The sequence below is a fragment of the Anopheles bellator genome, chromosome 2 (assembly GCF_943735745.2).
Source record: "Anopheles bellator chromosome 2, idAnoBellAS_SP24_06.2, whole genome shotgun sequence".
NCBI lineage: Eukaryota > Metazoa > Arthropoda > Insecta > Diptera > Culicidae > Anopheles > Anopheles bellator.
This window is the reverse complement of record NC_071286.1, coordinates 78,311,952-78,382,708: the sequence shown is the minus strand read 5'-3', so window position 1 is coordinate 78,382,708 and position 70,757 is coordinate 78,311,952. Positions and strand designations below refer to the sequence as shown.

Here is a 70,757-nt window from a genome sequence, read left to right as displayed (position 1 = left end):
TTTACGGTCGTGTCAGGCGAAGAAAAATAGCGACCGGCAAAAAAAATGACAACCCACCGTACAAATCCAGCGCCGGCGACGACTCCTGCATCGTTCGGGATGCGGTGTGTCGTGCTTTTCGCGATCTCCGAGTCAAAGTTCTGATGAAAGACAGTCTGCAACACATGCACTAACAAGGTGGTAACATGCATCGAAAGTTTGCACAACGCTGGTATCTGTTGCCCAAAGTTAATACAAACTTGCGAGAACGAGTTTGTAAACATTAAAATGAACGGCATCGCCTCGGGTCGAAAGTTCGCCAACTCAAGTTGGCTACTTTCCGTTGCTAAGGTGTTCTATCGCCGCCCCGGAGATCCGACTGCTGGAACCGCCCCATTGGTTGCTGAGAAGGTAGTAAAACTTCCACCGACCAATGCTCTGTCAAGCGTAATGCTTCGTACCGATCGAATCATTACCGGGCTCGAAGTTTGTCCATTTTTTGTAGATGTGGTGGTCTTCAATCGTTGTTTGGTTGTGGTTATTACGCTCCCCGTTCCGTGTTTCGTCCGGCACCGGCCACAAATATGCTATAGAAAAACCATTAAAAAAATGCTGAATGTTGGGGTACCGTTATGTGCAAGGAGTCCGTAAACCGCACCAGACCATGAAGGGAACTAATCTTCCGTTTGTGTTCAATTTATGTGTGATATTTCATATCAATTTATTGGGTAGAACGCATACCACGTTTATGCCCATTTTGATTAGGTTAACTAAATCAGCAAAGCATTGTGAATGGTGGATTTTCTCTTTTCCGCAAATCGAATTGCTGGATCGGATCGATGATGCTAAAAGCCCCTCCGAAATTGATTGCCCCATCAGTCCCGACGCTACATTTTTCGCAATTTTACACTCCAATTGGAAGCCCATCAAGAGACGGGAACGTTCCGAAACCCACAGAGTCCCGTCCCGTAGGGCTGGCTGCCGGATCTTTAATCAGCTAAACAAACACAACCGTAATCGCACCAAGGCGCGTCCCGAGGTGCCGCGCCGGGCGATATCCGATTAGCCAATCACAGGACTTACAGACGAGTGTCGCTCCCTCGCGTTATCCCGGGGGGGCCAAACCGCGAGTATGTTGTAAAACAAACCGAGTCCTTCCACAAAGTCCCTAGACAAACACTGGCCCCGACCACGGTCGACGGTGGATGTTGAAAATTTGGGGATACGATAGGGCAATTTTCCACTCGACAACACGCCGACGACGACAGCCGCACGGAGAAAGGACTCGAAGAAACACCTGTGCCAGAAGATCCTGATCCCGTAGGTTTTTCTTCACCGACTACGGTCTTTTGTTGAGCCGGGTGTCTTACAGACCATCCGGAGGAGTTCGTTTTCGACACCAAGGATACAGGACGAGACGGGCGCGCTCCGTCGATATGCAGCGGCCCGGAAATGTGGTCGGCGAAAAGAAGTCGTCCGGTTTTCTCTTGAATGCAGTTTCCGTCGGGTTTCCGCAGCACAGCGTTCGGAACGAGCTTATGAGCAGCACATTTTCACATTTCTCGTACGATCGATCAAATCATTCACAGTTGAGCGACGCCTTCGGGCGATAGCCGTCTGCCGAGCCCGCCGCCGTGTTTGCTCCGTTGTCCTACTTTTGTGCCCGAGGAGCTCGCAACGGTTTCGTCCGTGTTTTGCTTTTTATTTAAACCACCATCGCTCGAGCGAGCATCCTGGCGTTGTTGGTGCCTCAATTGTTTCGCGGAAAGTGATACGCGCCACCCTTTGCAACTGGACCGCCTTTAAGGGATCATGCGGATGGCATGTTTTTCTTTCCTATTTTATTTTTCCATCTCGTACGACGACCCGGCCACTGGGTGAGGAATGTCTTACGCTCCAGTAAATTACGATTGATTCGGATCAAATGTACCGTTTGGTGTGTGTGAGATACGCGTTGGCAAGTAGTGTAGGTCGCTTGGTCGGTTGGTCCGAGGATGGCGTTTCCTTGATCCTTGACACCGGGTGATGGCACGGCAACAGAACGGTTGCCGAACGGATGTCACGCACGATTGAAACATTGCCGTTAAGGTTATGCTGCGCACGAAGGACGGCAAGAGAGTGATTGCTTCGGACGATGGACGAAACGCGGTGGACCGATCAGTATGCAAAGTGCTTTCGCCGGGAAATTCGCCACCCGAAAGAAGTCGGACTTTGGATGCCGTTGCGATGAATGTGATTCTTGATTGCGCTTTGTGTGGTGCGCCGAGAACATCAATTTGATACGTTTCATACATTGTTACCCGGTCAGCGGCAGTGCTTCATCACGGAGCAGAGTGTCCTCTGTGGAATCATAAAATTCTTATTTGTGAAATTAGTCACAAAGTACTAATAATTTAAGAATCTGTGGAATTGCGCAACGATTCCCATTCTTAAGCTTCTATAGTTTGTTGTTCTTCATTTCCGATTCCAAAACAAACCCCAAATTGAGCTTTCCAATATGATGTTTGTACTTCTGGAATGCCAACATCCCCGAAATCCGACGATTGTTCTGTAAACTCCGTGACGACTGTTGGTTCACGTCCCAAACGTTGTTTATTCGTGTCCGGTAGTTTTCACCTTCATCCCCAGTGGAACGGAACGGATCCAATCCGGGGCCAAATGTGGGTCCTTTTGCGGATTCAAAGTGCCGTTTGCAAATCAAATCATAATTCCGAAACCCACCTTGATGTCCTTTCGGTGAACGTGCCGTGCCGGTGTGGTAGGACCCAGAGGACACGTTCATCGGCACGAGTTCGTGACTTCACTCGGGGCACACATTACTTCTGATTACTGCCGCCTGCTGCTGATGCTGCTGGACAATGTTTCGGTCGCCGTGTGGGTCGCTGTTTTTCCACTTCACGAGGCGGACATGATTTTCCAAATAATCCGTGCATATTTAACACTTTACGGTCCGGAACCTTTCGGGGTCGGACCTTCTGCACGCTTCCTTCTGACACCGTTGACGATAATTTGCGTGTGGGGATCACTCCCGAAAAACCCAGCCCCAGTTCGATGGCAATGTCTGGTGTCGGTCGAAACCCAATCGATAAATTCATTTACAATACGACCAGAGCGTGGACCAGTTGAGTAGGATCTGTTGATTATAGAGCCCCTCGTTGTCTGGCATTTAAATTCATCTGCGGGAGGGGGTTCGTGGAGTCGAAACACCCAATTTTCATCTCCTAGCGGCCGGCCCCAAAAACACCGGAAGAAGGACACCGGAGAGGCGCACGGTAATGGGGAAACAATCCGGAATCGATCGAAGACTCGCTCAATCTTCCTTGTTAACTTGTACGGAGCGAGCCGGAGGAGAAAGCCGAATGGACCTTACATTACCATTTTTATCGGCTTAAAATATTCCATTACTCCGAACGCGAACGGGACGCAACGGATGTCGGATTCGGGTTGGCCGTCCCGTTGTCGTAACTCTCGACTCCCGAGGGCTCCGGCCAACGTTTCCTGCGGGTCCGGGTGGGTGTGATGTTTGTTTTATGCGTTGTAGGCAGTCAATTCCCCACAGCCGTAGCTCGGCATGGCACCGTTCGCGCGCGTCGGCTGTCGGCTAATATCCTAATGCTGCTTGCCAATGGCCTCCATTTTATTTTTGTGGCTTGCGGTCGGAAGGGACGGCGTGTCAGCACAGTTTAACCATTTTCGTTGAACGTTGGATTAGGCTGTGTGTCAAGCATTAGCTTCACCGCAGAGCGGGGAGCAGGTGGGATGCGCCGGCTGGCGGCAGGATTAGTGGGATGGATCCCGACCACGGTTGCCATCGTTGGTTGCGGGTTTGGGTTATTTTCGTCGCACGTGTCCTGCAAGTGTTACCGGCTGGCGTTAATGATTTCAAATTTATGCCAACACCGGAGCAATGAAAATATCGACCTTTCTATTGAACCGTTGCCATTCTAAAGCGAGGAGAGCAATAAGTAGCACCGTCGCTTGAACAAATCGCTCTTGCAAGACGCTTGTGCCGACTGCAGAGCGCCGGAAAACTTCGTTAGAACTAAGCTGGATAAATAAAACCCTCCGCGTAGAACTTGCCCAAAAAGAGCTCTACGTGGCATCCGACATCGTCTTGGGAAAACCATCACGTACCGGCTGAGTACGTTACTTAGCGCCTCTGTTGCTCCCTAGGTCCTCGGCCCCCGTGGATGCACTCGAGTCCGGCTATGGTATTTAGAATTTTCTTAAACTGGCGACAATGGGCACGCTTCACAGCAGCGAGCGCCCTTGAAGGGCACTAGAGTCGCGTGCTTGAACCAGCTCCAGAAATTGGTTCCCGCACTAATGTGCACAAGCGCTGCCCCGAGGTCCTGGAACATGGTCTCACTCTGGCTGACCTTCGCCGTTTCTTTGCTCTACTTTGTTTCGCTCCGTCGGGGACATCCCGAGGCCAAGGTTAGGACGGGAGAGAGTTGTTCGACACAGCGCCCCCCGCTCCCCTCGGAATGTTGGGGCAGATGTAACCGAAGCTTCAAGTTTCCCGGACTTTCTTAAGGCAGCATTCCTTAACCTAATCGAGGTTTGTGTTTAAGTAGATGATGTTTAAATCGAAATTATGCCTCGACGACGACGACGAAAGTCTGCCCCCGAAGAGAGCTAAAGTGCAGGAAAAGAAGGACTTCAGAGGGGACACAGAACCCTTCCCTCAACACGTCTCAATTTAGCGAAACCGGACCGGAGCCACACGAGCAGTCCGGGCGGCGAGCACTCGGGCGGGCGAATAAAAAGCAATAGGATTAAATTGAGCGTTCGTTGAGGGCGGGACACTGTTGCCCTTTCATCGCCCTTTCACCCGTACTTTCTGGCCGGACTCCAGAGGCGCACTCCCTGGCGGGATCAACGAGTTGATGAGTCGCCTTCTTACGGGCACACGGTACGCAAGGATTCATTTTCCTCCACTGGGCAAAGGGTTTTCGCAATCCGGACAAAAGGCCCTTTGAAAGAAAATGGCTGGCAAAATTAAACGAGGGGATCCGACGCCCAAGCCGGGCGCTGGGTGTTTGGGTCTTCCAGGGAGTGCCAGCGTCCCGACGCTTCCCGGTATTGTTTGCGTGTGTTTTGCGTTGGAATTGTAACGTATTTGCGAGAGTGCCCGTAAGTAAATACCAGCGCCGTCTCCAGCGTGTGCTTTGTATGTGTCTTTGGGTAGTATTTCTCCAGCCTGGCACGGGAGATTATGGCAAAAACGCGATTGTTGCCAGCTCCCGGATTTGCTTGCCAAGCACGCAGGGGGTTTGTTTCTAATTAGAATTTTTTTCGAGCGCAAACAAACATTGTGCATTGCCGGCATTCCGGTCCGGCGCGTGCATTGGTGACCTATTGGCTTTTTATGTTTAATTTAGGACCCTTTGAACTTTGGAGTTTAAACTTCTTGAGCGGTCGATGCGGTGTTGGGACAGACACAGTGAGACAGTGTTCGGCGAAAGAGGGCTCAGGAAACGTTCGCCTGGGCCAAGAAGCTGTGGTCGTTCATCAACAGTGGCTCATTAATTCGAAAACTTCTGACAAGCTACTTATTTGCACATCCCATTTAGCCGGCCCGGCTCAATGTGGCGCACCGAAACAGATGTACCGGTGCCAATTCATTAGCGCCAGCGCCCTGCCGAGAAGTCATCGCTAGTTTATGCTTTTGGAAGTTTCCGGTGAGAGCATTCGCGTAAGTTGCTCCCGAAGAATGTTGCCCGATGGGAGTTATTAGTTCACAATTTATCAATGTCCGAAGCGTGTGAAAAGTTGAAGGGAATTTAATTACGTTTCCATTTTTTTTTACCCCGAACGATAGTTATCCACGCCGCTGAGTCGGTGGCCGGTAGCAATATCTTCGATCGGCCCTCGAGGGGCATAGCGAAAGCGAGGGGAAAGTTCTTGAAAGTTGCATGATTTATTGACGCCGAGCCGTCAGCAGAAGTGAGAAAGATCAGCAACGCCAACGGTGGTGACGGAGCGTACGTTACTTCCGATTTCCCGGCCCGTTCCTTCGTTTCCGCCGGGACCAAGGTGCACTGGGCGGAATCTCAGCCCGTGGTGAGGTTGTTTTATCGTTGCATAAACATTGTTCCGGGTACTGATTGTAAAAATCGCTTTCCGGTTCCCTTGCCGGAACACCCGAAACATACGCCCGGGACGGCACACGGGGACTCGGAAATATTGTTCCGGGTTTGCAAACGGACGGTACAGCAAATTATGGAGCAAATAAATATGAAACATTCATGATGTTTCCACCACAACGAGCAACGAGCGGAATGATGGCGCTCTCGGGTAGCAACGGGGGTTTCCGGCGTGTACCGGAGCATCCTCGAACGGTGTGGCATCTTTGTCGTCGTCGTCGGTGCCTGGCTCCGTTTTTGAGGATCCCCTCTTTGTGTGTGCGCTTCCGGATGCTCTTGTTTACCCAACGAGTGATGTGTTTTTTATGCCACTTACGAAACCCGTTAGGTGCGGCAAACGGGAGCGAGTTCTCGTGTAACCGGAATAGCCCCACTCGGCGCCCCACCCTTTTTGCGCGAAACTCTTAGCGACCTGATTGCGATGATCGTCGTGACAGTGAGAGGGATAGAAAAAATGGCAAACATCTATTTTACGACCGCGCGTGTTGGCCTTTGGCGAGGCGAATACATTTTGCAGCGATCGAGGCGAACAGGAAACCGCGTGACCGGGTGGTGCAAAAAACAATCAATTCCGATATCCTTCGCGAAACGAGAGCGTAAAATATAACTCCCACTTTTTTCTCCTGATCCCGGAGGGTAAATGAAAAATGTAGCAAATGGCATGGGCTTACCGGGCCACGGAAGCGGGATCATATCCCTCCTGGCTGGCGTTGCTCATTTTCACGAGATGTACGATGTGTTGCGCCGACCCATTTCCCATTACGACGCCGGTCTGCTGTCTGCTTTCCTGCTTGTTGATTTCATCTTCCGGTCGGTATTTGTTGCACGCTGCCGCTGCGTATTGCGTCAGGATTATGTTCTGCGTGTAAGTAGTCGGGCTGGCTAGCCTTTTTTCCTTCATTTATGAAACAACTGTTCAACATTTCATAGTTTTCCTTGACCTCTCCGGGGCTGGGTGTTGTGTCCCAATGATCCGTGGGCAGCAAAAATGCATCGAGCTGGAATGGAAAAGTGATAAATGGAGTTGCATCGGAATGCTGTTAAGCCGGAGGATAATGGGATTGAGATGTGTATCCCGTTGTCCGAACGGATCGGGAAGCTCGCAAGCTGTTGCTCTATGGTTCAATGTATGGTTCGTTTTATTATCGCAACCGCCCCATCATAGCGAACGTCCTTTGGGTACGTTCATATGGCCGGGCGACACGAGCTATGTTTTCTCTTATTCACGTTCCTGCAGCAATTTGTTAACACTTTTTAACAGCTCTTATTAATATTAATAAAATATTCGTTTTGGGCTTAGCATGTTTGGGCTGTCAGCTAGAACCCGACGTATGTTGCGCATCATTGGGCTCATTATAAATGTACATATTTTTCCGCTCCTTGTCGAACGGGACACACCGCTGTTTGCCAAACTTTCGCCCTCCTTCATATCAAACACCACTCAAAAACCGATAATACGAACCCCATTTGCTGCTCCACCTCTATTCTCTCTCCCTTTCGCTCTTGCTCTGTGTCCATTGTGTGTCATTTATGCTCCACCCAAAATGTCCTTCGCTGGCGCGCTTGTTTGGCTAGCAATAATGTTATGGAAAATATGTCCCTTTCAATAAACTGTTGCTGCCGTCGCTGTCCGGGCGCTAAGGACTGTTGCTAGGAGCATTGGGAGTGCTGGTTATCATGGAACACATAGAAGGAGGTCTCCGTTTTTGCTGACTTTCTAAAAGAGAAGAGAAAAAAAAATGCTAAAAACGATGACAGTACGTGCATAAACGATGTAGAGTAAGATGGCCGCCAGTCTAGACGTGTCATTACCGTTTGATGGTTTAATGTGCACACTATTTCTTTGCCGCACGCGCCGTTTTCTCGTTTTCGATTACTGTCTCACCAAGTGTCAATAAAACTTTTCCAAAGGCTACGTGACGCTATCTTAATGAAGCGTTCGGCGACTGTTGTTTTTATGTTGGTGCCCCCGGTAGAAGTGCCAACAATTATATGCTTCGATCGTAGCACACGGTGCATGACTTCTGTCACTCGGCAACAGTGATTCGGTCGAGCAGGCCCGGGACAAACACACTCAATCAGCATGTGATGGAAGGTCAATCGAGTGAACGGAACACGTCCGCAAAGTATTGCAAAAAGACATCGGCCACTCGGCGAGTGGGTCCCGGGCAGAGTGATAATTAGATTTCACCACAGGAGCCACCCCTGCACGGGAAAGAGGAATCCTGCTTCGACGAGCCACTGGTGGGTGTTTTGCGGGAATCATGGTGCTTCCTTAATGAGCAACAGCCGGCGCTGATCGTGGCCGCCAGGCCCGGCGGGCCACCGTTGACCATGTAAGGGTAAGTAATGAACTGAAAAACATTTTCTGTGCCCACGAGCACGTTCCGTCGGCCATTAGCATCGGGACCCCCCGCTGGTTGTGTGACTAGATAAACATGACCCGTGTTGGCGCTGCCAACGTCTAACGAGCCGGCACTGGGCCGGCCGAGTCCGGTCGGTGAGGTTGAAAATCGAGCCCTGTTTCTTGTGCCCGATGTGATTGAGAAGAACGGAAGTGGGTATAAAATGTAAAACGAGATTTGAATAGTTCACCGTTCGCAGAAAATAGTCGTTTTCAAATAGCGATAAAATTTTATGAAAATGGCGAAAGTGGCCGACAAGAGGCACATAGCGATGCAAATGGCATTCCACGGGTCTGCAAATCTCGACCGGAGATAGTGGCTGCATCTTAATTTAAGCATATTTATGCAGCAAGTAGGAAGAGTGCAAATTTAACATAATTAAGCGAACGTTTTTTCGGTACGGAACACCTTGGGAACTCGATGGGGTTTATGCTAAAGCATCAATATGCTGATGTTCTAAGCGGTTAATTAAGTGAAAATGATATATTCGCCTCAACGATTATTTTAATACTTTTCGAACGATTTACACTCTTAAAAGCTCTTTTATCCAACTTAAACTGAAAATTACGTCATGAAAGTTAAGGAGCAACACCAATGTACCAAATTATTGATTCGTTTTTCATTAACCCTCAACAGGTCGTTTGTTTTTAGATTATGGAATATTCATAGCCACTTGGCAGGCCATTGGGGCGTCCTTTCCATTACCACAACCGAGCATCCTCTGGTTTCGAAAACATTGCCCATTAACGGCTGCGGTGTGTACTGTTTAATATTAAAATCTTGTTCTCTAATCAGTAAAGCCCCGGAACGCTTTTATTTTATTCGCTAAGAACGAGCTTTGGGGTTTTTTAAGGTTCACCCAAACGGGAGCAACCACTTTGCCACGTCTTAAACACTCCCGTCCAGAAATAGCTCCACAGAGCGCTGCTTCAAAGATAGCTTGGTACAGAGCTTCTCACCGGCACAAAAGGCCCTCACAGTCAAAGGTGACCCTTTTTGTGGGTATGGCAAGCTGCGCACGAAGCGGTGCTCTACGAGTCGGCCAGCATCCGTTTACCTCAAAGAGCCAGCGGCGAAAGGCAGCTATTTCGGCAGAGCTCAACGGGCTCCGAATTTGTTGAAGGCAGACCACCAACAGCCTGGGAAGTCTTATCGTCCCGACCGACCGGTCCCTTCGGTTGCACCCGAGACCCATCAGTTTCAGGGTGCCATTCAGGTGAGGCTTCGGTTTTTTCCTGACTGCATGAATCCTTGCGGCGTACTTGAAAAAAATCTGGATGAATGCGTTCTCACTCGATGGAGCAGCCTGGTGGTTCACGGATGGCAATGTTTCATACACAGAATAGCCGGGTCGGTCACCCGTACCCGTATGGTGCCGCTTGTTTCAGGATCGAAGTCCACCGGGACAGCCTCGAAGGTGTGAGACACACACCGAAACGCAACCCATCCGTGTCGTGGGTCTGTTTGTTTTCACGGCTTTCCGGGTTCTTTCCGGGGGTAGACCGATTTAGCCGCCGGGCCATTCAGTGGGCAGAGAGGAGAAAAAAATCATCCCCACGGTTGCTGATGAATGGACAAAGACAAATACAGGCGCAGGATGAAAGGGAACATAATTTAGTACATGCCACCGAGCGGCTCTAAATAACGAAAGCACAGATTATGTTTCCATCCCTTGCTTGGTCCGTAATTTGTCGAGTGCCTTACGCTTGGTTAGCGCTGTTCCTCTGATGTTACCTGATTTTCACACTCGACCGAAATTGAACCACCTTTTTTCATTCGGCATCAGCTGGTGCAGGGCGGTTGTGTCGAACAAATCGTAATGGGCAAAGAAAATTAACAAACAAATGCGTATACTAAAATCTTGAACACCCCTCGTCAAAGCTAATTGACGGGTTGTGACGAACGATTGAAAGAGATCCTTCCCGAAAACCGAAACGAGTGATCTTTACACATGGAGCCGTTGCGTGTTGGAGCCCCCGAAGCGTCGAGCGATGTTGCGTTTCACTTCGGACGCTTAAAAGGATTCAATTGAGATGGGTTCCCGGAGGGGATCTTTCTGAATAGTTTTTCGCCCATGGACCTCGACATCGATGACTACTGTAGGAAGATAAACCACTGGCCCAAAAGCGTGAAGCGAAACTGAATGCGTGATTCGGTATCGGAAAATCCCACCCAAAAGCTACTAGTTACTTTGGTTTGGAATTCCCTTCCCTTTCCGCGAAATGACATTACACTAATGGTTGTGAGTGTTTTCTAAACTATTTGAAGTTTTTCTTTATGATTTATGATTTTCATTCCGAGATAAGCGCTCCTCGTCTGAAATCGCACCGAGATTGGGTGGCCATTAAAGTTGCATTACATGAGAAAATATGGCCCCACCGTGAGTCGAACGGCTCAGCACAGCATCGACCGGCCACGGTATTGTTCGCTGGACGCATCCTCCCGTGGGCGAACGTGGCGATTTATGATCGACCCAAAACCGAGCGGAAAAGTCGATGGCCAGCCAGCGATGGCGGTCCAGCTTTTGTGTACACATTTTTCATTCTCTAATGGATTCGGGCTTACGCGAGCTTCCATTTTCTTTCCGTTGTTGTCGGTGACTCGGTGCGCGTCAGCAACGGTGCAATCGCAGCCATTGTGCACTTGCACTTCACGATCGCTTAAACGCCAGATTAATCTTTGCCCTTTGGGGGTAGAGTGGCAGAAAAACTTGTTCCAGATCCGAGCGAACAGGACAGGAATACTGATGCTCCTTCATGGGGGAGTCGCTCAGTGCTGTCGCTTATATGGATAGCACACCTGTTTCGAGAGATCCATTACCTACATTAGATGGCGAGTGTTTTGGTGTATTTGCAGTATACCATTTAAAATTGGCAAATAGTTGTAAGAACCCTGAGTCAACTTAGTATTGTGCTCCTAATAATTGATTCCACATCGCCTGCAGTCACTCGAATTCACCGCCCCGTTTACTGTTAATTGCTGGGCGATTGACGTGCGTAAACGGGCTGCCGGAGTCTATCAATTACGCAAATCCAAAGTCAATCACATTACGAACTCGATCAATTAGAAACCAGAGCGTTTAGCTTCTCGATTCTTGATCACATTTGTTTGGCTTTGTGTTTTATTGGCTTTGGCGCCGACTAAATCGTCTAAACATCGGCTCCGGCTTCACGCAGCTCATCGCTAGCCGCTTCCCTTTCGGAGCGATCCATCAACCCGCTCTTTCCCGTTCGGAATGTTTATTTTGATGAAAATTGACAGAACCATCGAATCGAATCGTCCTGCCATCGATCAGCAGCGATTCCGGGCGATAATGGTTCGACGGTACACACTGGTAGTACAGCTTGCCTAACGACGATGTCCTGCCGAGATTAGTACGGAGGCCGGACCATGTTGAATGGTAGATGTTGACATACATTTTCCTCTCGATTGCACTCGAAATGGGTGCCGTTTCTGAGCGCTCGGACTCTGACTGTATTCGCGTACTGGCTTCGGTTTTTGCTGGCTTATAAATTGGATAGCCACCTAACTGCCCCGGTTTCGCTTGTGGAATCGGAAATATGAAAATGTTATTACTGTGCGGGGCTGACCACCACGAAAATTCGGGATGCAATCGGTCCCAAATCCATTCCGGTGGAAGTAATACTTCCCGTTTCACTGTTCGTTTGCTGTAACTGAGGCTCATGCGCCTGCAATTGAGGCAGACCACGAACTGAGCGCCTGTTTTTGATGGTGAATCAATCCACGGCTGGCGGGTTGTTTCGCTTTCGTTTTTATGCTTCGAACTACCGTACAGACTTTTTCATTTTTTTCCTCTATCACGAACTCTGGACTCATGCTGAAACCTCGCTGAGAGTTGCAAAAAACCCGTCAGTAAACATTAAACAATAACAGCATCAGCCACCTCTTTATCGTGGTATCCGCTCACCGGTAACACCCGTGCTGTTTGAAAAGCGTGCCATAATCAATTTTCTAGTTTACTCTCGGCACCCACTAACAAGAGCAACGTCAGCGGGGCGAGGTGTTTGGCCACCGTCCTGTCAGCGGAAGCGGCCGCTGACTGTGTGATGTTGGTGGGAAAATTTAATTAAAAAGTCGCCAAACTTTTTGCATCACATTCTCGCGCAGAGCATCAACCGCTATCGGGCCACGGCCACCGCCATCGTCGATGGTGGCTGCGATACCCATCGTGGCCGTGATTGATCGGTGTTGCTGTTTGATCCCGTTTTAGCCATAATTAAAATCTGTTGAAAAGGTTGGCGAGCCCTTTTCAGTGTGTAAACGATTAGCCCTTCGCTGCGTTCGGGTCAAACATGGGGTCACCGTTTTGATTTGGGTTGCCCGGTTTGGGCAACTTCTTAGTTTCTGTAATTGTTTTGGCAAAGAAATCGGGACAAGAAAGTAATTAGCGTAGCAGGTGATTGAAACAAAGGCTTTGCAAAGGCACCATAGCGGATGGCTTTCGGTAATGACTTTTACTGCCGAAAAAAACCGGGATACAGATGTGGCACCGGCTCAGATTAATGATCGTACATCTTACTCAAACCGACTGATGACACAATTTGGCTGAAAGCACCCGAAGCACAGTAATTGCGCGAAAATTCCACCTGCGATGTTATGAGTGATGATTACTTTTCGTAATTTCCACGAAATTGCTCCTTTAAGATGCAGCAGATGCGCGGCGAAAAGATGGGAATCACTCACCCTGGCCATATATCTTGTACCGCGTGCGCCTTGAAACTATTTCCACAACAACCCTGCGGCCGATTCTACGCTCGAATCTTGGGTTCGCCGGGCACCGTTCCACGTTATCACATCCACGCAAATCGCGTGGCGTTGAAGTTAAACAGATAAATTCCTGAGCGGCGGCGTAAATATTCACCTACGGCCAGTGTCAATAATGGGGGCCCCCTGGCCGCCGTCTACAAGACACTTAAATCATACGAATATGCGCGTTAATGGCGTCTGGCGGCTAAAAATATACCCCCATCCCGGAGTGGAGTACCGTGCCGGATTCATCCACGTGCTGAGCCCCCTTTCCCCAGCGGCCAACTATCGCCCAAGACCCACTTTCTGGGTCGCTGTTTGCGCACGCTGTGCACCCGCACAGCGCGATAATGTAATAGTTTCCGGCCGCCCATAAATTTCTCGCGTATTAACGCGCGCGGTCCGATGCGTCTGTTCTCGGTGCCCGGGTCCAACCTTGAGCCTTGAGGTCCGTGAAAGCGAGGCAAATTACATACACGCTCCCCCCTCCCCGGAGAGCTTCCAGCGGTGTAGATTATAATTTGTAGGACTAATGTTGAGAGGAGTCACAGTCGCAGTTCAGCCACGGACACACCCACTTCCGTGGGGTGGCTTACTGTCCCGGGTGGCCGCCTCGTACGGGTGGTGTTCTCCGCTGACGCAAAACCGCTATCTGCCAGCATCCGCGACCGGTCCCAGGGGGCCAAGGGTCGTACGAAATTGGCAACCGCCACATCTTGTCCACTCTCTTGGCGGGCGGATCTCGCTCGTCTAGCTTGGTTGGCCATTATCTCTGGCCCACGTGCCCTCGGTGGCCCGGTCCACTTGTTGCTGAACGCTTCGGATTAATAACGGATAATTGAGCAACGAGAGCAGCGCGGTTCTCCGATCGTATCACGTTGCAGTGCATTTGCATCAATTATCGTCGGTCCGGCGGTTGATCGTCTATCGTCATCCGGGAGGGCCCGGGACAGCATATTGCTGGCGTCTTCGGGGATGGCAGCCAGTGGACGTTCGGCCTTTTGCCGGGCGCAAGGTCTTCCCTAGTTGGCCCCGTTATCAATCATCATGCGAAAGGGAGGGGGGGGCCCTTATCCGGTCCCGGTCGATTGTAAGCTCCTACGGCCCACTGTCACGTCGCGCACCGGAACCGCTCCGTATCGTAAATTAACTAATTGGTTCGAGCGCCTCGGAGATGAAGACGACCGCGGAGCGTGTTGCAAAAAATCCTTGTGGCGTGCCTAAGCCTCGGTCGGTCGGCCACCGGAAACTCGACCCATAATCCTCGCCGACCACCGGAGCAAGATTAATGATCCGGCGGTAAATCCTCTCATCGTTCGCACGCCGGCCGAAACTCACCGCGATGGAAGATGATGACGGCTGACTCTGCTGACACCACCGAAAATTATCTCTCCCTATCTCTCTCTCTCTCTCTTTGTCTCTCTTTTCCTCTCTCTCTCTCTCTGATCTTTCCAATCGTTCACACTCGGGGTCGTCACCAGTAATTCATTGCCAACTCCTGCGAAGCCGTGGCTTTGGACCGTCTGCGGTGAGTGTAGCGTAAAATTTGTGTCATCCGTTTGCCGTCTGTCATTCCCGGGCACCCCCGGTCCCCGGTGCTAGGCCGGCCATGCGGACACTTTGTCGAATCCCTAATTTAATGGGAAGCTCATCCATCTTCGCCTTCCGAGCTCTCCACAGCTCTGTGGCTTTCGTTGTGGCAGTTGGTGCACTTGAAGGCCAAGACTCTCGTCGTCCTGATGGGCCGACAGTGTCCAGATGGGTTGAGGCTTTCTTTCTACACGTCTCCCAGAGGCCCTGATCTCGGTGGTCTGGGCGCTAAGTGGATTTGTTGCAAGTTCATCACCGCAGTGCCGGTTTCGTTTCGGTCCTCTGGTCCGATGTGGACACTGGGGTTCTCCATTAGGGCCGGTGCTTTGAAGTAGCCCACTAAATCCCGGTTAACGCTAGGTACAGCAGAACTTGTGTCGGCAACAGTGTTTTACACGGATCGTTTGCCGTACTACGAAGGGCTACGATGAGTGGCATAAATTAGTCGGCGGCTTCAGTGCTGAAGGATCCTGTGATGATCCTGTTCGGGATAAGAAGTTCTAAAACACTGTTCACAAATGGGCAGCCCTAAATCAAGCGTGACGTGGGCTACCCTCGTTTTCAGCTGCTGCTGCTGCCAACATTAACATTATGTTTCGATTACTCCCTCAGGTGTAATAAAACTTCAATTATCGGTACAACGACCCGTAAGTCAATGTTGCAGAATGTGATCCGTTGGCTACACGGTTTAGCGGTGAGAGTAGAAACAGTGCTTCTAGCATAAATTAGAGTAGCACCTCTGCGGCACCATTAGAAGGCAAAGTTTGTAAGAAATAACGACCGTAACTACATCATGTCAGCGACCTCACAGACCTCCCGATGAAAGAAACTTTCACCAGAATAGAGGTACTCGAACGGTTTACGAGCGAAATAAATTTTGCCATCTTCTTCACCTAGCACCAAGGAGCACCGCGGCACGAGACACGGTAAATAACTGTCGGAACTAGTCCTCTTTGCATTAAACTTTGTAATGTTGGCAATTTCTCGACCTCTACGACGGCGAGCGCGGCGTCAGGGATGCAGCCCGATGCAGCACTAGTTCCGAAACTTGTTTTACGAACAAATTGTTCCTGAACTTCTCATCGCCTGGGTACAACCGGAAGACAGTTTGGGCCACTCACGACCCGCGCGTCACGTTGGAAAGTTTGAACATTTGACAAATTAAAATTCATCGCTTCTGCCGAATACGAGTCCAACAGCTAACGCCCAGTCGCCGGCTTCTAAATCAGTCATCTCAGAGGCTCAAGGTTTCTTTCCGCCCCCGGACCGGCTAGAAATTTGTTTTTAATGAAGACCCCTCATCAATCACTCTCCTTACCGATGGCGTACCATCTGTTGGTACTTCAGGTTGAAACACAAATTTCACAGGCCCCCCCCAAAAAGTTCCTTATTGATTGCTGCTACACCTTCATCATTGAGCACACTTACCTCGAGCTCAATATAATGGCGATCAAAAATGGACATCCAGCAAAACACTGGCCCCCTCCATCCGGTTGGGTGGATGTTGTGGAAAATGACCACTCGGGGTTCTCGAGGACCGATCGGTCGCTGTCGGTGTGGGGCAAACTCAATCAATTAGCCTTCAAAAACTTTCTCAATCAACGTCGCTCGATACGGCAGGGCGTTCTCCGCCTCGTTGTCCGTCCCCGGGACATTGTTTACGTCTCGTCGTCGGGAAGATCTCATTACGGTGAAGATTAAAGGGAAATTTCTCTCTCAACCCCTTTTTACCGGAGGAAGGAAACCACGGCCGGACCGGAGTGAGCCTTCTCGACTCGTCCCGAAGGACAGTGGCCGACGTGCCGTGGCTCTGCCGTTGTTTATGAAGTGTATTATATGTTTACCCCACGGAGCAAGCACTTGGACTTGCGCCGTCGTGCCGAAAGGCAACGGCTCGTTGTGGCCACATCAAGGCCGAAAATTCCCACAATTATCACCCAACAACGGCGTTTTGTTTGTAAACATTTAGCGCCCACGTTATGTTTATTTATCCACAAAAACATGGGGTCAGGCCATGCCGATGCGAATCAATGCCGATTCCGGGCCGATGCGAAGCCAACCTACAGGAACGCTCTAACCCGAGGATTTTTTTTATTATATTGTTTCACAATACAAATATCCGGGCTGGATCCGTTCTCTGATGTTACATTATTTCCGTTGCGCTACGGTCAATAAAGTTCCAAATTGATCCCCCGCCACGTGCGCCCACCGCCCGGTATTCTCCGGCTACTAGGTAGAATGGGCATCCACGGTTCCACGGTGGAAGAAAGTTGGCACACGACCAACAATCCGCCAGCCATTCAGCGTTAGGTTTGTTCGAACCGACTTCGTGCGCTTATTTAAATATTCCCCCAAAAATAGATCAATCTGGTACAGACTGGGTGAAATTCGCTGCTCAACGGGTAGCTGAACTCCAACGGGGCACGTGCTGAAAGATTTCGACAGATTTATTCACTTACCGTTCGGCTTCGAGCGCCGGTTCCGCTATAAGTTGATATCTTGGCCCGAAGTTGCTGGGAGTCCTGGTCAGTGCCAACGAATTATTAATGATATTCTGCCGAACCGGCACCGGGGTTCTGTTGTATTCTGTGTTGCCCAGTCCAATCCCGACCGGAGGCTGTCAAACGTCACGACGTCAAAATGCGATCGTTATTAGAATGTTGCCGGTGACGTTTCGCAAACAGCAAGTCTTTTCGGAATCCATCGCCTAAGTTGTTTTTCCTTCCAAGAAGCAAAGTAGGCCCAGGATGCTGCTGCCCGGTCGGTCGGCAAACCTTCACTACTGCCAATTGGAGTGCGTGTTGCAATAACTCAGTTAACCCTTGACGGGGCCCAGGAAGTAGTGGGCAGGGACCCCAGAAGTGGGCAAGTCGACAAGGGCCATCTTTGTCGCATTTGTTGACGGTCACAAGTGATCAAGCGAGTTAAGTGAGTGCTGCCACCCAGGCGCTGCTGTTGAACGTAAACGAAGTCCGCTGTGATTCAATTGAGTCGTTACGCTCCGTCAACACTCATCCAAGGAGGTCTTTTTCTGGACAAGTGATGGCCTTGAATTATTCTTCCTGACCGGGCGCACCGACTTTCGGAAGGCGAAAAGAAGGTTAAATAATTCGCCATTTTCTCTCTTCCACACAGGTCCACATACTTAATGCCAGCCGGACTTGGAGCACTGCGGCGATGTAAAGGTAAACGGAAAGGGGTCCGATTCAACGACAAAGCCAAATAGCATCATTACACGAAGCTTTCGAGGAAAACTAGCAACAAATGGGTCCGCTCTATCCGCTAATTCTCACACAACTCACACGAGAAACAACTTTCTCGCGCGAAGAAGGAAATAAAGCGCACGGCCGAACGTAAGACGATGTCCGCAGACCGCAGGCACACGCAATCGCCGGGTCTTCGCAGGTGCACATGCAAAACGCAGCCGTTCCGCTGCAGCATAAATCAGATTATCGCCCACCGCTGGACCGGCCACTCGCCGGCCGGCTCTCACCGCGTCGGGGCACGCCAACCGACGCTAACTGCCACTGCGCACCGCCGCCGGGACGTGTGCGGATGATGAATGGAACCGCACACGAACCGACCGACGCGAGGACGCCGATCTGCGCGAGGACAAGTTTGGAATTAACTTGTTGATACGCGCGCCCCGCCGGCCCCGCCGTGGGAGCGGATATTACAAATTGATCCAATCATACCAGTTACCTTTGGGCCAATTAATAAATTGCGACTCGATCCGATCCGGCTCGTGGGCCACACGCGCCATTTTGCGGAGAGTGGTGCAGAGTCGCGATCTGCGATCCTGTAAAATTCTCGCCAGCGTGATTAATGGCACTTTGGGGCACATTACGTGGGGGGCACCCGTGGGTCCGAATGGAAAGTCTTTGCGTGGGTCACCACCATAAACACCTCGTTCATGGAGCGCTTGGCTTCGGCCGGGAATGGTAATTTATGGGATTTGTACTGGACAAGCTCCCGGCCCACGACAAGGCCAAGTTGCCATGTTAAAATCGCATTAAATACCGGTGCGGAGGCTCGGTAACCGAATCGCGTTGAGCAGTGCCGTTGTCGCCAAAGTCCACCACAAGTCGATCTGTGGGCTCGCCGAAAATGCTGTTAACAAATTGAAATGTCACTGCACAAGCTCCACGACGACAATCATCTCGACGACGACGGCCCCCGGAATCTGGTCCCGGTGAAAAGCAATCAGCAATCGGGACCTGTGGTCTGGCGGCCGGATTGCACCATTCCATCATCGGGCGCCTGGCAGGTTTTGGTCCACGAAATGATCCACTTCCTCCGGGCTACCGGACCGGCCACCGGCCACTATCTTATCAACGAACCCCAGAGCCAGAGGCACAGCATTTGGATAAAGCTAAATTGAATCAAAATGATATAAACAAGCTTGTCAGGGGGGCGGAACGTCGAGCATTATTTATAAGCGCAGCTTCTTATCTTCGCTCCCGATGTGTTCGCCAAGGCGGGCCAAGACGTTGGCCGTGGACCCGATCGCCGCTCGCCAGGGTCACAGCGGGTTCTGGGACGATTCTTTTGGGCGATTTGTGCTCACTCATCGGCGGGACGTTTAATTTTCGAACGATAAAAACGCCGGGGACCAAATTATGGGAGAGTTTCAGACAATTCATGTGCCAACCAATCGACCCGGAATCGGGCCACAATAATATTTGATTAAATAACTTCAGCTGAAGATAATTGGCAATCTCTCGAACAAAGGTGTCTGTGGCCGGAAACTAATGCTGAGGGTTTCAGGAGATGGCATTCGGGAAGCGGAAAACAAACATCGGACCCCCAAAGGCTTCACCACGTTGTTTATCTGGAGAACCGAACCCACAGGAGAGCCATCCACCCACGGAAGTGGTGCGGAAAGGACATCGTAGTGCCGGACAAACCGACGACAAATCGACATGCGGCGGGCGTACTGGGACACCGATGTTTGTCATTGTTTTCGTTGAGTGAAATGCATAAAACATTCGGTGCCCGATGCTGGTGCCGGAGAAGCTGGCGTCCTGGTCTACGATACCAGACGTCTGAACGGACGGTCCACAAGAAGACCCGGGGTACGTCAACCGGATGGGAAGCATCCGGGATGCACCGGGACACTGTTTGGCATTCTTCTGCCACCTGCAGCCAGGGTACGAACGGCTATTTGTCCAGCAAAGTCCAGTCGGAGGGCAGCCTGGTGGTTCCTGGACAACGACGCTCACAAGAGCTGAAATCCTGGGGGGACACTAAAAAACGGAGCCACCCGGGGCACTGAGGCAAACATGCACAGCCGGCAGCACTGTTGTGTCTCAGGCATCCTTAACAATCTGTGGCTCCCTCGGGTACTCGCCCGCTGAAGTGTGGCCAGGAAGTTAAGCCAGCCTTTCTTTGAAGTCCGACGTCCACCGGGCCTCTTGGTTCGCACAGTCCACCGATGCCGTGGTGACAGTCAATAAGAAAATGCTTTAAGAAACAACGGCACAGGTTCCGTGATTCCTTGACAGCCCTTGAGAAGGTCCCGCGAGCCCAGGACCAACCGTTGCGCGACTCACGCAATGGCGGGATCGCGTGTTTCGCCGACGAAAGGAGCACGCTTTTGCTAAACGATTGTTTACTCTCGGCCGACGCTCTGCCTTGTAATCCGGTCCCTGTCTGGAAGGGGCCGCTGCAGGACTTGCTTGCTGTTGGAGTGTGGAGCTGGACGGTTGCCGGCGCTGACCTTCGGACCTTGCCCACACCGGGGAGCCTCCCCCGGGGTCTGGAGAGTTTGTTTTTAATTAAAACTATTTCATTTGCTTCTTCCGCTCGATTGCTGCGTGGTCCAATTGGACCTGATGGCCAACATCAACCATCGCCACCGCCGCACCATTAATCTTGGTTGGGAAACTTGACGCTGGCTGCAATTGGGGTGTGGTTTGTGATTTGTTTGGCCATCGGCTGGCCGGCAACCGTTCGAACGTGAGATTGTGATTTTGATTCCAATTATTTCCGGTTGCCTCTGACAAGTGGTACGCGAAAGGAACGGCTTTAAAACATCGTCGGAGACATAATTGGGGTTTGAAGATGCCTCCCGTTTAATGAACGTTTAGTAGCGAACCGTTGAAGCGCGACACAGGGAACACAGGGTTTCGCCTCTTTTCCCAGGCCGATTCCGGTGAAAGGATGTGGCACGGAAAAAATGGTGTCACACCGAGCGGAAGCACCGGGAAGAGTCGGGTCGGGTAGACCGAAACCGAAACCTGCCGTCAGGAAATTGTGTTTGGGTTGTTGGAAATTGAAAACCTCACTTCCGCGCGGTCCTGATGAGCCGTACGGCGTCTTAAGCGGCGGCATGTACCTGTCACGTGGTTTGACACATGCGTGTGCGTTCGGTCGCCCGTCAGGACGGAGGACGGTTACATCAACGCCGGCCCGGGACGATATTAAAAGCATGCGCAAGTGCGCTTCATGTTGGACTCTTTCTCCAAGTCGCGCCTTGTTTTCCGCGGGCAGAGAGCGAAAAGATTAGTTGCACATGGTGGTGGCCGGGAAAATGGAGAGACAGAAAGAAAATGGAAAGTAAAACAGTGCGACGAGTGCGAGTAAATCGATTTCCTTCGGGCTGATGTAAGTAGTAACCGGGACGGACGGAGAACCGACAGACAAGTGAGTCCAATCTGCGCTGGGCCAAGAAAAAATCATTTAGTTTTCCACCTACGACCGTGACCTCCCTGGGGTGGCGGAGGCACTCTCGGTTTATGTTATACTTTCTGCGACGTGATTAGGATGTCAAATCGGTGCGGTACCATCCGGGAGCAGCTTGCCAGCTGATTCCCGGTGAGGTTAATCACGATGCCAGCGATGTTTGCGCATAGAAATGGCTTGATTTTGCAGTCGAGATTGTGTCGGCTTGCTGAAGACATTGTTCCGGGCCACGTGTATCTACCGTTTCGTGATCGCGGCTTCATACTTTTGCCGTTCCACATGAAGGGACTCCCAAAATTAAAGACTCTACATTGTGAATTCTAAAAATCAATCTTAATTCGAATTTCCCAAAAATTGGCTCCCAAATTAACTACTTCTACCATCAATTAAGAGCCATTTAACTAAGCAACGTTTAATGGAAATGGGTTCCACCCGTTGGGTTGATTCCATAAACTCACCCTGCTCCCACCAACAACGAATCGAATGGGAATGGCCAACGGTTAAAAGTGTCGACCGGCGAAACAGTTAAAATAAATTACGTGCAAATGAGGTGCCGTCCACGGGCGGGTCCACGATCAGCTGGCAACAGGTCGTGAATTTAATGTGCCATCGCATTACAAGCAACACGGTGTCCACCCGTTCCGGACAGCTGCTGCTGCTGCTGGTCGGTTGGTCACAGACAAGGTGGCTCGCCCGTGGTGTGACACCTGACGCTTCTGGTCCGTCGCGGTCAACTGCCACAACGGCATTGTTGGCCGGGCCCGCCGGTTGGTAATTTAATTATTCCTACTTCAAACATATCCTGCCCTGGTGGGGCCCTGGCTGCCGGGTATTTCGGAGACTCGCGTTCGGTGCCGCGGTGTGTGACACATTTCTGGAAACCGGAAGCAACGGTATTAACACTAATAACGCTCGATAATGAGCCGTGCTAATGGCGCGTAATGGCAGATCGAGAGTTCGCCCGCGCAGATGGGCCCCGGTTTACCTGGGTTTCTCTAGCCTGACACTTCTACGAAGGTCACTATTTATATTTCGGGAATTGGCAACACTGATGTCATGTGAGTCCATCTGATGGTTCCATCGTAAAGTTTGACATTTTTGACGACATACGTACTCAGAACATTTTGTCATACGGACGCTATTTGTTTATTTTATATTTAGTTGAAAGTTTCGTCTCGGCAAAAAAATGGAACTGAATCGTGAACATTTTCGAGCGATGATTTTTTACGACTTTCGACGTGGATTATTACAACAAGAGTGCGTCAATCAACTTAATTTGACTTTTGGCGATGATGCTCCATCAAAAACCACTGTGTATCGCTGGTATAGTGAATTCAATCGTGGTCGTAGTTCGCTGTCCGACGAGTTTCGTGAAGGTCGTCCAAAATCGACTGTAGTGCCAGAAAACATCGATGCTGTGCACGAAATGATTAAGCAAGATCGTCATGTAACCTATTGTGAGATTGAGGCATCCCTAAGCATTAGTTCCACCAGCATATATGCGATTTTACATGAACACTTAGCTGTGCGAAAATTATGTTCACGTTGGATCCCACATAATTTGACAATCGCTCAAAAAAAGGCTCGTGTCGATTGGTGCAAAGAAATGCTTCAGAAATACAATCGCGGTGCTTCAAAAGACGTTTATAAAATCGTGACAGGTGACGAATCATGGATATATTCGTATGAGCCCGAAAGTAAGCAGCAGTCGACTGTATGGGTGTTCCAAGATGAACCAAATCCAACAAAAGTTGTTCGCACACGAAGCACTTCAAAGAAAATGGTGGCCTGTTTCTTCGGAAAAACTGGTCATATTGCAACAGTGTCTCTAGAGGATCGTAGAACAGTAAATTCTGAGTGGTACACAACCATCTGTTTGCCAGAAATCTTCGGTGAAATAAGGAAAACAAACAAGAGACGTCGGATTGTTCTTCATCATGACAATGCCAGCTCTCACACATCGGCTCAAACAAGAGACTATTTGAGCACTCAAAACATCGAATTGATGGGTCATCCGCCGTACAGCCCTGATTTGGCACCCAATGATTTCTTTTTGTTCCCATCCGTGAAGAATAAACTGCGTGGTCAACGATTTTCATCGCCCGAAGAAGCTCTTGAAGCGCTCAAAAATCATGTTTTGGAGATACCTCATTCGGAATGGAATAAATGCTTTGAAAATTGGTTTAAGCGCATGCAAAAGTGTATCGATCATCGTGGCGAGTACTTTGAAAAACAATAAAAATATATTCGCAGCTTCACTATTTGTTTTTGTTCCTATTCCCGAAATATAAATAGTGACCCTCGTATGCTGGTCAGGCGCTTTTTCGTCCCCCCACAGGGTGGCACTCAGTTTGTTGTCGGTTTGTGACACGTGTGGCACCGGTTTTGTGTTGGTGTGGCAGCCACAAACAATGGCTGTTTCAATGGCTGCCGGCTGCCATGCGTGGCGTATGCTGCTGCAAGCGAATTAATCCACAAATAATGCGTGCTTCACGGTAACACAATTCCCTCATTAAATGTTTAAACCGGAAACGTACTTCAGTTGGGTTTTTGTCGCTCTTTTTGACGGTAATGTATTTTGAATGAGCAAGTGTCAGAAGGAGAACGCATCTCATTAAAAAAAAATGCGTTACTGTAAATAATGTTGTGAAGTTTAAAAACTGATTTGTTTTACCTTCCAGCGTTCATTGTGATCCTCTTGATTAGCTTGTCAATCAGTAAAAGTTTCCCAATCCGCAACCGATTGTAGGGAGATTTTCAGAAATTCATTCTCACTCGATTGAGCAACCACCGAAAATTAAGCCTCACCACGCAAGTGGCAGATTTGCTAATTGCTTTCCCGCCGGAAACGTACTCCGGATCGGAATGCATTGTTAAAATGCATTCCGGTGGCGGGTGATTGAAAATGGAAATACCGATCGGAAAATGAAACTGTCGAGAGCAGTGCGAAGAGCGTTGCCTCTAATTTTCCCGAACCCACGTCAGAAAAACGCATTCCAGTTTGGCCAGAGGGTTGATTGCTCTCCATCAACTGATTGTGGGTTAACCGAGTTAATGAATCGAACGTGGGGCTTAATTGGTATGTTACGGTATAGAGTGTACTGAATGAAATAGAATAGATAGAAAAAAATAGAATAGATGTCTCCATTTTTTGAGATTCTTCAATTATTGCCCTGAAATATTCATGCCCATAAACCTTATCTTGAAAAGTCAACTGCCCAGTCCTTTTTTCTAAGAGTAAAAATAACAATACAAGTACCTTCCTGCCCTTTCTGATGCCCTATTCCGATACTATTAATATTAACTAAGTATGAAAGTTCGCCTATTAATATAGCTGGTTACATCTTGTTTGTCAGATGTGCGCAACTCTTCAAAAACATCGCCATTTACGCAAGATAAGGGCCGTTTCCTCTTCTTAAGGATGGGCAAATAAATTATTTTGTCGCGTTCAACCGAAACCCATTAGCAGACCAATGTTAGTCACTGTGTTTTCAATGCAAAGTATCTGCGACCATCTCGCGGCCATTATCTGACCAACCGTTCCAGCCGCCGCTGATTCATCTACGATGCGGAAATTGTCAGCTCACGGGACGATGTCGCAAATGGCCATCTCATCGTTTCCGGTCCAGCGGTGCCGTCAGTAAACCAATAAAAAATTCATTCATTTAACGTGCCGACCACTTACGGTGCAGCCCAAGCGGCGACCGACGGCGCAATTGATTTATTTGCATTCGATCCGGCATCTGGTGATGCGGCACAGGCAATCGAAATATCGTCACCAGATTGATTTACGGTGCCCATCATGGTATGGCCCAAAGTCGAAGCTAAAGGATCATTATAGGCGCCGTTTATTGGTCCGCGGATCCCCGGGGGTGCTTCAACAGGCACGGATCGATGATTTACGGCCAAAAGGCGCTGCGATTGGTTGGCTGACCGTTAATGCATCCCTAATTGAAAGCGCATTAACGCACGCACGTACAGTCCGCGGCGGCCAAATGTATCTTCGGGCCGACTCGAGTGCGAAAATAAAAATGTCGTTAATTGATGAGTGACACGAAACGCACGATCGACGGACGATACCTATTTGTCCCTTATTTTCACTCCACAACCCTCGGCAGCCTCGGGGGAATGCTCCATTTTTTGACGGCTCAGTGGAAGAATCTCACAATCCCCAAGGGGTCCACGGTTGGAGATTCGGTTCGCGCTGTAACCTGCGCAACGCGTAACGCCTAATTCTTGCCAATTTCTTTCACCCAACATTGCCCAACAGTTTTCGGGGAAGATATTTGTTTTGGTTCTACATTGGCTTTGGAGCGAGCGAAGAAAAATCAGCGGAATGAGCCGTATTTCGTGTTTTTCCAGATCGACCTCCGGCAATCGACATTCCTTTCCACGGCCATAGCCATTCATAGAAATGCGTGGCCGATACGGTGAAATTGTTGCCACCGTTCGCGCTGTAGCATTAAATTATTTCCAACATTCCGACCACCGTTCGGGCTCGGTTCGGCCTACATTGAATGTAGGTCGATCGGCGGGTCGGCTGTAAGAGGCTTTCCTTTTACGGAAACGGGGAGGGTGGCGCACCATTTCGTGAAGGAAATGGTTTTGATTATCACTTTTCGTTCAAAGGAATTGCGAGAAACATTTTTCATTCAAATACCATTTCTCCGGACCTCAACCTCTACACGGATCCCAGCTTCCGCGCGTAGGGTAATCAGTAAAGTTTCCCCGTAAAGAAGCCCCGCGAATGGACATGGGTCATCAAAAACGAAAAAACACTCACAGCGATTGGAAATGGCGCGAACAAAGATGAATATGATTATGGTCGCCAATAGAGAGCCACGGATGCCGTTCGAGGTTGATTGCGCGATTGTTATAAGAGCTGGAAAGAATTTGAAATCAAACTCGGTGCTGCTGGCAAAGCGGTGGAATGAAAATGGTTGTCGCCATAACTATGCACATGATGGTGCCCGAAGCGACCGTAAAACGGTATTACGGAAGTAGGAAAAAATAATGCTCTGATTGCATGATTCCACTACGGACTGTGCTACTGTTACGAGTCATCATGACACGTGTGCTGCCAATCCGATGGTATCGCCGGACGGCAGTTATTTTCATAGAAAGATGTTTCCATATTTAAATGGCAGGTGCTCAACCGGCGATGGACCTGTGACTGTCACAGATAGCAAACCGCAGGCCAAATGCCATTCCCTAACCCTTGCAACCGTTTGCTGGGTGGAGCAGCGATTTCAACAATTTAAAACATGAATCGTACCCCAGGAAAATTTATGTGTTTTAAATTGAATCAAATTTCATTCGGTACGCTTATCCATTTGGGGAAAGAATCAAAGCCTCACCCGACCACTTTCCGTCAATGCGATTGTGTCAATCAAAATTACCATTTAAATCGATTTAATCTTCAGCCTTTGCCAGCGCAACAGGTACGGCAGGGTACGCATTACGGGGTCCTGGGTTTAAATGTTACCAAACCAAGCTCATCCTCAAAGTGAGATTTGACGATGAAGCTTCACGATGTGGCGGCTTCTGGGCAACAAAGTGTTGCCAAACCACGTGGTGGTTGACACAAACCCGCTGGCAACCGCTAAAAGGCCCGCTTAAATCAAAGCCACTTAAAGGCGCGAAAGACATCCCGCGGGACGGGAGCCGTCGGTCGGTCGGACGGAGTGTGTGGTCGCTGATGCTGTGTATAAATCATAGCCGAGACCGTGCAATCGCTCGTAAATCTTCCCCGCGGGCATCACACGGTTCGCCAGCGAGTCGAAAAGTCGAGCCCGATCCTTGACACGGCGGCACACGTTTCCGTCTGGCGTCAGATTGCGGAATGAATTATTGATGTTAATCGTGGCCGTCCCCGGAGACGGAGAAGCTGCTGCCAACCGGTGGCCGGTTGTTGAGTTTATGAAATTTCAATTGCTCCCCGTGTATTTGCCGTCTTGGCCTTCGGATCGGCTTTCACGGGCGGACATTTCATCAGCACTCGCCGAGCCGCCGGGGATTTCGTAACTAGGACCCGGCCACCGGGAAACGGACCCGGAGATGCGCGCGTGGAGCGAGTGTTTGTTCTTCCATTAGTGTAATTGAGTTAGTATTGACCTTCTAAATTGTTTCCCTACGCTTCGGGTCCGTGCCGGGGCGAAAATAAAAGAGCGAACGGAAAAGAATCAAATGACCCATCATCTGTGCTGCTGTGGGCTTCCGGCGGGGGGCCCATTTTTCCGAACCGCTCGGGTTTCCGTTCCGGTCAACTGATACTCCACTTTTCCGACGTTCCTCGAGGACCCACCAGGGGGGTAGGCGGCAGAGGAACCAATTGGCACCGGGCGGAATCCTGTCCGTGCTGGGGACGCAGCGTTTAATATATTAATTTTATGCCCGGAGCACACAAAACCAGCATAATATTCCCGGGGAACACCGTGTGCTCCCTTTTGCATATTTATGAGCAGTGTCCGGGTAATTTGTTCTGACCGGAGCGGCCCGGACCAGAGCGTCGTATTTTATGCAGTCATGTTCCTCGGTGTGCCATTTAAAAGTATGTTTGTTCTGCTCCGTATCTGTTACCAGGCTGGGTGTCGAAGATTGCGCTCCAAAGTTCTACAATTACCGCAAGGAAAGTTTCGTTCACTAAGCCGCCGCTTTGGCAACTGTTTTGCTCATTGTGATGAATTTTAACTCAACGGTGTCAGTTCCACAAATCGAAGCTCCTTTGCGTGGTCGTCGCATTTTATTCGACCCACAACACACAACTTGGCAACAACTTCACAGTACGCACGGCGCAACACGGCTGCGAATGCTGTTTCCGTTCCATTTTCCACGGACAACGGCGGAAGCGTAAAATCAATGGCGCGAAAATAGCGAACGACACGGCAAAGGACTCCCGATGCCGATGTCGATTGCACTCCCGATGATGAGCTGCTTTCGCTTCCTGGGTAGCGCCGCAGTTCCGTTTGCGTGTCTTGGACGGTGGTTCCGTTTGCAGACCGATTCCAGCGATGGAAATTCAATGAACCTCTGCTATCGGCACGTTCACCGGAAGAAGCTGTACATGTTTAATTGTGTAACGTTGCAACTCTCGTTTAGTGATCGTTGTCGTCGTTTCTGTTTCTGGTGCTCCGATTTCACAACACACCCGTCCTGTGATTGGCTAACTGCTTTTCAATCGACAGTTGTCTGCTGTTCCACCAGAATGGCTACAAATGATACACAATGCAAATAAGTTTCCAAGCGATACACGATGTTTGTAAGTTGATTATTGCCCAGCTATTATTGTAGATTTTCTCGTTAAAGTTTCAGCTAAAATAAATCTCATCGAGTTTCAGGCACCAAACATCAGATCGATGGGCAACACAAGCTTAAATTAATTTCTAATTATGTGTCTCAAACCTCACACATCTTCGTTCGGAATGCAATCGATGTTTCCCTTCCATTTCCCCGATTACAGATTTAACGGACGCCTGGCAGCGACGTAGCATAGAGCATGTAGAATAGCACCGTAAACGTACAAAGTAACACAAGCTGAACAGAACCAGCACACGAAGTGGAATACAGCAACAAGAGCGCCACATTTGATTCCTAGCCTGGACCCATCGATCCCCAGGCAAACGCGATGGCACTCAGCACGACAACCGACGCATCGGTGGATGTGATTGCACAAAAGCGGCTCGAGTGTCTGGAGACGCTGAACCAAACCATCGACACGACGGTCTCGGGTAAGTGCGCGGGGAAAATCGCTTTTCTTCCCACTTGAATGCCGGCCCCGAGCCGGACATCCTCCCGAGCGTCCGGGCGGAGGAAAGAAAACCCTTCCGCCGATGTGACCAAAATCCAATTAAAAGTTTATCTGATTAAAGATAAAGTAGTTTTTCCCGCCTCGCCCGCCACCGGGCACGGATGGAAAATCGAGCGTTTCAAGAACTGTGAACGCAGTTCGGATCGACAGCATAGCGAGGCGCATAATGATTGAATTTATAGCTAATTAGACGCTTGAGCGATGATCGTGTCACGGGCGATTGCAACATCGAAATGCATCGACTTTAACCTTTCTTCTTACGCAGGACTATTCTGCCCGGGCACGTGGGACGGGTGGCTGTGTTGGCCGGACACGGCGGCTGGAACCTCGGCGTACGCGCTCTGCCCCGAGTTCATCTCCGGCTTCGATCCGCGGAGTAGGTATCGATCGGCGGGGCTTGATGTGGTGGCTTCTGCGACTTTGAACCAACCAATATTTTCCACCGTCCATTTTCCAGGATTCGCTCACAAACTGTGCGAGGATAACGGTGAGTGGTTCCGACATCCGCAAACGAACAAAAGTTGGTCCAACTACACGACCTGCATCAACCTGGACGACTTCGAGGTACGATCGGGGGGCGGCGCTCGGGGTCCCTTCGCTTCGCGCAAATTATCTGCTTTGTTTCGCCTTCTTTCAGTGGCGGAAGCAGGTCAACCTAATATACGAAACCGGATACTCCATCTCGCTGATAGCCATCCTGCTGTCGCTCGCCATTTTAAGCTACTTCAGGTAAACGATCTGACTTAGACCTCGTTAGCCTCCTCGTTCACCCTCATTTGCATAATTATTGGGCTAGGCCCGTCTGGTTGTGCCTAAGGAGCTTAAACAAAAGCCTCAACATAATGAATTATAAATGGCACGAAGCGATGCGGGGAATCATAAGATTAGCAGCTGTTAAGCACAATGATTATAGTAGCGGGCGTTAACATCCATTTTCTTCCCGAAAATGGTTAATTGGTCGGTCACGGTATGTTGCGGCATTAGACCTGCTGTAGACACGGCATTCCATATAGTGTATCCGCTTACTGCTTGTAGGGCTACAAAAACTCATTAATCTTGACTTGTGTTACTCGCTTCGCTAACTTTTAATATAGAAATATGATCCGTTCCGATCCCTCCCGGGGCTGAAGGATATTAACTGTCGGGTTAGCTGCAACGCTGGCTACTACGGCACCTTTCCGATGAGGAAAGTGTCTTCAGGGTCTTAGTTAGGGCTTACTAAAAGCGTTATATAACGGGCACCTGCCGTTAGGATACTGAAGCCATACTTTTAATTTGCTAAGCAATTCTTTACGGTATCTATTTGCTTTTGAATTCGAAACGGAATGAAGTTCGTTTGAATTAATAAAAATTCGTATCTTTTATTAAAATGTAATTTTGAGGTCCAAATTATTAACTGCGGTGCAGTCGTTCGGTCCATTTATTGGCCCCCGGTCTAATCGAACGCTCTTTCGCCCGCAGGTCGTTAAAGTGCGCCAGGATAACGCTCCACATGAACCTGTTTGCCTCGTTCGCCTGCAACAACTTCCTCTGGCTGCTCTGGTACCGCCTGGTCCTGACCGAGCTGGACGTGCTGAAGCAGAGCGGCGTAAGACGGCGACGGCCACGCTCGCCCATCAATCATTGCGCATCGTTAATGGTCGCTCCTTTCGCCCTACAGCCCGGCTGCATCACGCTGCACCTGGTGTTGCACTACTTTCTGCTGACCAACTACTCGTGGATGCTGTGCGAGGGCTTCTACCTGCACACGGTGCTCGTGTCGGCGTTCGTGTCGGAGAAGAAGCTCCTGAAATGGCTGCTCGCCCTCGGCTGGGGCTCGCCGGCCCTCTTCATCCTGCTGTACGGCTTCCTGCGGGGCTACGCCAGCCCACCGACCGACACGATAGAGTAAGCAAACTTGTGTCTTGTGGCCCGATGATGTTTCTATCTATCCGTCGCCATCGGTGGCCCGGGGAGCGGCGAACGCATTAACGATTGAGAGCGTTCAATCTAAATTTGTAACGAAGTTACGACATTGCCTCTTCGAGTCCTTACAGCTCGAATTGAGGTGTTTGAAACATTTTACGTGTTGTTTTTTTAAGAATGAGGATTCAAATCGGCGATAAAGTTAGTTTTTGAAAGCCAATGTCAACAACGATTCGATTCGTTCCCCGTCTTCAGGTGCTGGATGAATGAAAGTTCCTTCAACAAGGTGTTCGTGGGCCCGGTCTGCCTGTCGATGCTGCTGAATCTCGTGTTCCTGTTCAACATCATGCGCGTTCTGCTGCTGAAACTGAAAGCACCGGCCGGTCCGCACGGTGCCGGACCATCGAGAACGATTCTGCAAGCATTTCGGTAATTTTACTAACTTCGATATCAATGAATTTCCTGTGTCGGTCAGCCCCTGTCCTTAGATTTAATGGCGAAGGAAACCCTCAAACCATAAGCGGAGTGTCTTTAACGCTCTTTTATCAACTGAACTGTTGTGGAATTAATTTCGAGTCCTTCGCTTCGCCCACAGGGCCACACTGCTGCTGGTGCCGCTGCTGGGCCTCCAGTACATGCTGACCCCGTTCCGTCCGGACCATGGTCACCCGTACGAGCGGACCTACGAAACGATGCTCGCCTGCACATCGTCCTTCCAGGTAGGAACCAGCGACAGACTGGGCCAACGGGCTCGCATTTAGCGCTCAATTTTTCATCAAACGACCCACCTTTTCCACAGGGTCTGTTCGTGGCCGTACTGTTCTGCTTCCTAAACGGCGAGGTAATCGCACAAGTCAAGCGCAAATGGCGGACGGTGTTCCTGCGGACCCGGGCCAACTCCTACACGGCGACGCAAGTGTCGGTAAGTGTCTGCCCTGATCGTGTTCACGTTTGTGGCCCTTCCTTCGTTACGCACGCATCTGCACGATTTGCACTGGCCGCTTCGCCGGCTGGGGATCATTGAGCCGGAGGGCGTACGGGAATTGCACGAATATTAATTGGTTCACTTTACACCAGAATCGATGCGTGGGGCACAGCCAATGATCCCTGCCGAGCGGGCGGCCAAAGCCAGCCCATCACCACGATCGCCCCATTAAGGTAACAGATTCTTTGCACCAAACCATGCACCGTTTGACTCACCCCCTGGGGCTTACCATTCCGAGTCCGAGCCGGGGCTGGCGCTCGACGTTGTTAATTCCCAAACAAAAACGGCCAGGGCTGCGTTGGCCCAGATTCTGAGGCTTCAAACGGTACGCACGGGAGTGATAGTGGCGCAGCTTAGAGATGGCAAATAAACCGGGCCGGGCGCTACTGTGGACTGTCGCCGCCGGCGAAGGTTTATGTAAACTGCGGGCCAGCCCTTTGGCGATGCAGGGCAAGGTTGCCGTCGGTTTGCTTACCGTCAGCGAGGGCCGCCTCGAGAAGCAAACACATGGCGGCCCGGAGATGTATGGTTTACGTGCAGTAATTATTTAATGCGCACAACAACCCGAGCCCGAGCGCGGGTTGTTTGGTTTGGTTTTGGGAGATGCAGAAAAACCCGCTGAGCCGTTCCCGTTCTGTACCCATCGCAGGTTCCCGGTTCGTGTTCGTGAACGTTCATTTTCATTCGCTTCGAAGGGCTTCTCCAGTGTTAGCGATCCCTTGTTCCGTTATCCGTTTCCGTTTTTGTGTTGCTCAGCTGTGTCCATTTTTCTGTCTTTCGCTCACTATTTTCTCTTTCTCTTGACTTTTTTCTTCTCTTTTTCTTGTTTCGTGTCTCGTGTACTTTCAGTCTTGCGCAATATCTGAGACGAATTTTTAAAGTTGACCCGAGGCCTGGTACTGTGCCCGGTTTTATGCGTTACCACCTTACTTTTGGTTTGCTTTATCTCAATCGAGTGTGTGACGCGCATATTATTTGGTTTGCCTGTGAGCCGACGTTCATCGGTGTCCTTTTCGGTGCCTGGAGTGCCGGATTTACCGGAAGCCCGTGATTTGTACCCCGCTACGTTCATGCCCATGCCTCATTCACCGAGCAATAGCAGATTCAGTGCATGGCCTGCGAGGTCCTTTTTCGAACAGTTTTTTTTCCCTTTTCGACCGCATTCCATTCTTTGATATGCTTTCAACCCCCACATTGCACTTTCTCTTTCGACTAAAAGACACACACAAGACCTACCTCACTGAAGCACCTGCACCGCGATAGTGTCTCTCGATCCTCGTCCCCCACCCCCGTGACTCATCCGGGCCGCGCGCCGTCGTCGCATTTCGAAGCAAACGAGAATAAAACTCCCGAATTCTAATCTCAGCCGGTCCGCTTGCAGTTCGTTCGTTGCGGTCCACCGGTGCCGGGCGAGGAGAAGGTTTGACTAAAGGAGAACTCGGAGCGCCCTGCCCAGCCTGCCAGCCGGAAGCCGCGCCAGAACCGTAGCAAGCGGAAGCACTCGCTGTTGCTGCCGGCGGCCCCCGAACAGCCGGCCCCGGCGGTCACCAGCCCCCGGGAGCTGACCGCTTCCGGTGAGCCGGCGCCCTGCTCGACGGGGCACCCCGAAACTGCCACCACAACGAAGCCGTCGGATGGTCCGACCGGCCAAAGGGTACACTTCCGGACACCGGAACCGGAGTCCGATCGGCGGGGTCCGTCACCGGATGGCCGGTGCGTTGCGTTCACCGAGGTGACGGCGGTGCAGAACGGACGCGGCAAACCCGGCCATCACCCGCCCGCGCCGGCCAACGGCTTCCATCGCCATAGCCGCGACGACGAGCCGGAAGTCGAGCTGGACGACAAGGTTCCCGCGGACGAGGTACTTTAAGGAGGTGACGGTGGGAGGTGACGGAGCTTTAAAATGTGTATGTGCTAAGGTATCGCTGAATGTAAAACTAATGAATGGCCAAAAACTATCCTAAACTTACACCTTTGAGCGTGCGATGAGGGGGAATCGTTTGCCATGTTCTAGTGCGGACTTTGTAAAAAAACAACATAACCTGCTTAACTGTGGTGCTAATGTTAATGTTTCTTTTTAAATAAAGTTTAGTAAATTCTTCCTAAGGGGGACCGTCGATGTAAGTGGCAGGCCACGGTGCGCTGAACAATCGAAACCGCGAGGGCTTTAGGCAATGGATCGTGAGACGATGAACTTTTCCTAGAAACTGAGATACAAAAGAGAAGAGGACGAAAGAAAAGCAAATCGGGTCGGTGCCCAATTCGTTCCTTAGGCTGCCAGCGGGGACCGCGGATGCTTCCGACCACACGCACTTAAAAGAGTAAGTTAAGTATTGTATGTAGGATAATCAATAGCAGAGAACCGGGACACGAATTTGAGAGCGAAAATTAAGGGCAGATCGATATGATAGATGACGATTTATGTGGCCCAAAAAGTATTAAACAATCTGCCACACACACTGTGTCCTCTAGACTTAATGAGACGGCGTTAGTTCTAACAGTCCGATGGAACGTTTTACAAAATATTTGCGCAAGAAACACGGCCGGGTGTGTTACGGAGACCGATGATCGCCACCGGGAACTAGATGTAATAGAATAAACTGGTTATAAGTGTTATCCGATACTCGTTGTAGCAAAGCTGTCACTCTGAAATGCAACAAACTATGGCTGAAAATGGGCCGAAAGTTGCAAGATAACTTTAAGAAATAAATTTCCGAACGATAGTACCGAATCAGAACCTTCCAGCGAGGCGCGTTATAATTTGAAGCAAAACCCGAAACGATCGAGTCTTCCGTTGAGCCTACCGTTGACTGCATTAGTGTCAATCGGCGTGTAACCTGATCGCAGCAATCGGCGCTGAGTGCAGCACATTGATTGTGAGAGTGTTTATCTTCGTTTCTGCGCCGGATATCAAGTAACTGGGTCTTCCTGTGGGGATGGCCTCCAGATGACATTCCGCTCGAGGCATTTTCCATCCCCACGCAGGGAAGCGTTTTAAAAATAGATTTCCAAAGCAATAGAAAAGGGATATCGCTGACCATCAGGAGGCCAAAAGGTTAGGCTTTCCAGGAATGCCAGTCGGAGCACGGGAGAACTGGGCCTGAGTGTGGGCCGATCGATATTACTGGAACGGTTCCGGAGTCCGGTCCGCTAGATAAAGTTCCGCACCGTGATGGAGGCGCCTGGTATGCAATGGAGACGACCAGCTCGTTGATGGCAGCATACGGATTGGATTAAAAATCGAGGCAAGGCTTCTTTTGATCGGGATAATGAAATGCACTTGTCAAAACACCAAATTAAGTCTAATTTAATTTCGAAAAGAAGCACCGCAAGCAGTGTAATCTGTTTATGGTCTTGTCAGTCAAGTTTTTAAGAGGCTTTGGGCCCTTTGGTGTCACCATCTGATGATTCACTGGATGGATGCCACATTGGCCACATGCTATCAACGTGGAACCCGGAACCAATCGTTCCTGGCCGGGCTGGCCTATGAAGTGTGCTGGGAATTAATTTGCATCAAGCAGGCACCGGCTGGCAGAGCATGGCGTGCAAATGCCTTTTCGATGCCCATGCTTTAGACTGAGCCACTTTTCATGATTATACACTGCTGTGCTTAGCCATGTTGCCATGGCACCACGCACAGCACACGGTGCTGTCGTCGCATGTCCTGACAAACCGTGTGAAACGACCGGGCTTTGTCTGTTTAGATCTTCTTCCTTAAGCACTCGGCAATGTACACATATTTGTTTTCCATTGTGCCGCCATTAGGCGACACTCTTCGTTGCCGAGATGTGAGGCACGGGATGTGTTTGTGTTTCATTTGATCAAAAGTAATGCTCCAGAAGAGTGCGCAGGAATGGTTCCGGAAACGAATTATGATCGGTGTGCGGGGAACGGCCAACTCCGTCATGTACTGAGCAAATGTTTTGCTGTCCGGAATGTGGTGCTTGTTTTCTAAATCTTCCGAGAAATAATGAAATTTCCGGCCACTTTGCATCGTGGGATGAGGTAATGAAATATGTGGGATTAGAGCCCCCCCCTCTGATTTATGCTTTCACATTTTAGGCTAACATGTCTGAGTGGCTGGCGTTTAAAACGGCCAGCCTGATGTTGCTAGCTGACCCTAATTTATCTACCGTGGGCTTAAACGACAAGCTTTCCGAAGGACGTTGGTCCGATGTTTGGTGAGCGGAATAAACGTGGATCATATTTCATGGGGGTATTTTTGGCCCCAATCTTCTGATTATTTGTAAACGTCCCACTAATCAATTGAAAACTAAAAGCAATTTAGAACTGAATACGTCTTTCGGTTGTCGTCCATTGTCTATTCTAATATTTGTCAACGCTTTTGAGTGATGGCTGAAGATTATCCCTCGGATTCTGCCATTTTAATCTGACGGCCAAATCCAGAATAAACTGACAAATCGTCAACGCGCGCAATAGTCGTGGTCTAGATATGTGGTTCGTCACCAGTCGGCGTCCTTGGGCCAGTGGCCAACTGACTTCCGTTGCTTCATGCTGGCGGCGCGTGTCCTTATCACTCAGCCCCGCCAACCATCAATCAGTGGGATGGCAGCGAGGCACAACAGAACCCCCACACGTAGAACTGCGCGAAACGTAGCACCGGATTGAATTATATCTGGGTAAATATTATTTTGCTGGAAATTGATTTCCAGCCGCTTGGAACTACATGAAAGTCGATTTATGCCGCCGGCTTCTACTACGCCCGACGGTGGCGCATGATTGATGTTGCAGGGCCACAGGAAAGTGGGCCGACCCTCACCGGCAGTCAAAAGGTGGCACGTGGTTTCGATTTATACGTTCGCGATATTTACTTAAAACTCGAAGTGGCGCACGGAAGATCGGACCGAAAATGCCGGTATGTTGTGGTCGCCCTAGCGGAAGCCCCGAAGGCAATTATGCGTCCTTTGTGAGCGAGAATATGGAGCTGCTGTTTTGTGTTCCAGTGATATACAGACCCGCTGCATGCCGCAGTCCGCGTGGAAAACTTTTTTATTTACAGCATAAATCAAAATAAATTACTTGTTGGCAGAGTACGAGGTGCGTACCAGAGGTGGAAATACATTTACATTAAGCACAATGATCCAACACCTCTAATGAACAGTTTACGAATGCCGCAAGTTGTTTTATTAATGCTCTTCCTATCTGTCTCTTTTACTTGCCGGAACCACTTGGTGGTTGCAGTGCCGGATAGTAAGTAAGAGGATAGTATTATTAAAATTAATTAACATATAGGCCACCCATCCCATTTTGATGTGAAGCTGATCCATCTGTGCTTGTTCTGATTGATCTTGATCTTGCTGCCGCCTCATCTGATATTTCAGTACTTATTGTTATTTTTGTGCACTATTCTCTAAAGTGCCTGTTTAAGTTTGTCCGTGTCGGTTTCATTTCTACTTTTGCTTTTCTCGATCCTCTTTCCGCATTTTAAAAGCATTTACCAAAACATTTCTACTCGCCTTAAAACACCAAAGTTTCTCGCCAAATCGGCCATTATGTTCAAATGCTGCATTTCCGTTTGATGCACAGGAGCGTGCCACTTTTGCAGCGCAAGTCCGTTCATCGTGGATTGGCCGCTGACCTTACAGGAACAACGACGATAGCGAAAGTCAACGAATCCTACTTGTCCTTGAAATCATTATACTACTTTTCGAATGTCTTGCCGTTCAGGGTCTGTGTTGTAGTTTTGGTCAAGTCAAGACCATAATTTATCTGCTATCGGCTAGTCCGCTCCGAGCTTGTTATTTGATGAACGGAACAATATCGATTCACTACACTACACTATCCATTCGAATACACTATCAATTCGCTATGGTTTCAAACTATTCGCACAATCGTTGTCGTTGTGATTTTTCGATAGAATGCGGTTTTCGATTCGCTACGATTCTAGTTTCTACATAGGTGCTATCACGTTGACTAGCAGTGCAATGTTCACAATTAAGAAATCTTATCAAGTAAAGGTGTCATTGACCGTATCGCACAACATCAATGTGTTAGTAGACTTATCAGAAGCAGTTCTAGCAGTAGCGATCGGAGAGCTAGAACCAATGCTTCACTGGCAAATAGCTTCTTCATTCCTGTTTTTTTTTGCGTTTGAATGATGTAACGTCACAGGATAGTCTGCAAAAACTCAGAATCAATTGTGGAATAAAAGAAAATAAAATAAACGTTGTGAGTTGCGTTTCACTTTGCATTGGTTTTTAAATTTAAATAATATAACTTGAACAAAAATTTAATGAAACCTAAAAAATATAAAACATAACACCAATTAAAGCGGCAAGACAGGTTCTTTCGCTCATTGCAATTGTGGTCTAAAAGGTATTGCAGCAAAGACTTTCCGTTTTTGAAGCGGTTTAAGGATAGACCCAGCCTAGAAAAAGTTGTCGTGGAAATTAATCACGGAGAGATAGAAAAAGGGTTCCTCTTCCGGGCCACGTGTGCCGAATAATCGGTTAAAATCTAAATCATATCAAAAATCGGTCAAAATCGGTTGTGTGTAAAGTCATTTGAAAAAACATTTGAATATTCCAGCAGAATTCGAGCACGCACGTGCTTTTCGCGCTGATTAGCAAAGAACAGAACCACAAGTTTAGTATTGTAGCGCCACCTTCCGGCTGTAAAGGGAAGTATCTGTGTCTTGACTATTGAGCAACATTGAGCAATCGGCAGAAGAAAAAAAAACGTATCGTGCTCACGTGCTTTCTCAGATTCTAGTTTGATTTTCTTAAACCTTTAATTGTTAATTTAATTTAATTTAACCTTTAATTTAACCTTTAATTTAATTTAACTTTTTTTGTCATGCACTTTTTTCTATCCTGGATGGCGGTAGGAACGAACATTTTTTTGAGTAAGAAACAAAAAATGCATAACATAAGCCAAATTGCCTTGTTTAAATTGTTATACAAAACCTTGAGGTACAACCTTCGCCTAGATTCCTTCGGTGGAGACCTTGGCGTCCGGGACCGGATTGCTTCTACAGCTCAGTAAACAATGTTCAACTTCTTGCGAAATGTGGCCAGCCCGCCAACAAAAACACCTTCCACAATGGGAGTATTGCGCAACACCCTAGGAGCAAGCAAAGGAAACCCAAACAACGGTCCTCCAAAACTCCGTTCACCTAGTTGTTTTAACACCGATTCGAAAGTTCTTATCGTGAACTGAGGTGAGCGGCACGGGAACACGCGGCACATTTTGATCGATCCGCTGCCGGTGGGGCTACATCGATTTATCTGTTTTACAAACGTGCCAGCATCGTTCTGTTTGGTTTGCGTTTGGATGATGAAGTCACTCGGACCACTGCACACAGAGCAACCACACTCCCGACGGAAAACGCCTTGCGATGGCCGTCAACCTCACGTCACGCGGGCCGGAAAAGATGTCTGGAAGCGCGCGAGAAATGTTCACCGTTTGACGTACTTTTCTCATCCTCGTCATATCTTAATTTATGAATGACTTTGCCACCGTTTCCCGCACACCGCAGCTTTCGGTTGTCGTTCTTCCGATCGCTTTTATCTTGGCGGGTGCGTAGCGAACAACTCCACCGATACCATCGCGGCGAGTTTCCGCTATCGGCGGGGGGGAACGGCGAAGGAACAGGAAACAAACAAAACTGACGAAACAAAAAAATCTGTCGAAAACTCCTCGGTCTCGGGTTTCTGCCTTCATGTTTTTGCCATCCTGACCTACACAAAGTGAAAGTTCGGCATAATTTCGGGGCCCCCAGAAGCAGCGCCATGCATGGCGAAAAGTCTTGCGTAGCGCCAACACTTATGGGAAAATCGTGTCTCGCCGAATGCCTTTCGACCAAACGGCAACAGAGGAAAAACACCGAGATAACGGCACGGCCGTTGTGGCCGTCGCGGTGATAACGGGCAGTGTCGAGGCGCATATAAAAGGATTCGCGCGTCGGTAGTTTCAAATCAGTTGAGCTTTCGGGAAGCGTCCGGCCTTACGCCATACTGCGCCCGTACCCGCCTTGAGGTACAGGAAAGAACGCCAACTCCAAGCTCCTTCGGCCACGCGCAACCTTCGGGGTCGACGAGTGGTAGTGGTGCCTCAGTGATCGGTCCAGTCAGTGGTCAGTGTCTTCAGCCATGCGTGCTCCGGAGGTTTCGTTCGCCCTTATCGCGACCACAATCGTGTTGCTAGGGCACGGCCAAGTCGAGGCCCAGTATGCAGGTACGGCACCACTTTAGCGGCATGTCGGCATGGCCACCGATATCTCCAGCCTGATCGGGAGCTTGAAGTTAGTGTAGCCCCGCCGGGTCATTGATTTGTCTCCCGACTCTCGAGGGCTATAGGCCTCGCCTAGGGAGGTCCCATAATTGATGTAGCGTGTAACATGTTTGCGGCGGACAAGATACGCGAAGATATGATTAGCTGACCGATACCAGCATCTTCAAACAGTTCCTTCACTGACAGCGAACGGAACAGCCTTAAGCCCCCCGGAGTGAGAGGACTGCTGCTATAGTTTAAGAAGAGTTCTGTATAAATCGTTGGTCCAGTAGAAGAGAGACAGTGATAGGCGGACAGTGATAAGAGTGACAAAAGTTCAAAAATCCGTTCCCCCAACTGCCAACGCCTCCAATCGTCAAACGGATGTATCACAGTGAATTCCAATAGAGCAACCCCGTCAATGAAGAGTCCTTGACTGAGAGGTGTATCGGAATCGAAGTCGAAGGATTAACACTTAATATACCGGATCCACTCTCCAGCAAAGGGACCTTTCGGGGGGGGTGAAACCCTAGCTGTGCGATGCAAAATCACCGACGGCATCCCTCGAGGGTCGGGCGGTAATCCGAAAAGGAAATTAACACATCGCTCGTAGAGCTCGTCACTCGTCGCCACATCAGGCGAAGCGAAGTGTCTGACCGGGCTATCGGTCCACCGATGGACGAAGGATTTCTTTCGCCCGTGGGAAAGATGGCAGATCGGGCGAACGGTTCCAATACGGGGACTAACCGGGAGCATTCTCATTTCCGTCTTCTCTTTTCGGGCTCGGCCAGGACCGACGCTGGCCTGCGGTGGCACATCGTTGGTGAAGACGACCACGCTCATTGCGCCGGCCAACGCCGGGACGAACGGTGTAACGTGCGTGTACACCATCCGCGCGCTCAATCTACGCATCTGCCAGGTATGTCCATCAAACGGTGTCTCCCGGACTCGCCCAGCAATCCGCCAGCCCTCTCCTTTTGTGCCCGCAGCTCCGGCTGGACTTTAACTCGTTCAGCTTGGCCCAACCGACGCTCGATCCGTACCCGGTCTGCATCAACGATGCGCTGACGGTCCAGAACATGGACTTCAACCTCTGCGGCGAAAACTCCGGCCAGCACGGTAAGCGAGGGTTCTGATTTGATTGAGAACGAAATTACTTTCAGCCCCATTCCGTGCGTCGTGGTAGGAGGTGGATCCACTCCACCGCAGCTCAAGATTTCAATCAGGGCGCAAATAGGAAGTGAGACGCTCAAGTGTCACTTAGAAGTGGTTTGAAGCAGTCAATCCACTCCACAGACCGTATTCTTCATATGGTGTTTGGTTAAAAATTTATTAGCCTTAACATTCGGAAAAGCTTCACTGCTTGGGGAGTTTATGGAATTTCCGTGAATTTCTCTGTCGGTCCTGTGACTGCAATTTCTTTCCGCTTCTTGAATGTTTCGACAGTGTACGTACCGTTCAGTCCGACCAGTGCCGATCGGACGCTAACGATCACGTTCCGGATCGCGAGCCGATCGCACATCCCGACGCTCGGCAACCCGCACTGGAGTGTCCGGGTGCAGCAGCTCGAGTGTCCCGCCGGTATGCCGATGGCCATGCGGGCCCTTCTGCTGCCCGAGCCGCAGCCCCAGCTCGAGCCGCAGGCCCGGACCCACCACACCGATCTGGGCTTGCTGGCGCCGGCCGGCTGTCTGCAGTACTTCAGCGAACCGAGCGGCACGGTGGAGTCCTTTAACCTTGGCAACGGTGCAGGCGGCGTAGGTCCGTATCTGGGCGGTCTGAATTACGCCATCTGCTTTCAGCGTGGCCGCACGTCTCGGTCGCTGCGGCTCAGCATGTCCACCTTCGAGATCGCGTCCAGTGCCGATCCGACCGACGGCAACGTGGGTTTCGACGAGCTGTGCTACTCCAACATCCCGCTGCAGGTCCGCTCGGAGGACAACCTGCACATCCCGAATGCGGTCTTCCAGCTGCCATCGTTTCCGTTGCTCCGGGCCGAACGGTTCTGCAGCCGTAGCCTGATGAACGCCAACGTGGACGGTAAGCGAAGGGCGCGTGGTGGTTCACGGCAGGACGACAGGACCTCTAGACGCTTATTTCTTACCCCGATACAGTGACCTCGGCCGGACCGTTCGTGATGTACTTCAACAGTGACCGACTGTACGAGGCGACGCGCCCAGAGGTTGGCTTCCGCCTTCAGTACCAGGTGCTGTAGGACCTTCTCTTCGGACCAGTTTCAGACAACTGTCAGTTCTTACTTACTGTGGTGAATAAAAGCACGCTCTACCGTTTCCATGACAACAATCGCAATCGCACTTCACGTGCTCCTGTTTTTCGCGTTCTTTCGCTGCCCACTTTAAAGCTCCAAGAGGTACATCCAATTTGCCTCACACAGAGAGAGAGAGAAAGGGGGGGAAAGAAAAGGGCCGCTAGTCCTCGCCGCGCGAAAGGACAAGAGGTGCGCCAACTCCTCGGCGGTGCGCGATGCACTCTTGGCGGCCTTTCTTCTCGCGTTGTTAGCAGTAACAGGAAAATCCATTACTTTCGTCCAGGCCGCCGAGGCCGGAGGTCTGGCCGGTACGGAGGGCGGGGTGTGTGCACTCAAAGCGGCCATCATCATTACGTTCTTCCGCTGGACACCGTCAGGCGCAAGCATCCTGGCCCCTAAAAGGCCGGGGCGTGCGTGCGTGCCCCGATGTTTGTGGCCAGGCCTTAACCAGGACGGTACAGGACTCGCTGCATAGTTATTGTCCTGTGTTTTCTTCTGCTCGCCACCCAGCGAGCGAGAGCAATAAGCGAAGAAGCCACGCTGGGCACAATGGCCTGAGCCTTCCTTTCGATGTAGGCCAACGCTGCACGCAACCTTCACACCTTGTGTCCTTTTTTTGGCCGGCCATCATTTGATTAAAGATCTCCTTGGTTTTCTGGTTTTCTCGAGGAGTTTAAACGACAAAAAAGCCTTCCGGCCTTCAGGTTGTGCTTTCGGGTAAGCCGACAACATCGCCACCATTAGGCGGACCCGGCGAAGAGCCGGTCCCGGCGACGACACGGGCCGGGGCCCGGTAGCTCGTTAATTTCAAGGCCTTTCTTACGAAACAATTGCGAACCGTGCGCTGTTGCGGTTCGTCCGCTGCTTTTTCGGGCCACATCCTTCGACACCGACTGCTAACGATGTGGATGCTCCCGGACGGTGTCCTCCGGACGATGGCTCGGAGAATTTACGGCACGGCAAAAAAGGGTTCGAAAGAGAAGGACACGCGCCCGAAGAGGAAACGAGAGAACGGAAACGGAATCGTCTTGGAGCGAGGACGGTTCGCTCCGGTTGCTCCGCAGGATCTGCTTCTCGCCACGGCGCCGAAGCAGAATGGGCCAGCAATTTCCATTGATATTAATAATTAAATTCAATAAAACTCCATAATAATAAAATAATCTATACCCCGGCCCGGCACAGCGTGGCCAGTGCGGCCGGCTTCCGAGGTGAAGTGTTGTAATAAACTTGAAACATCGGGCCCGGCTTCCCACCCCGGTGGGAGCTACATGTGGGCCGCTGCCGGAGCCGTACGTGCGCCGTGCAACATTATGCTCGTCCGGGCCATCGACCGACCGGGCTGGACCGAAAAAGGGGTGTTTTTTGCCTTCACGACGATTGCCGGATGGATGAGATGTTTCGTGTGATGATTTTGAGCCGGTCTTTTTCGGCCACGCCAGGGACCCCTTCCAACGAGTGGTTCACGTGAGCGAACACTTAGAGCCGAAGGAGGCAGGGATGATGGTTCCGGCACGAGTTATGATTATGGAGCACGAGCCAATGACACTGCAGCCGGTTGCCGGCGGTTGGCAGCGGTTATGTGCTCTGCGGTGATGCTCGGACGGCTCGGAGCTAAACGAATGGATGCCGCTTTGGACCTGCTGGAAACTTGCTTCCAAATGTATTAGTGCTGTGTTAAGTGTTGTCTCGATGTTTGGGTGTTTATTTTTTGGCCAGAAAATATCTAACCAAGATATTTTAGTTTGGAGAAATTCCATTTTGAGATGCACTAACGTTAAATAAATATATCTAAAGTGAAAATATTCAAATTTTTGCTGAGGAAAGCATTACTCGCGATTTTCGAAAAAGCATTCAAGAAAGTGATGAGCTTTTTCGTGAATAGAACGTTTAGTAACGAAAAAGCTCAACGATTGAGCTTTTAATGGCGCAAGCTTTCGATTAAACTTTCCTGGTTTCAATCATCCAACGCTTCCTACGGTGAAGGTTTTGGCGATTAATTATCGTGATTTACTTCTCCTGTATCAGCTGGGTCAAATCTCCTTTCCGCTATTCGATCATGAATTTACATTTACACAGCATAATACGGGGGTTCCGTCATCGAATCTGCTTTACGTCAACGAAAGTGTCACAATACGATCCGTCCCCGTTGTCCATGAAGTGCGTGAATGCGATCTGTTTGCTCGTTGACAAAGCACCAGGACCAGGGTCACCAACTATCGTGCGGTAAATGATCCTTTTTACCATCCCCGGCGAAACTTTGCGTTTCACTAACCTGCCCCGTTTCGACAAGGATACTTCCACCGAAAGTGGTTGGTAATTTCAATTTACGGAGATTATTCCGGGTTGGGTTCCTTTTTTTGCGTTATTACCATTTTCATCCCAAGGACACCACGGCCCAGATCGCCCTTGGCGCGTGGTGCGAGAAGTTTTCCTCGCGCTTGAAAGTTGAAACAATTTTGCGTTCTTGTCATCCTTGTGCCCTTCGTCCCCTGGAACGGCAGGCAGGATAAAAAGGTACAGCCTCGGTTCGGTTTGTTGTGGAAAAAACGGAAAACAATGTAAAGTACGACAAGCAAGGTTAAAAAAGGACGGTGTTTAAATCGTGATTATATAATAAAATAAAGTAGATAGCAACACGATTGAATGGCCACCGAATGGGACGTTAGCTTTGGGATAAGGACACCCGAATTTGAGTATCGGTTTCAGTTGCAGCACCATCAGTAGAGCAAACTTGTGTCAGGATGTAGAATTGCTCAGTTACCGAAAGATTATTTTCTTTAACTTTTGTCCAAAAACGGAGTCGCGGTGAAATCCTTATTCGGTTTCTTATTCGTTTCTCCCACAGTGACGATTACGAACAACTAACAGCCCATCGTGGGGCGGAAAATGATGAGAAAAGCCCCTTCATTTTGCTTCCATCAAAATTTTTGTGTTACATAATTTTTCACACTTTCCCCGAGCGCAGGACGACCGGAGTGGCTTCGAATGCCGCAAGGATGCCGCAAAACAAAATCCGCCCAAGCCAAAGTTCAATCGCTCGGTCTCGTTCCCCATCGTTCCCACTCTTCTAGCGCCCAGGTGTAACCGAATACCTCTAATCCGAATCAATAAACCCATCGTCGTCGTCCTCGTCCTCGTCGTTGCCATCACCGTCTTCTCGTCCCGGCATCTTTTGCGACCTTCGCACGCCCCCAAAGCATTCCTTCGCACGCTGTCTCTCGGGGTGGTACAGCATCGGCACTTTTTGATTCGAGCCGACGTGTTTGGGGCCCGCAAGCGATTCAACCGAAAGCGTTCCCCTCGCCCCTCTCGCCACTCTCGAGCAGGACGAAAGATTAGTGCGCCGAGAAAAGCCGCATACGCACCGCACCCCGCCCGGGGCGAGCTGGGAAGGTGTTTTTCCTTTAAACATAATGCTCTCGCTACCGAGCGCGAAAATAAAGGCAAGCGGCAAGCGGAGCATCGCGTGCCAGCCACACATACGTGCGCCGGTCTTATCGGCTCCGTACCCATCTCCAGCCCGTGCCTTCCGGGTCGCTTCGGGAAAATTGATTGATGATGGAAAAGTCTCTACGCTCAGGCGTCCCGGGCGCTGTCGGCGAGAAGTTAAGCACCCGGCGGGATCCGGAGGCTGTTGGCTGACCAACCCAAACAAGCGTCCCTTTCGGGGGCGCTTTTTCCGACACGTTAAAGTGGCCGCTTAGGGCGCGATTGCTGCCGTTCGGCGAAGAATCACTTGTCAGACGCCGGTAAGCATGTGGCTGCCATTGGTCTGTTCGAAAGCTGCGTATATTTATGAATTAACAAACCGTACGAAGATAATTCTGCACCGAAAGCAACCAACCGAACCTGTCAATGGTTTCCACCCGTCATGATCCTTATAACAATCCACTCGCTCGCACCGCCAAGAAGCTCCGTGTGGTCGACCGAAATGCAATTTCCAAAAATTAGTTTTCCTGCGCGAGGCGAGCGCGAAAATGCCAACCACGCCAGCCAGCCAGCCAGCGGTTCCGAGTTAGACCTAGCCGACTGCCGAATATTATTAACATTCCGGACCGTGCAGTCCAGAATTGTTGCCAGACATTCCTGCGTGGTGGTTTGTATTGATTTTGAGCCTGGCAGCCCCCACTGTACGGCGTTTAAAACGCGTCCGAAGGCGACTTACAGCAAGTCAGTTCCAGCCCCTGTGGATTGCTGTGGATTGCTAGGGCCAATGATGCAGCGTTAGAACCACGCGCCATTGCGATCTCTCGCTGACCCCAATCATTGACTCCTGTGGTACGCTTCGCCCGGGTATTAAGTCCCGGTGACACCCGGACCGACTTCATCTACACCGACTTCACTCTTCGGCGGTCTATCGGTCGGACGAGCGCGCATCGGTACCGAATCCTTCACGCCCGGCCCGGCGAGTCAAATCCATGGTAATCATGATTTATGGTGCAGACTGGTGCCCATTTTTCCCTCACCGGCAGCAGGGTGCCCCTCCATCCGTGATGGAAAGAATTAATGGCCCCAATATGGGGTCCGGGAAAGGAAAAGAAGTTCCCCTCTAAAAAACTGGCAGCCATCGGATCGGATGCTCTGCCTGCCATTTAACGACGACGACGACGACGCTTCTTTAAGGCCATTCTTTGAGAACCGCGAGCGTGAGAAAAATTTCCCCGGGAAAAACTTCCCTCTTTTCCTTCCCGCGCGTTGATAATAACCGAGAAAAGCCACGATAATGGGTGGGAAAATGGGGAAAAAGTCCCATGATTTGTGTGCGGTGGGACGGTGTGCCACTCGTTCTTGAGGCACAGGGTTCAGCCAGTTTTTCGGTTCGATTCAGCTTGCGACCCGCCGTGATAAAGGGCCGTGAGCCTGAACGCGGGGAATTAGTATCCTGTTTCCGGGAAGGCTCCCATAACTAACCCGGAACGGGGCTTCGTGACATTAGTTTCTTGATTTGACCGTGTCGGAAGCAGCACCGGGCCGGATAAGCAACTCGGTGTGTTAACATAACCACAATTAAGCCTTCCCTTAGCCCCTTGCAGATTGGTCACGAGTGTGGAAAGCGGTAATGAAATTAAGGGGACACCCGGGTTTGTGTTTTTTGGCTCCGGCTCCGGCCGGCCATTTGCGGCGGAAATTCGAATTGTCTTCCGGAACTCCGGAACACCATCCGGGAGCGCGGAGGGCGGAGCGAGCCTTTTATCGATCCCAAAGTTTCCCCGTGCCATTTCCGAGTGTCAACGGGGACGCATTTCTTGACCATCCCCAAGCCACCCGGTTCCGGTTCCGAAGATTAGTTCCGCAGCGCAGCAAAAACCCTGCGAATGCGAAGCGAAAGCTGACGGTGTCCCGGAATCGGGATCTGTTTGCTCGTTCTCTCTCTCTCTCTCTCTCTCTCCCTCTCTTTCTCTCTCTCTCTCTTCGGTCCGGGGTCCGGGTGTATTTGTTTTCCTTATGAGACTTCAGTCCTTGCCTCGAGGCTCCGTTTCTGTGGGTGGGCAAGCATTGCAACGCCAAAGCCAACCGAAACGCGCCGGGGCTTTGGATTTTTGCATTCAACACGGCTTGTTGGCCGCTTCCGATGACTTCGGTTTGGTGGTGTTTTCCTTGGGGTGACGGGTGCAGGGCAGTGCACAAACAGCCCGAGTGTCGGATGATGGTGCAGCGACGGTGGCAGCATCGATAGAATAATGTTTAAGAGAGTGTTCGGCGCTCCTCTTCGGTGCTCGGTGACCCGTTTCGTATGAATAAACTTTAATTTTGAAACCCACTTTCGGAGGCAAGCATTCGGAAACGGCCCGACGGCGATATGAAGTCATGAAGCAAACACTGGGAAATGAAAAAGGGTGGTGACATGCTGGGGCTTACAGGTCGCTTATTGGGGTCACGAGTATGACAAATTACGTTTTTCGAAGTTAATCGTGATGGGTTCGCCCGGCTATGAGTCCAAAATCCATGCTTATTTTGGAAAATAATTTAATTTCTAGAGGAAAAATTAAAAAATAACTGCTAAATGAAGGGCAGATTATGCTTCAGACTATGCTTCGTCTTAACGCATCAGTAAATTTTGCACCTTTCCTCGAATTATTATATTTTGAAGGAATCGTCGTTTCTGGCAGTAAATTAATAAGTAGGTAATCCAGTAACTAGATTAACGGAACTAGTCATTTCTGTTGTCCGTCCCGAATAGCTCTACATGCTAAGGCCAGCATAACCACAAACTTGAGACCTGCTAAGGTAAGCGTTTTGAGCAAGTTTACCACACTTAAGCGCAAAACATTTAGTCCAAAACGCTCAAAAGTATCATTCTGAAATGAAATCCTAAAACCGTTGTTTGAACTTTGTGAAATAATTGTGGAGACATGTTTGAAATTGGAATCGCACTCAGACCCTCTTCATCCTTAAATTCGCGTAACATTTGGCGTTTGAAGAACAATTCCTGTCGTTAGCGGAATTTTGATGTATTTCTAATACGTAACAGGGCCGAACGAAGACGCAGTCGATGCACCTATCTGAGGAAACGTTCCGAATCCCAGTCACACAATGTGATCCGCACAGCATTCGCGGAACTCACGCCGATGTGTCACCGATCACAAAATGTGCATCTCATTTGCATCGCAAAAATGCACGAAAATCAATCATCCGGCTTCGGGGCGAAATCCGCGGAACCCAGCAGCAGCCGCGCGCGGTGGAACTCGAATCAAAACTCGATCATCGCCCGATAATATCTCAATTTATTTTCGGTCCGGGGCTAGGCGAGGCGGCTTATTGTTTCAAAATATCCGTCCCGGGCCCAAAATTGACACCTGGCACCGCTGCCGCGGGCACAGGTATCGGAACCAGGGGCAGGACATGGCAGCTTTCCAGCGCGCGCCGGAGATCTTTATCCTGATTGGGCCGGCTGGCCGGTCCGATAATCGACCGAAGTGGTCAACTTGGAACGAGTCAATATTTTGCGGGTGCGCCAAAACTCGGTACCGGCCGTGATGAATAACTTTACACGGTGGCCCCGGAAAAGCCCAACGGAGCCCAACGGGTGGTGCAGTTGCAGCGGACGACAAACAATCCCCGAAAAGGACACCCCACTCGGCAGTCGAAAAGTGGATCCAGATGGTCGGACTGGTTGACAAAACGGGCGCGCGCTTGATCATGGTGCTGGCTGCGGGCCAAATGTCGATGGGCCGATCGATGGCTGGATGGTTGGGGTCCCCGGCAGCGATGTCACAACCTGTTTCGACGGCCCAGCAGATGGATGGATGGGCTCCCTGGCCCCGATGGACGGCTGGCTGGTTGGATGGATGGATGGGTTGGTTTGTGATTTGATGCCTTCACGTCTAGACTTAATTGTGGATTGATTGAAATTGAATGGTTTCAAATGGTGCCGAACGATCTGCCGGCCGAGTGCTTGTCCTGTGGCTTTTGGCTGGGTTTGCTGGAGTGTTTTTGTTTTTGTTGTATGTTTACTTCTATTTCTTGCCCATTCTCTGGCCAGCAGGTGAGCAACGCTCTATTTATCAACTGCTTCCGGTTCTCTTCTAGTTCTAGTGTTTTGCTGTATCAATCTCTGAAAACATTTGTCAACAGCAATCAACCAAGCATGAGCGGGATTTTGGGTGAATAACAATCCTTTTCGATAATGATGGGGTCTGAAACAATTAACGTTATAATGGCGTCCTTGGAGTCGAAACCCATAAGAGCGTGATGATCCGCGAGATGCAATGAAATATAACTACGTTTGAAAAAGAAAGATTTGATTTTATTTCAATTTTCTCAGCTCACAATTTATTGTTTTCTCGAATAAAATAAATCCGAACATGTTTCCATTATTTGAGGGATGCAATAAAACCAGTTAACAACTGGCGCCCGTTAAATTCAATCTTCTTTTTTCCATTAAAATGCCAATATTTCAACATAAGCCAACAGCCAATAGCTCATCGTTGGCCACGCGCATTCGCGAACACAACCCGCAACCGGGAACCATGTTCCAGTGGCCCAAATCTTCGTCGACCCCCAACCAACCAACCGACGCCTCTCGGTGGTACGTTGTTCGTGTTAGTTACATGGCGCTAAAAATAAAGTAAATAAATAAAAAAGTGCCAACCACGGGCACGGCCATTGGCAGGTGTCATTGGCAGAAGTCCGCTTCCGGGGACCACAACGCACCAGGACTCGCCGCGGCCGGCGTTGGTTGGGGATGCACTAAATGATAGCCGCTCCGGTCGGTCGGTCGGTCGGCTATTTTCGCGCCACGCTGCGGTCCTCCAGTCTCCTGCCGTGCGCGGTGTGTCCCCCCCTCGGCGGTTCTATGGGCGCGTTTATCAAAAGCGCATAGTTTTATGTTCGAACAGGAAAAATAAATGAAAATTTATGACATTTGCCAAACCGACCTCCGACGGTGGGTTGGTCCGCCCGGTTTTGGGGGGGGGAGGGGAGGATGCGATCGATGCGATCCTGTGACCCACAGACACCGCCACCGCCGTCGGGAGTGTTTGGTTATTCGCTAGTTTATGATTTCGGGTTTTGTAGTTTCGATGTTTTTTTCGATGTTATAATGTCCCGAAAAAGCGGCACTTGTTTAGAAGTCGCATGGTCCCGGCTCGATAGAATGGTCGTTGGCAGGTGTGCCTCTGTTCCGGACACTGGCGGAGCGCGTGAATTACGTTGCAGTTGCTCTTTAAAAGGACATTGCCATTTACCAACCCCGGACAGGCGCGGCGATGGGGCGATGTTTTTTTTCGGGGCGATTTTTTTTGAGGGCGATGTTTTTTTTCGGGGCGAATTATAACCCACCGAAAGTGATTACATTCCACAAGCGGCACGATCCAAAGTTAAGATCCTTTTTTCGTGCCGCAACCGGACGCGGTGAGTGCCATGAATTTTCGGGCATAGCCTGTGGCCCCCGTCGTAATGACATCATCCATTGTGAGCCCGGCTCTCTTTAATGCTTCGACTCTCGGGATGGCCTTCCCGTCCAGATAGTGGTGCGGGCCGCGGCCACTGAAAAAGACGTTAGCATAAGTCGTCTACACTAATTTGATTACGGTGCATTAAATTTGCTTCCCCGACGAGGTGGCCCTCTTCAAAACGGGCAGGTGCCCCGATAGTGTCGACGATGTCGACGTGAGGGATTCCGTCACGCTCCGACAGCTTCCAGCCGGTCGGCACTTCGCGTCGTATTAGTTTTTAAGCTCAAAATGCCAGGAGAAAGGGGATCCTCAGTGGAACAGGCGTCCCGTCAAGACCCCCGAAATGACATTCCGGGCTGGTGGCGGAAAAAATCCAGACACTCAGCCCAGCTCAGTTCGGAGCGGAAGAACTTATCGCCGCTCGTTAGTCGCCGGGCCCCGCGCTGAACAGTTTAATTAGTGAAGGCACATATCTTAAGCTGCTGCTGCATCGGGTCGGGTTTGGCAAGCTGGGTCAGCCTGGGAAGGACTCTACTGCGCCGTGGACGGTCGCGGGGTGGAAATTGAAAGCCGATGGATGCGACGATAATGTTGCCACTGAAGTCGTCCCGGCGCGGACCATAACTCACCTGCTTTATGAAGCGATTTCAAGCCGATGGCCGATGGAGCCGCCTGGTGCAGGACCGCGAGTGCCATTTGCTGCCCCACGAGTGTCGGCAGTAATGGCCACTGAGGGACCCGTGTATGTAAGGTGAGATAAGCTGTGCCAGTGAATCACGCCCGGGGGGAAGTGGAAAAAGAAATGAAGTGAGCCGTTCAAAGTCCGCTCGATCGAGTGCACATCGTGGATTGGCCGAAGGGGTGGACATATATTTATTGGAACTTCTTGGTAAATGAAACGGCAAATATTTAGGAACTACTACTCTCGGTGGCTTCTACCCAACAACTCACGGTCAAAAATAGGTTCCAAACGGCAACAGTAAGAGTCGATCGCTTCGAGACCACCTCACCATTGTTGAATAATTAAAAGTGGTCCTCTCAAACCCACAGCCGTCAACCACAGACGATCGGTCGGTCGGTCGGTGGTGATGTAACCTTTAACCAAGTGCCCTGACCCCGGTGCGGACGGCCCAACATCGGCTTGTCAGAGGAATCTTTGGTCCGGATGTTATTTTCGCTCCATTACACGGCATCAAATGCAGAGCCCTGACGGCCGGGGCCGACGATTTGTCAACAAGCCAAAGACCTACTACTACTACTACTACTACTGCCCTACCTCCGGCCGCACGAATCCTCGGCATGCCTCCCGCTTCATTTGATTACATTCATCGTGCCGTCCTTTTCCATCGCGCAGGATCTCTGTGTCCGCACTGACCACGCACTGCTGGCTGGCTGCCGTCAGGCTAATCCATTTTCCATTTCCCCGGCACCCGAGTAACCGAAGTGCGTAACGGACCCGTCCCGTCCCGAGCGGATGCCCACCCGCGGTGCAGGAATGAATTTTAATTGAAATTTACGATTAACTCTATTGAAAGCGATTGTTGGTCATTTGCGTAACAGTAGTGTTTGCGGTGCGGTTACTCGCTCTCTCCGACCCAGGAAGGGTCAGGAAGGGCCATCTTGCCCGAACCCTCGGTTGGAAAACCTAATTTCTGGTGAGCTAGGTTAGGTCCGGTGCCGAACCACAGCATAACGCCATGCATCATGCCCAGACTCATGTTCCCCGGCCCCGGTTACAGCTCTGCAGGTCGTGTAGTTCACGGCCGTGTCTCGCATCTGCCGGCAGCGATCCAATCCCTTTATTTATCGCACCAAGACGGCCACCGGACGACGAGGACGACGACCGACCGAGCCAAGAAGCGTCCCAGAAAGTAAACCCAACCGGAGTGAACCGGGGCTGAGGATTATCTATTCGTGCGGTTGGTCGGCGATTGATGCTCGGCGGCGGGCCGATGACCGATGCAACCGGGACCGGATGATGTGTGTTTTATGCAAATGGCCACACGCAACACTTGACAGCTAATAAGACAAATCGATAAGCCACCACCGCCCCGAATCGAACTCAGTTTTGCATCTCCGGGCAGCTCCGGGCTGCTGTGCTTTTTGCGTAGCAAATCGGTCTGGAGCTCGGATCGGAACGGATTACGACGACGACGGGAGTGGCAGTTTGAAGTGTAAAATATTGGACCATGCTCGGCCGGAGAAGCCGGATAGAATAAATGGTTCCTCAACGGGCCGGTGGATCCTAAAGCACCCCACAACGGTTGGGCTAAAAGGGGCACCGCCACGCAAACATCTGTTCCTGGGGCATTAATTCAAAGCGTTTCTTTGCGTACATTTAGCCCTGAGAGCCAAGGGCGGAGCACACAATTTACCGGCCATATCCTAAACGGACTCTCGCATTCGTCCTCCGCGAGTTCACAGCCGGCAAACATGTTCGATCGAATCATGTTTGCCTTCATCAATCACCCCGACAGTGGCACACCTGCAGTGGCCTGGCCATCGCCGGTCGTGACTCATTCGCCGACGGACATCAAATGACGTAAGGTGGCTGGGCGAATGCGGTTATGGGTGGCACCGAAGAAGCTAATCGGTTGTTGTTGATTTGTTCGTGATCGATGAATGGACCAGATGGAGCCACTGTGTTCCCGGGGAACGTTTCCATTTCTGAGGGCCGGAAGAGCCCTTCCAGCGGTTGAGTGGAGTCCGGGCTAGATTATTATACAATCCGGAATACGTTCGAGTTTCTCTTCTCTTCGGGGAAATTATCTTTGAACCGTACGCCGAGCGAACCACAGCCACAGCAAGGAGCATCAACGGTCGCCCGATTCCTGACCCCGCAAGCGCATTGATGGAAGCCTTTTGAAATTATGCTCATATGATGATGGTTCTGCGGGGAATCAGATGATGCAACGCTGCCACAGGGAAGAGATTTCAAAGCCAAGATGATGGTGCTTCAGAATAATGAGAGAACGCAGTTCAAAGCTTTCGGACCAAGGGCGGACCACAAGAAATGAAGTTCAGAAACCGGTCCATTCCAAAACGTTACAAGATTCTTTATTGACCTGCATAACTTTAACATGCTTGGTTTGGTGTTGAGAACACACGATGACGGCACCGACGAGCGCTCCAGATAATACCGCATCCAATCGAAAGGCAGTCCCAGTCCATTACATCCTCATCCTGTCGGTGGGCTTCGTGCTAAAATCAGACTAGACCTTTCCCGTAAACCCTCTCAAGCAGCATTTACCTTCCACCGATGATGACGACGACGCCGATCGGTGAGGATGATCGCGAAAGTCTGAAACAATCTCGTTCACTCGAGTCCCAGTCACACCGATTCGCACAGACAGAAACCCCGTAGGCAGGCCCCCGCGTAGACCGTTTTCTGTGTTGTTACCTTTGCTTGCACCTTACTACTGCCGGACTACTTACGACACAGATGGCAGGAGTGGTGACGACCCAGCAGAACTTCCACCAGGCCAGCGGGTAGTAGCCGATCATGTCCTTGATGCCATCGTAGAAGCGATCCACCCCGTATGCCCACGAGATCGACACGCACTCGAAGAACATCAGGAACAGCAGACAGAAGCCGCTCACCGCGTACGAGTCGAGAATTTGGAACACATACATACCACCCTGCCGGACACGGAAGCGTGCGGTCAGTTCACAGGTACAAGTTCGGGGCTCTCATCGGACATACCTCTGTGATGCACGTCATGCCCACCAGATAGCTGATGAGACAGACGATGGCGATGAAGATCTCCTTGCGTTTGCGCAGCAGATGTGGCCACTCGTCGATCACGGCCGTTATGAAGCCCTCCATGGTGCAGAACTGTGAGTCGAGACCGATGAGCAGCAGCATGAAGAAGAACAGACAGGACCAGAGCGGTGCTCCCGGGAGCTGCAGGACGGCCGATGGGTACGCGAGGAACGCTAGCCCCGGGCCGGACGCGGCCACTTCCGCCACCGGCCGTTGCTGCTCGTGCGCCATGAAGCCCACGACGGAGAAGATTACGAACCCGGCGAACATGCTGGTGCTCGAGTTGACCGTGCACACGATCAGTGCATCCCTGGCAAAGGGGATAAAGAAGGAGCCCAAAAGCGGATAAGCAAGAGACCCACAGCTGGGAGGGACCCCACACGCTGTGACCTACTTGTAGACGTTGTTGGTGAACTTATTGTAGCTGCCGAGGGCCACCAGCGTTCCGAGACCGAGACCGTACGAGAAGAAGATTTGGGTGACAGCATCGATCCACACCTGTGGGCGATCGTGAATGATCAGGCTGTGGTTCAAATGGCAAGCGAACGAACGGTGGTACGTACTTCCGATTCGGCCAGCTTCGACAGGTTTGGACTGACGTAGAACTTGATGCCTTCGAGGGCACCGGGCAGTGTGATGCCACGGATCAGCAGGATCGTGAGCAGGAAGTACGGGAAAAGGGCGGTGAAGTAGACTACCTTGCCAGTCCACTTGACACCCTTCCAGATGCAGAAGTAGCACAGGATCCACACCAGCAGCAGTGTCCCGGCCAGCTCCCAGCGGATCGAACCGACCTGATCGATACCGCTCGAGATCATCAGCGCGCGGCGTCTGGTGGAGGACAGTGAAGGCGGAGGGTTAGAATAGCAAAGCGGAGCCCGGTGGGGTCCGGTGGAGCTTACTCCCAGAATTCCTTCACCGGATCGGCCAGATCGGTCACGGTCACGTTGTTCGAGTTGAGCGAGCAAACTTTCGCGACCGTGCTGTTGATGCCGATCGACTCCCAGCACAGCAGATCCTTGCGATCGTACGGATTGACGCAGTTTATCGAGTTCCACGAGTTGTCGCACGTCCGCCAGGGCACATCTGTGGGGGGAGGAAGCAAAAAAGGGGCCCGGGAATGGTAAAATCACACCCCAAGGAGCAACGCGCGACGGCGTCCTGGTGTTACCTGAGCGCAGGGACATGAAAAAGTAGAATATGGCCCAGGCCAGGATGACGATGTAGTACACGTTCATCCAACAGGACATGACGGCTGCAGCGTAACCGATTCCTAGGGTCGAGAGAGAGAGAGAGAGTCAGCCAACGGTTCCAACCCGGGTTCTGAGGCGGGCGTTTACCTTTGAAAATGGGAGCAATCTTGAACACCCCCAGCCCGCCGATGGTCAGCATCTGGCCGAGGGCCAGCTCCATGAAGAACATCGGTATGCCGGCGAGGAAGAGTGTGACAAAGTACGGGATAAGGAACGCGCCGCCGCCATTCTTGTAGCACAGGTACGGGAAGCGCCACACGTTCCCAAGCCCGATCGCCAGCCCCACGACCGAGAGGATGAAGTCGAGCTTGGAGCCCCAGGAACCGCGCTCCGGTAGCTCCTTGCTGACCTGTTTGTTGCCCTGCGACATGGCGACCTGCGGTGGAGCCTGCTGCTGTGGCCGCTCGGGGGCACTGTGGTGTTCCTGCTGCTGTTCCTGGTCCTTCGCGATGGCAACGAGCTCGATGGCCCCTTCGGCGCCGGTAACCACTTCCGACTCTGTTTCGATACGCACTCCGACCGTGCTCTGCTCCTGCTGCTCTTGCTGCTCGTCGTTCAACCCGCTCACGTCCAGCGTATTATCCAAACATCCAACCGACGCCGCGGTGCCCTCTGTCATAATATTTACGTCTTTGGCGTTCGCTGCTGCGACGAGCGCGAGTGCGGGTGTGTGCGCGTGCCGGGGACAAATGAGGTGTGCGGAATTCTTCGAGGGGAGATTCTGCATGACCAACGGAACCGGTACGGAAACAAGAAAGAAAATAACGTATAAATAACTCATTGACAACATTGAGACTCTCGGTGGGGGAAAAGCAAAATAAAAAGGACCCAATCCGGGCATTTATAGGCGGTTGTTGTTTGTGTTGCGGTTTCGGAAGGACATCCTGTTGGCTGGAAGGTCTGGCAACGATAAAACGAAACAAAAGATGGAAGAATCAATTATAAGTAAAGCAATAAAAATGTATAAATTAGTGTAAAGCATGAAAAGTCTGGAAGGTATGTGATTGAACCGAGTAAAAGGGCATAAAATTAGGTTTACGGTCCGATCGGCTGATGAAGCATCCGGAGCTCCGGTAGGTCTATCTTTAGAAGTGTCGGAGCGCCTCGAGCTGCGCATCCCGCCGTTGTGACGAAACTGGCCAGAGCTGCCGAACGGAACGGCTTCGATTGATGAAATCGCTCTCGCCACCAGCTGCCGATGACAGTCAGTGGTGCGCATAAATCATCAGCACCGGAGCACCAAACCGTCCGGTGCCGTGTCCGTCGAGTTTACCGAAAGGATGTGATACGGTTCGACAGGAGCGAACGGGGATAGCGATGGAACGCGGCAGGACCAAAACAGAAAAACGAAACAATCAGCGTAGCGACTTTTCCTTTAATTTCCTCGGGGAAATTTCGGGCTCGGGCCCCGGCTGGCGCCGTCAGTGGAAGCAAATTCCGGCCAACGAGACCCCTCAGGAGGGATTTCGAAATGTTTTCTCTTAAATCCGTAACCGGCCCGTTTTGTACGTTACTCGTTCAAAGGCGCATCGTTTGGCCAATGCTTGTCAATTAAAGAGCTAACCTTTCCATAAATCCTTGCACCATTCGGTGCATTCGAATCGGAGGTGTTCCGACTTTAACTCGAACACACGTGTTCGTGTTCGAAACAATGGGACTTTGGGAGGGGGGCAAAAAGGATTTATTTGTGGAACTAGCGCTCTCTAGCTTTCAGCACTTGATTCAGCACAAACACGTTGCTGCATTCGATTGCTTGTTGGTGGACCAGGAAAAAAGGCTGGCCAATCGAGAAAGGGGATGTGGATTAAAAGGGCCGCCGTGGGTCCAGTGGGTGTAAAATCATGGGCCAGTAACAATACCACATTAAACCACAATCAGTGCAACAACACACATAAAGCGAAACGAAACAAGACAACGGTGAAAAAGAGCGAAAGCGTCCTGGACTGCTGCTGCTGCTGGCGTCCACAATGTAGCGCCTGTGATAGGGAGGTCCGGGAAGTCCGAACGGAACGGAACGGAAGGTGAAAAGGGCACCACAGAACACACAAAAACAAAATCCACAAACCGAGAGAACTCCATTCCACCGTGGACTTCGCCGTCGGTGCGCGCGTTCCGGACTCTGCGAAATGGGAATGATCAGGATAATAATCAGAAAATTCACAGCACCCGCCCGCGGATTTATGCTTGACGTGTGAGCAGCGGCGGGGCGGGCGGCGGGCCCGTGGGCAAATGGCTGACTGAACCGTGATTTATGATGCGGCGGTGCCGTGGAGAGAAAAACAGAAATGGTAATAAAAAGCTCGGCACTCGATCTGCAACGGGAGTGAGCAAAAAAAACCACAGGCCACCCAGAGTGTGAGGGCACCATTGAATTCACAATATGTAATAGTTCGTTCGGCACCTCATCCCGTTTTCCACGCACAGCTGCTGGTGGCCCCGTCCGATCCGATTTCGGATTCCTTCGGCTGACTTCAATTTTATGCAGCAACAGGGTCCCTTGACCCGTTATGTCCACGCCGGTGGTAATGCTTCTGTCATACATCATTATTTAAACGGAACGTAATCCTGTATCCTTGGCCAAGCTGTGAGGCGGTGGTCACGTGGTTGGCACTGCGCAATGCGTACGAGTTTTATTAGAAGACACATACGAACGATATCCCCCTCCGGTGTGTGCCAATCGGCTCGGCCATTTCAAAGGTACAAACGAGAGTCGTTTTTGCCCACCCGCCCCATTAGGGAACCGGAAACGAGTCTTCTCTCGGCGGCGGTGGCGGCAGCGGCGGACGGGCGCTTCCGCCCCGTGGCTCCGTCACGGGAAAACAAAAGAAACGCAGAGAAATATCAGAAATTAAAAACTTATCCTCCTCGGGGCCATTCTATATGGTGCTTTTCCTCCGTGGGTGGCAGGGTGGGGTGGGTGGCCGTGCCGGTTCCGCCGGGATAATCGTGCTCTGGCAGCGATTTTTTCCCCTCTCTCTTATTCCGTTCGTTTCATTATTGTTGTTTGTTGTTTTTTTTTATTCGCTCTGCAAATTTTTGTAATCCATCCCCGCCAGAGGACACCACAGACCCTGTTCGTCCCCCAGCAATCCGTTAAGGGTGGTGGTGGATGGGATCCGATTGTGTTTCTGTGGGATGAGCACAGGCAGAGGTCGGCGGAGTCGGTGTAATTGTGGCCCAAAGGCACCTCCGCCGCTCAGCCTCAGGTCGGTCGTGTCCGCGGTCTTCCCGACCGATTTTGCACCAGTGCCAGTCCCGTTTTTTGGGATGCGCCATTGGTCGATTCACCGGTGGGTGTCGGGACGGGTCGGGATGAAAGAAAGAGTCCGAGCGGGTCGACCGGCCAGTTGGACGGCGACAAAAACCCGGAAGCCGGGAGGTGTGAAAAGGCGAAAGAGACCACGTAGCCAGCCAACCAGTCAGGGCAGCGGACAGTTCTGACGTATTGCTGCTCTAATTCCCACCGATGGCACTGCGATGGCGATGATGGCGATGATGATGCTTTTGCAGAGATTTGCGTAATGATGCCAGCAGCAGCAGGGAGGAACACCGGCACCGGAACGTGCTCCATTTCGCCATTCGCCTGTTGAATGCGCCACGAGATGAAGGGTCCATAATAAAACATATTCTCGGAGAATACGGAGAAACAACGACGACAACTTAAGTGACACAAAACGAACCAGCGTCCGTGCCGGGGGATGCCGAGGACCGAACTGGCACCGCAAGGAGCGCCGATTGTTGCACGACCACCACCAGTAGACCACCTCGTCCCACCAGGGTCCTGTGTGATTGCGGCGTTTAATTAGCACGGTCGGAAGATGATGGAGCAGCGCTCCTGGTCCGCGTGTCTTCTGCGCGTGTTGTTGCCCCTGGGGAAGGAAAACATTCCAATCATTACATTACGCCAAATGATACGCTCGTTTTCCCCGTGCGTTACACCGCGCCGTGGTTCCGTTAATGGTGCGCGCTGGTTCTGTGGTTTAATTATCCATAATTATTCCGCGTCTGATCCTTGTGTATGTGTGCTGATTCCCGGTCTATTAGCGTGGTACTACACTTTTCTTCCATTGATCAAAATTAGACTTAAGCTATGAAACGTTAAAAATCGTCGAGAAGCGATAATCCGCTAACATCCTTTAACAGTCCCTTGAAGGAATCATTCATCAAGCGTCACTCATCTCTAAATCAAAGGGGGGATCCATCATTGTGCCCCGAATTCGGTGGTGCCCAAGGACTCACCGGTTGAAGGGGCTCAGCGGCTAACTTGCACTGAGGGGCTTATTTTAAAACTCGATAACCCAAAACTTTACCAACCGCGAGCGCAACGTTCCGCGGTGCTTTGAAATGCTTCGCATGCTGACGGTCTAGGTCCGGGTGGTCTACGCAAATAAACTTCGGTGAGCCCAGTTCGCCGGGCACCGGAGGTTAACCACGAACGACGTCAGACTGTAGCCGCGCCCCGGCTAAGGCTACGCCGAAACTGAAATCTTCTCCGTGCGGAGCGGGTGCAGTGGCGCGAATACCAGCGGCTTCCGTCCCGGGAAGAAGGCAATAACTTTCGAATGTTGCATATTTTCGGATGATAAATTTCATAGGTCTGGTGGTGCAGCCGAATACCAACCCGCAGGATTTGGTGTGCCCCGGAGAAAGCGCACCCGAGAAACGTATTATAAAGTTAATTCTTTGCTTAGTTTCTATCTGCAATGAAACCCAAAACGTTGTGCCTCCGTGGACGTGGCTGTGGCTCGCTCTACGGCCCTCTCCCAACAAGTCTAAGCGCGATAGGAACAGCGCTTTTACGGAACCGATGGGAAGAGCGCATCCTAAAAGGATTTCATGCGCCTTTTTCTGTTGCATTACACAAGTCACTCCATCATCCAGGGTCCTTGAGAGCTTGCTGGCTGCCGGAAGGGAAGCGAAGATATGGTGCATGTGGTCCCGCCACCGGCGCGGTTAGTGAAATAAATGTGTTTTTCCTTCAACTTAACTATGAGCGAAGCACACACGGCGAACTGCGCGCCGCCAGCCGGTTACCGCAAAACGGCAACGGTAGCATCCTGATTGCATCCGCAGCTTTCTTGCACTTTCCGGTTCCCGGGACAGCGCGCTGTGCACTCTCTGCACATGCGTGACAATAAATCATATACATTCTCCGCAACGAACGACATTGATAAAACGTGTAGCACTCACTCAAACCGTGGCCAGACTTTGCGCGTCTTGACTGGGGCGGGGTGCCGGGGATTACTATTCCGTTCGCCGACCGCCCTTTGGCCGCCCCCATTGCGGGGGCTATTTTATTTACATTTTTATCCCAGGTTTGTGGGCGAGATGTGGGAAGACGCGCCCCCGAAGAAAACGTTGTCGGCCCTCGCATCTGCCGCGCAACGCCAGCACCGATGTTTGTGTTTCACCAAAATAGATGATGCTTCGCTTGTGGGGTTTTGTGATGCAGAGCAAGTAGATCGATATTAGCCAGACCCGCCTCAACACTGGGAGCGATGGGGCGATAGAATAAAGGCGCACCATCATAAATCGACGCTAATGGTGCTCGGATTGGTTTGAACGGTACGGCACCGGAACGATTAAGACGTCCACCAAACGGTCCACGGGCAGCTGGCTTTCTTTGAGAGGTACAGCCAGTCGGCTCTCAAGGTGTTAGGTCGGGCCACGTTTGCGCAGCTGCACACGATCGGGGTGGTTGGGTCGATTCGCAATTCTTGCGACTCGAAAGGACACATGTTGCTGGTCGATGCAGCTGCTGATGCAGGCTGATCGGAATTTTATGTCACTCCGTGTTCTGTTTACGGTGTAATCGTCCTGTGTCGCTCGATCGCTGTTGGCTGCTGATCTCTCTCCACAGGTAGCAGAAACACAGCACCTGGGCTATATAGGATCATGGGTTGGATGGGCCTGCGAAATATGGGTACGAAGGACAACATTAAAGAGGAAAAGTAAGGAACAGCTTTGGGACAGGACATGCCGCATAATGGACCGCTGATTGGTGTCGTCCGCATTCTTAGGCGATGGGCAAATCTCGGCAGCTTCAAACACTTCTTGAGCACATTGAGCCGATCATTGCTGTGAGGCACACAATTTATGTGACGTAATAGAGCCTATGGAGAATTGATTGAAAGGATTGGTTGTGCCAAAGCTCGCGGATCGTGATTGTTAAAGTGATAATAAACGACCCGAAGTTAATAAGTAAGAGAAAAGAGAAATACATTATTTTCTTGGTACGGGATAGCTCTAGTGATCGATGTTACGTAAAGTATCGATCGAAGAATTTAAATGAATTGTTTACAAGTGGTCTAAACGTAGTGAAGCAAATGATGCCTCAACCAGGACCGGGACGATCAGGAAGGTTCTACTGTGTATTTGGTGGGACTTGCAGGGAGTCATTTATTATGAGTTGCCACTGTGTGGTCGAGCTCTAAATACAGATCTCTGCAGTCAACAACTGAATCGTTTGATGATAACGATTGAGGAACAACGACAAGAATTGATCAACAGAAGAGGAATGACACTCAAGAAATTTAGACAGCTTGGTTGGGAAGTTTTAATGCATCCATCATAGACCCCGCGTACCTGGCACCAATCGATTACCACTTTTATCTCAAAATGTTCAACAATAACGACCAAGACATCTATGAGATCTAAGCAAAAATAATGGATTTCTTTTTCTCCAACTTAATTATTAAAATTCGCAGCCCCATTTAAGCAAAGCCTCAACAAACCGAATGTGGCAAACGGCAAACAAAAAAAACCCGTACCATTTTGTGTGTATCAACATAGCCACGCGGCCCCTGGCGAATGGATTGGAAATAATTTGTTTCCAAACAACGATCATTTAGCTGCGCCGCTGTTCACCTCTAATTAACTGCCACTCGGGCCTGGGCACGGTTTGGGGGCCAAATTTGTCAAATTAAACGCAAGCGAGCGGACGGACGCGCGCACGTTAAACAATTTACGTAAATGACAGTAAAAATAATGCACTCACCTTCGGTGCACTGCCGCAGTGTACACACGCCACACACCACAGAAATTATGATCGATTTCAATCAAGCCCACAGCGGACAGGACACCACCCCCCCGACTGCGGGGTGGCCCTTGGCAAAAATGCGATATGATAATCGGCAGATAAAATCAATTACGCACACGGCAGCGGCATAATTGTGTCCCGGGCCGGGCCCGGTTCCGGCGAGTGCATTACCATTTTGTATCCGATTGATTCAATCAATCGCGCATAAATTGTGCCGTCAATCGAAACAGTCAATCTCGGCTCCCCGGCCACCAATCGGGTAAATTGGTAAGCAAACCGCGCGCATTTCAACGGCCGCACATATTATCACCCCGTGCCGTGGGTTTCGAGGACATCGTTAACGGATAACCCGGGCCGGACCGCTCGCTGCGCTCTGGTGCTCATCATGACGGGGGCAAAGACGTTTCAGCTGAGGATGTGGTGGTCCCTAAAAAACACTTTATCGTCTTAGCGCAAGTGGTTCTGGCGTCGAGAACCACAAGAGCGTGGGACCGAGCGGCCACTTATCGGGAAAATTCTCATGGTTCATGCCCTTCGGTTGATTGTGTCACCAGCTGTCTCGAGAGCTACGACTTTCTTTAAACCCGTTTCGTCTCAATTACCGTTTCACACGAGATTCGTGCGCGAGTTCTAACGGGTTCACAAGCGGAACTAGCTTCCCAGTACTGCTCCGGGGTTCTGTATTTTGAATCAGTCACGGCAGGGCGCGCTCCAGACACAAACTTACTTTATCTTATCGGCAACGAGGACCTCTCACTTTCCGCTTCAGTTTCGGCTTCCTTTTGCCAGCGTCACCGATCGATGGTTCCGATGAGCGCTAAACGCGCGTCCCGGTCTCGGGCAGGCTGGCGCATATCCCATGGTGGTTAAAGGTGCCCCGGGCCCTTATCAGTTCTCCGTCCAGTCGTTCAAATGTACACGGGGCGAAAGAATGATAAGGGTTCGAGTGCACCGGTGCATTTCCGATAAAATGAAACCGGCCGATGATGGCGGGGTTGTTCCGGGGTGTTGGACGGTTGGAGCGGTTGAACCGCACGGGAATATGTGTGGTTTTATGGGATCCGTTAGCTGTGGACGCCGGTCACCTGGATGGAGGCCACCGACACTACCGGGGAAGGTGTTACACGGGAAGACGCTAGAGGGAAGGTGGTTAACGAACAGCACACAACACAGGGATTCGCGCAGTAGCGTCGGTTCACGTTGCCGAGACCCCGACCTGGATCGCACGGGGATAAGGAAGTTGATACAGGAACTACGGAGGAACTACACGGAACAACATTTGGGAGAGGCGCTGAGTCGAATACGGGGAGAGCGGGAATGGTCCGATATTCATTTTTCTCTGGGAAACACACCGAACTGAGGCGCCGATGGTTGTGCACTGGATTTTCACTTGCACTCACTGAATGATTCACGCGAAATGGTGCCTCTAGCGTGAGAGGGTAATCCCGCGTGACTCACAAAGAGATCGGGACACTGGACTGGAGGCAACATGCAGTTGCATGGCACATTACGAAACGACTTCACCACACATCAATCCTTCCGGGTCCGCGTTCAATTCTGTAAGCAAAATGGAAGAAACTTGATAAGAATTCAAATTAAAACTGGATAACGACATCCACACCAACGGGTGGGCCTATAAATTTCGTGCCCGAAATGCCGGCCAATCTTCCGGCAGCTCTAACTACGGTTCCTCCCCAACAAAAGTGGGTCGAAAATCGGAAATCCATCGGCCCAGAATTCCGAAACAACATTGGGTCCCGATTTCTTCTCAGCAACAGCAGCAGCAGCAGGAAGCAAATGGAAAGTTCATGTTCATGCTCAGCGCGGACGGAAACCAGCCGACGACGACGACGACCCGTGGAGCACCCCAAGGCAGCAGATATCAGAAGTTAAAATATTGGCCCAAAAGCAAAACTTCCAACTCGCGACGGCGAATCTTGCCCAGAGTGACACCCGGTCTTCGCCCGGCCGCTGGTGGACACAGATAAGAAAAAGTTGTTCCCCCGTCTCGATAAGGCAATATGCTCGCGTTAATTGAGACGTATGTCGTGTGTCTCCCCCCAGGGGCATGTCTTCCGACGACGCCGAAGAAAAGCAAGGAGGGTGAAAACGAAAACGAACCAACGTCTAATGTATTTTATGCGTCATCCGGGAGAGATACGGACAACGAAGAACGTGCGCCGTGGACCGTGCGGAGATTGGATCGTGTATTAAGGAGCGTTACAAATGTTCGTCCCAACACGCGTGTGGGGAGCATTCTTTTATTACATCTCTCCCCACACAACCCGATGGCCGCGTGTGACCTTCCTCTGCCTGCTTCGTCGGGTTTGTGCCCTACTTTGGGCAATCAAATCAATCAAGATTTTTGGGCGACCTTCACAGCGCGCTCTGAAGGAACCCTGACCCCGTTCATTTCCGAGACCATGCCGCATAATCTCCCGAGCGCGCTGACGGGGATTAGGATGACAGGATGACAGAGCTGGGCACTCTTACACCTCTCGAAAAAAAAAACCCGCCGAGATCCTCTCGCGTGATGACCACAAAAACAACCACCGGAATTGACTCCCCGGAAGCTAGGCGCTGGCGAATCGCCATCCCGCCCCGCGCCCCATCAGCATAAATTGATTGCAATTTGTAAATCCACCGCCTCGCGGTTGGGTGGTGGGCGCTTTAAACTTCCCACCACCCGGGTGGCCGGAAATGAAACGGGACGCGCGGTGTTTCGGGTGCGCTGGCGCGACACTCCGCGTGGTTATTTATTGCGCCCTGCCACCCCAAACGGGCGTTCATTGTGGTGATGTTGCTCCTGACCCGACCACCGGTTGTGTGGTATGTTTTCGGAGCTTGTTTATGTGGGGACACACACGATGGTGGCGCTGTGTCCAACAACACCGGTCTGTTCCGGAGTTCCCACTAGCGTGCGCCTCCTTTTATGTCAAAAGCGGTTCCGTGAGGTCATGCTGTCCCCCGAGAGAGTGGAATTCGGTTCCAAATCAGGGTCCAGGGGGGTTCCGATCGGTCACTTTTCGGGCGATTGACATCGTAACCCTTCCTTCGATGGAGGCGCCGGGTCATCCGTAGCAACCGTTCGACATCATCATTTGCACCACTCGCTCTCTCTCTCTTTGTCTCTCTGCCCCAGCGAGTTTGGCAACTTGAAGTGAAAGTGCTAATCCCCCCCCGGGGGTGGTGTCCTTTTGGGGCGAAACTCGGATGCAATTGACTGCCGATCAGGTGCTCCCGAGACCCCGACGATAACGGTCGTTGGAAACTGTGGGGATCAATTGGAATCGCTCGCGGCCACCCCAAAATGGGTATCCAGGGGGACACGCGGAGAGACCCCATAAATTATGCTCCCCATCCCGCACACATTCGCCGACACCCTGTGCTCTGCGTTGAGGCGGTCGACACGCAGAACGATCAGATTACGCCTTCCAGCAGTAATCTGTCGCGGTCGTTGGGTCGGTCGGTCGAAACCGGATGAGTCCCGCGCACCCGACGTGGTAGACCGTCCTCCCCCGAGGGACGTCCGCAAACAAGGCTGATAACGGGGGCAGATGTCGCCATAATCGCCACGAAATTAGAGACCACTCGTGGGTCGCGCCATCGTCGTCGTCGTCGCTCTGCGTTTCAACAACTCGGTGTCATGTGCCGGCCTGGTGTGGTCGGGTGACAGATCGCATCTAGGTTCGGGCGACCCAAGCGAACGAAGGACCGCGTCTCGTTCGGTGGAAAGATTGGCGATCGGGCCCCAGGCCGCAGCCAAAAGTGAACAACCTGCAACCCATCAGCAGCAGCAGCAGCAGCAGCGGGAGCGGGAGCATAACGTAAACAGCCAACATTCCATCCTCGGCCGTCCGCCGCGCTTTGGCACGTAAACATTTACAAACAAAACGTCACTCCGGTGGTGCTCGCTTCTCCTCGCTCTATCTCTCGGCTCGACCATCCGTCCGAGATCTAATCAGAGAGTCTCGCAGCGTCGGATCGGGATTTTTCTCCTCTCCGACGGATGGGGAGCGCGGGTGAGATGTTGGAAGCACGCGCGTGGCTTGTGGTCTCCGCCGCTTTCCGTGGCGTGACCTCAATAACGGGGTGAATGCGTGCGCTGCCGTCCCCCTTGGACGGCGCCCGGCGACATTATAACAATTTATTTATGCTGTTTTATCTAATCAACTGATTAAATATTTGATTCAATATTTGGCGCGGGTAAACACCGCGCATGCCACGCCGTTTGATTACGGCAAACCTTCGTCGTCGTCGTCGCCGTCGCCATCGCCGGTCGGGACACCGTCGTCAAAAACCATCGCGAGAATCACCACCCGGTTTCCGGGATCGCTGGGGCCACTAGAGCGGGAAGAGAAAGAGAGACAGAAAGGAGAGGAGAGGTTAACGGAAAGTCAACATAAGACACCGAGTCGGGACGCCTGCGAATCGCGGGCGAAGGGATATAAATTATGGAGCCCGCAAAGTAAACCTTCTTGCCGGCGTGTGAAGTGGCACCCGAGAGCCGCCCGGCCAACCTTTTTCGCCACCCATCGCACCCATCATCCGAAAAAAGGCCCATTCTCGGGTGGAGGCACATGACACGGTGGTCCATTTAATGATACCATTTTCCTCCCTCCGAGGTGTTTTTAACGCGCGAATATTGCTCAAAATTTTCCCTCATTCACGGCCGTCGTTTGCTCATGTTTGCCAAACGCAGCAGATAGAGCGCAAAAACCGCCGACGATGCCCCGTGTGACGCCGGGTAAAGTGACGGTAATTTTGAAGAAGGTTACATACCGCGCACCCATCAAGCCTCACGCAGCTGACCTCCGCCGCGAAAGGTAACCCAAAAAACTGGCTGGCGCACCGATATGAGGGAACGAGCTGGGTGCCGGGACTGGGAGTTACAATTTAAGGATCACCCTGCTGCGCTTGAAGGGTGAGACCGGCGCTCTACCTGCTAATATCCGCTCGACCGCCCTTTATTTTGGGTTAATGTGCTTCCGAAAGAGGTTATTTTTTGCGAGCTACTCAAACGAGTGGAAATGAGTTTAAAATTAATACCAATGCCTCTCCGGGCGGTGGCGGTCACACCATCGTCGTTATCTGCCACAAGCCACAAGAGTGAAACCCGTCGCGACAAAACCCGGTGATAAGATTCGAATGTTTGCACCATTTATGTGTCGGGTTCCGGATGGTGGTGGTGGTGGTGCAACAACAGGCTGGATTTTGGGACATCGAAACCTCGGGGGCTGGCCGAGGTTTGAAGCGCGGGCGAAAGCGCAAACCGCACGTTTGTGTTATGCTTTCTTTATCAGGTTTTCAGGGCGAGACAAAAGAGGCGGGAAACGAGCTGCGTAAGTACGCACCACCGGACCCCAAGCCGGCCGACCGACCACCCCGTCAACGGCAGATCGCCCCGATGCCACTAATTTCCGCTTCCGGCAGGCGGATGTTGATAAATTCAATGCCACACTGCGGGCGGCCGGCTTTCTCTCTCTGTCTCTCGCTGGGGGTGGTTTGAGTGAAAGTTATTTACTGCCGTTTCCTTTCGCAGCATGGCACACAACCCGGGTAGAGAAATAATTGAAGGATGTTGTAAAAGTCGGTTCGATGGCACCCCACACACTTGGTGGTGGCCGGCGACCCCCGGGAGTGGTTGAGAACTTTATCCCATAAATTGTGTCCCGGTGTGTCCCAGGACACCCCCAATAAGCCACTCGCTCTCTCCCAGGTGGCCACCCACTGAAACACGAAGAAGCAAGGAGTCTGGGTCTGGGTTGGAGCGATTCTGCCGACTCCGCAAACCGCTGGGGTCCTCCCCGGTGTAAATCATTTAAATCAATTATCCGCCCTTTGGCAGGGCGTCTCCGCACTCACCTTCGGCAGGCAGGTAGAAGCGCAGCATCAGCAGCTCCGATGTCCGATGGCGCTCTCTCTCTCTCTGTTTGGGGGCTTTAATTGAATTTCAAAGTTCGGGTTTTGGGCGAAAGAAGTGCCATTTTGACAGCCACAACTAACCGAAGTAGGCCGATAGAACGGGGCTTCGGGGAAATGGCAATTGAGATTATGTGTCCCTCGATGTCCCTGGCTCTCCACGGCTTGCGCGTGAGTCAACTACGCAGCGCACATCAGCAAAGCCGTTCACCCGGCCGGACGTGAGTCATCTAATTGCGCGACCAGCAGCCGTCAGAGCATCGCCAAAGAAAGCATCGCGCGTTCCGTCGAACTGACAAAGCGAGATCCGCGCGCGCGTTCAGCTCGTGCCATATGGCGACGGAGAAAAAATCAACGACCATCGCCGCCGCCGCCGCGCGACACGCATAATCATGTCCTAAACTAACACACATACGCGCACACACACAGAGACGAGCGGGAACGAGACCGAAAGGGATGAGTTATATGGCGACCGTGACGTTATTGGAGAGCGCGCGGAATCAGCAGCCATTGCTCCGGGCGAAAGAGGGGTGAAGCAGGGAAAACGAGGAAATTCGACCACTACGCTTTCGGCCCCGTCTACGACCCGGCTGACCTCACCCGTCCAAGTTGGGCCACAGCGAGAGACATGCCGACTGTTCCTGCTCTCTCTCTCCCTCACACACTCTTTTTGTCTTCCTGTTCCAACCGCTTCTCGCGAACGAAGAAGGCCGTGAACTGATGACGAAGAAGTGGAACCAACTTACACAGGACACAGAGCGCTCCTTTCGCAGGAAGCAGAGCCCCGCGAGCCAGGATGTGTACGCGCCGAGAGTGCTTCTGAGGATATGGAAGCGGAAAAAAGGAGACAAAAAAACCCACGTCGCTGATGGCGATTTGGCCGATTTTTTTTTCTTTCTACGGACGGTCACAGACGGAAATTGCACACACGACTTGGACCGCACACAAACACATAGGGTATTGCACATTTTCGGAACACACAAATGCACAGGGCACGCGGTGGCCAGTAAAACGCACGTGCGCTGCTCTCGAGAACCGGGCCGCAGTTTTACGACCGGAAGCAACAGGGTTTCTGGCCGTCGTTTTCTTTTCTCCGCAGCCGCCGCACAGA

General features: G+C 51.1%; 3 protein-coding genes across 4 annotated transcripts; 2 read left to right on the top strand and 1 right to left on the bottom strand.

The window, feature by feature from the left end:
• The first annotated feature begins 29,182 nt into the window (after positions 1-29,182).
• On the top strand, positions 29,183-33,697 carry LOC131208568 (calcitonin gene-related peptide type 1 receptor). 2 transcript variants are annotated; one of them, XM_058201360.1, is made up of 10 exons: positions 29,183-29,301; positions 29,647-29,757; positions 29,839-29,945; positions 30,019-30,110; positions 30,843-30,969; positions 31,042-31,268; positions 31,542-31,715; positions 31,882-32,005; positions 32,086-32,208; positions 33,653-33,697. In XM_058201360.1, the coding sequence occupies exons 1-10, from the start codon at positions 29,199-29,201 to the stop codon at positions 33,695-33,697; spliced, it is 1,233 nt and encodes a 410-aa protein (XP_058057343.1). In that variant the 5' UTR covers positions 29,183-29,198. The 2 variants fall into 2 exon arrangements, with proteins under 2 accessions (XP_058057343.1, XP_058057344.1); XM_058201361.1 differs by having other exon boundaries at positions 33,638-33,697.
• A 6,685-nt stretch (positions 33,698-40,382) lies between these two features.
• LOC131208123 (uncharacterized) lies at positions 40,383-42,718 on the top strand. The gene is made up of 5 exons (XM_058200772.1): positions 40,383-40,467; positions 41,295-41,422; positions 41,493-41,622; positions 41,950-42,543; positions 42,618-42,718. Exons 1-5 carry the CDS (start codon positions 40,383-40,385, stop codon positions 42,716-42,718), a joined length of 1,038 nt encoding a protein of 345 aa, XP_058056755.1.
• Positions 42,719-54,739: 12,021 nt separating this feature from the next.
• LOC131212687 (sodium- and chloride-dependent GABA transporter 1-like) lies at positions 54,740-57,390 on the bottom strand. Its single transcript, XM_058206646.1, has 7 exons — positions 56,773-57,390; positions 56,604-56,705; positions 56,335-56,518; positions 55,996-56,263; positions 55,827-55,930; positions 55,373-55,742; positions 54,740-55,308 (listed from the first exon to the last, which is right to left on the bottom strand). Exons 1-7 carry the CDS (start codon positions 57,302-57,304, stop codon positions 55,066-55,068), a joined length of 1,803 nt encoding a protein of 600 aa, XP_058062629.1. The 5' UTR covers positions 57,305-57,390; the 3' UTR covers positions 54,740-55,065.
• Positions 57,391-70,757: the final 13,367 nt, after the last annotated feature.

Coding starts and splice junctions, on each gene's coding strand:
- LOC131208568 (XM_058201361.1), top strand. CDS start 29,199: ATGGCACTCAGCACGACAACCGACGCATCGGTGGATGTGATTGCACAA. Junction 31,269..31,541: donor CCACCGACCGACACGATAGA/GTAAGCAAACTT, acceptor CCCCGTCTTCAG/GTGCTGGATGAATGAAAGTT. Junction 31,716..31,881: donor ACGATTCTGCAAGCATTTCG/GTAATTTTACTA, acceptor CTTCGCCCACAG/GGCCACACTGCTGCTGGTGC.
- LOC131208123 (XM_058200772.1), top strand. CDS start 40,383: ATGCGTGCTCCGGAGGTTTCGTTCGCCCTTATCGCGACCACAATCGTG. Junction 40,468..41,294: donor AGTCGAGGCCCAGTATGCAG/GTACGGCACCAC, acceptor GGGCTCGGCCAG/GACCGACGCTGGCCTGCGGT. Junction 42,544..42,617: donor GATGAACGCCAACGTGGACG/GTAAGCGAAGGG, acceptor ACCCCGATACAG/TGACCTCGGCCGGACCGTTC.
- LOC131212687 (XM_058206646.1), bottom strand. CDS start 57,304: ATGACAGAGGGCACCGCGGCGTCGGTTGGATGTTTGGATAATACGCTG. Junction 56,519..56,603: donor TTTCATGTCCCTGCGCTCAG/GTAACACCAGGA, acceptor CTCCCCCCACAG/ATGTGCCCTGGCGGACGTGC. Junction 55,931..55,995: donor CGAAGCTGGCCGAATCGGAA/GTACGTACCACC, acceptor GATCGCCCACAG/GTGTGGATCGATGCTGTCAC.